This window comes from Populus trichocarpa, chromosome 1 (genome assembly GCF_000002775.5).
Source record: "Populus trichocarpa isolate Nisqually-1 chromosome 1, P.trichocarpa_v4.1, whole genome shotgun sequence".
In the NCBI taxonomy this organism is placed as follows: Eukaryota; Viridiplantae; Streptophyta; class Magnoliopsida; order Malpighiales; family Salicaceae; genus Populus; species Populus trichocarpa.
In genome coordinates, this window is record NC_037285.2 from 42,683,626 (window position 1) to 42,755,060 (window position 71,435).

A 71,435-nucleotide genomic window follows, 5' to 3' on the forward strand; every position below is an offset into this window, starting at 1 on the left:
GAAAAACTTTGAAAAATTCTTTCGTAGTTTTCCCATTATTGATTATTGATTATTTTTAAATTTTTATTACTTAATATTTAGTAAATAACTGTAGTTGAAAATTCTTGAGAAATTCTAAAACTTGATAAAGCATTAGACCTTACATTATAATATTTATATTTCGATATTATAAAACTAAAATTTCATCTTTTACCAAGATCACTATTATATTAAAATATTTTTGAATTATTTCCTAAGGAGTTTTGTTTTAGAAATATATTAAAATATTTTTGAATTATATTTAAGGAGTCTTTTTAGAAAACAATTTATAGTAATTTTGGTAAAATATGAATTTTTATTTATTTATGGCTCTATTAACTTTTCACTTGAAAATATTAGAATTGTAATTTTTATGAATCATTTTATTTTATAAAAGTTCATTTTTATCATATTTGAGAAAAATATTATAGCACGAATAAAATTTTATACTACCTTTTAAGAAGTCTTTTTTTAATATTTAGTAGAGTTTATCAAAAGCTATAATTTTTTTTCATCTATATAAGTCAAAAATAATATAAGACATCAATAAAGCCCCTTACAAAATAATAACCGTGTTCAAATATTATTATTTTTCTAAACTTTAATATAATTTTATTATGTTTTGATTTTAATTATATATGAGTGAATAAAAATTAGAAAGTTGAATTTACATATTGACTTTAATATCATATATAGAAAAATAAATCATTAATTCCTTATATGGAGTGGAAGTATTTTTAATTTTTGCATATAGCAACTTTATTTAAGATAAGAACACTAATTATTATTTTTTTTAAAAAATCATGTGATGTTTTTTACAATTTAAGAACATTTTTATCAAACTAAATGTCATCCCTACCTAATTTTTTATATACTAGATACTTGACTCGCGTTTTGCCACGAGTTAGATGTTTTGCTTCTAAACAAAACATTTTCTATACAAGCTTTTTTAACATATTTTTGTAATTTAAAAAATTCTAAGTGAAAATTAAAAAGTTTATGCATATATTTAATCAAAAAAATCAAGAACTATATATGTTAATAAAAAAAACTTGTATCGTGTCATCCTCTCTAGTTTTTTTTTTTAAATAAATTAGATGACGCACCTGTGGGCCATAAATTTTTTTCTCTTACAAAAAATTTGTACATGTAGGCTTTTTTGATGCATTTTTGTACTTACAAAAATCTAAAATGTAAATTGAAAAGCTTATGCATATATGTAATCAAATAAATTAAGAACCATGTATGATAATAAATGGAAAAAAAAGTTATTAACAATAACTAAAAATCAAATAGAAAAATCAAATGTGTTAATAAACAGAACATTTATCCGGTTGTGTTTACTGATTTTATTTATTAAAATTAATTTTTTATTCAATCAAATGATATTAAAAATAGACACACAGATTAAAAAAATATTGATGAATCAGAATAATTTTTTTAAAAATTAAATACGCTAACCACCATAAAAAAACAATCTCTATCTAAAAAAGGTTAAATAAGAAAACAAATTCACCGATGAGAGATATTAATCGAAACATAAATTTTTCAATTATTTTAATAAAAGATATAAAAAAAACACTACTAAAAAAAGCAATATTAGAAAAAAAATAATAGCCCAGTTCTTGTGGCTTAACTCGTTAGATCCGTGATCTAAATCACGAACTTATTCAGGTTTAATATTTTTTTCTTTACGGGCCTAAGCTAATTTTTATTTTAATTTTTTTAATGGGTCCACCTCTATTTTTTTGAAAAAAATTAGCAGGCAACATGTTGGCTGCAATCCCAGATTCCTGCGCCACACAATGGTGGCTGGAAAATCAGGCGAACTTGTCTTTTGTCCAAAAAACTCAATTTCTAAGCTATTTCAACTGAAAAACACCTCACCAATACCCAAAAATCATTTCGTCAACTCCAAATACCCAAAAAACAATCCAAAAATCTGAAGTCAAACTAATTTAGTTTTGGCTGTCTCGGCTCAAATCTGGTTTTTCATGTAACATCGAGGCTATAAACAACCATTATGAAGTCTCTCTCATTTCATGAAACCTGTGGACACCAAGAAAACTCGTTTTGGTGGCCGAAATTTTTCTCTTTTCGTCGAATTCCAGCAACCCTCTTTCTTTTCCCTCTTTAACCAAGAACTGACAAATAACACAAAAAAAATTGTGTATGAAAATTGATTTTTAAAAAAATTAAAAGGATCTAAATGGTATATATTACGTTATTTTTAAAGATCGAGTATCTAAGTGGATTTTTCATTCAATCTTTGGCACGCCACTTATGTTTGGTGCCTGTTTCAATTCGTAATTTTGTAAGTTTTTTATTTTTTTATTTTAAATTAATTTTTTATATTTTTAAATCATTTTAACGTGATGAAATCAAGTATAAATTTTAAAAAATATATTTTAAAAATCAACGTTACTATGGTAAGAAACACCCGGATGTACCATGGTCTTCATCAGGAATAATCGAATTAATTTGAAGACACAGAAGTCGTCATTTCTATTCCTGTGGAATCGAACCTCCTAGCGTATTGGTTGGTCCCATAAGTAGAATTGAATTAAAGTCGTCGTATGGGACAATGTACCAAATTTATTTCTTCTGATTTTGTATTCTTCACAGACACAATCAATGCCGTTGGTTTGCTATAAAAGGCTCTCAACTCCAACTTCTGAGTTAACAACAAAAAATTATCGACAGGAGCATCATTATGGCTTCACCATCGTATGGGCCTTTGTCATTCGTGTGCTTTTTGACACTATTGTTTCTTTTAATAAACACTGTGCAACCACTCTGTCATGGCGTTGAGAGATCTGCCTTGTTGCATTTCATGCAAAGCTTTTCCATCAGCAACAACGCTTCCATTAGTTCTTACGCTTATCCAAAGACTGCATCATGGAAGATCAGAGGAGAAAGCAGTGATTGTTGCTTATGGGATGGCGTCGAGTGTGATGAGGACACTGGCTATGTTATTGGCCTTGACCTCGGAGGTAGTTCTCTCCATGGTTCTATCAACTCCACAAGCAGCCTTTTTCAACTTGTTCACCTTCGAAGGCTTAACCTGGGGGGTAATGACTTCAATTATTCTCAAGTTCCATCTCGAATTGCCCTTCTCTCAAGTCTAACATACCTCAACCTTTCCAATTCTATGTTCTACGGCGAAATTCCCTTAGAAATCACAGAATTGTCTCACTTGACTTCTCTTGATCTTGGTCGAAATGTTGACTCATCTGCAAGAAACTTGTTAGAACTCGGAAGCTTCGACTTGAGAAGGCTAGCTCAAAACTTCACCGGGCTTGAGCAACTTGATCTCAGCTCGGTTAACATTTCTTCTACCGTGCCTGATGCCCTCGCAAATTTGTCTTCATTGACATTTCTCAATCTCGAGGACTGCAATTTACAGGGTCTAATTCCATCCTCCTTCGGTGATCTCACCAAACTAGGCTATCTAAATCTTGGACACAACAATTTTTCAGGTCAGGTTCCTCTTTCGTTGGCAAACCTAACCCAACTTGAAGTGTTATCTTTGTCTCAAAACAGTTTCATCTCCCCAGGTTTGTCTTGGCTAGGAAACCTAAACAAAATTAGAGCTTTACATCTTTCAGACATCAATTTAGTTGGTGAAATCCCTTTATCTCTTAGGAACATGACCCGAATTAGTCAATTACATCTCTCCAATAATCGATTAACAGGGAAAATTCCATTATGGATCTCGAACCTTACCCAGCTCACTCTCGTGCATCTTAGACACAATGAGTTGCAAGGTCCAATTCCAGAGTCTATGTCCAAACTTGTGAATCTAGAAGAGCTCAAATTGGAGTACAACCACTTGAGTGGCACTATAGAATTCAGCATGTTTGCTAGTCTCAAACACCTAACAATGCTCCAAATACGCCGTAACAATTTGACTGTGCTCACTAATATCAGTGATAACACTACACTTCCAAAGTTTAAGTATTTGGCATTAGGTGACTGCAACTTAAGTGAGTTTCCAGATTTCCTCAGGAGCCAAGATGAGTTGATCTACTTGCATCTAGGTCGCAACAGGATTCAAGGCCAAATACCGAAATGGCTAGGGGACATAGGTCACAAAACTCTCTCGATTTTGATTCTCCGAAACAATCTTTTCAGTGGCTTTGAGCAATCATGGGAGCTTTCTCTTTTGACGAAGCTACAGTGGCTAGAACTCGATTCTAACAAGCTTGAAGGTCAACTCCCGATTCCACCACCTTCCCTCATCGGTTATAGTATTTCAAATAACTCTCTGACAGGAGAAATTTTACCATCTCTGTGTAATTTGCGATCTCTTGGTTTCCTTGATTTGTCTTACAACAAATTGAGTGGCATGTTTCCAAACTGCTTAGGCGACTTCAGTGATTCGCTGCTTGTATTGAATCTATCAAACAATTTCTTCCATGGAAGAATTCCTCAAGCGTTCAGAGATGAAAGCAACTTGAGAATGATTGATCTAAGTCACAATCAACTGGAGGGTCAGCTGCCAAGATCATTAACAAATTGCAGGATGATGGAGATTTTGGATTTGAGTTACAATAGAATTAGCGACAAATTCCCATTTTGGTTGGCAAACCTTCCTGAGCTGCAGGTACTCATTTTGCGATCTAACCAATTCTTTGGATCAATAAAAAGCCCTGGTGCCATGTTAGAGTTTCGCAAGTTGCAAATCATTGACCTCTCCTACAACAATTTTACGGGTATCTTGCCATCAGAGTTCTTTCAGACCCTGAGAAGTATGAGATTCTCTGATCTTAAGGAGTTCACGTATATGCAGACAATCCATACTTTCCAGTTGCCCGTTTATTCCAGGGATTTTACTTACAGATACGAAATTAACTTGGCAAACAAAGGTGTGTATATGAAATATTGGCAGATCCCAAATGTGATTGCAGCCATTGACCTCTCAAGCAATGCATTCCAAGGGGATATTCCACAATCCATTGGGACACTTGAGAAGGTTAATGCGCTTAACCTTTCAAATAACCATCTCTCAGGTGACATCCCGTCAGTGTTGGGGAACCTCGCAAATCTTGAATCATTAGACCTTTCACAAAACATGCTCTCTGGAGAGATCCCTCAGTATTTGACGCAGCTCACATTCCTTGCATACTTCAATGTCTCTCATAATCAATTGGAGGGTCCTATACCACAAGGAAAACAATTTAATACTTTCGATAACAGTTCATACGAAGGTAACTCAGGACTGTACATGAAACATTTGCCAAAGAAATCCGAATGTTCTGAACCTCCACAGCATCCAAACTTGCCAAAACATCAAGGCTTCAATAATATTCTTCCAAAAGATATTGAATGGATAGCAGTTGTGATCGGATATGGAAGTGGACTTGTGGTAGGAGTGGTTGTTGGATTGAGAGTTTCCGCAAGAATACCTGAATGGTTTGTGAAGACGTTTGGAAGGACGCAAGGCAACCGAAGGAGAAGAGAGGTTAGGGGCGTGCGCCGTTGATTGGTTTTTCTTGTTTCTTTTTCCCTCTCCCTTTCCTTTCAGTTGGTGAAGGAATATATTTATGTACTTGTTCATTAAGAATTTAGCTTTGTTTTTCCTTTTTTGAAACTCCATTTAAAAGGGGAGCTGTCTGGAACTTCAGTTTTTATATCATTCCTCTTTGTATACACTCATTGTTAGAGTATTGACACTTTTCCTACGTACTCGATAAGGAAGGTCTGGTGTATGCCTATAGAGATATGCTTGTAATCTCAGTTGTGAAATCAAGAAAAAAAACATCAGTTTACAGAAACAAAAATGTACAATTTCCATCAAGGGGTCTTCAGACGAGCCCTTCCTTAATACAAAATAATAATAATAATACTGAAATAGAATTTCTTATGATTGAGAAAATGCATTATGTTTTCGACGTATCTTTCTTTTCTTCCCCTCTCCTCGATAGGATGATGATTCAGTGTTTACCTCGATATAAGCCAGAGTCTGTCAAGAGAGCCGAGACTAGTTCTGAAAGAATGAAATATGTTAACTGCCATGCTGAGGAAGGTGGTGGTGCGTACTAGTTGCATGGTGACATGCGCATCATCTAGTAAAGAAAGCCACTGTCGATGCCACAAAATATCCATGGGGTCCATTGACCTCGCTAGATTAGGAAGAAATTCTTACCTTTGCCATATATATATTTTGTGGATATATGGATGACTACTACGTTGTGGGCGAATTTATTTATTTTTTTAATTATAGAAAAGATATCAAGATAATACAAATATTTTTTTTAAAAAAAATTAAAATTTAATTCATTGATTTGAATGAATTTAATACTAAGTTAATTTAATAATAATATTAAAAAAATGTCAACAAAAAATAAAACAAAAAAAATGATTCAATGCAAAAATAGAATGATTGCCAATATTATGGAAATATATCTTTATAATATTCTTAAAATATCTCAATGATTTTATTTGTTAACAAAGTAAAAATAAAATAAGAATAGGATAATTGCATAGAAAGAAAAATGAAAAACAAAATGAATCTCAATTCTCAGCAAATAAAATGTCGAATTATAAATTAAAAAAAAAGAAAAAAGAAATTAACTCAATTCTATTTGAGTCATCACAAAGGTGAATTTTTAAAAATACTTTCTTCGAAAGAACCGGACATGATAATTTTTTTATCATCTGGCTTGAGAAAATATCAAATCAAATCTATAACCTAGTCGTGAGACCGAGATAACTCCGTGGAAAGTAGACTAAATAAAATCATGAAGTTTTATTCTTAAACCAACCTAATATTGAAGGGAAAAAATAAAAAAATAAAAAGAAAAGAAAAAAAGATCGGAGTCAAACCTGGTGAACTTACTGAATCCACGATTCAAGACATGATATCGAGATAACTCTACAGAAAGAAAATGTAAAAAAAAACAAAGAATACCAATTTTCAATAACAAATTCAATGATAATGGATGAAATTAAAAAAAATATGACTGAAGCCAACCTGGTCTAACCATCAGAGCTTATAACACAAATCACAGCATAAAAGGCAAAACAAAAAAAAATAACAACATAAAATTCCCAACCAACTAAAATAATTAGGAATAAGCTTAAAAAAAGATTTAAAAAAGGGATAAAAAAAGAAAAAGATATATAAATTTTTAAAAAAAAAGAGAACCAAATTAGATAAAAAAAAATCAAATCAAATCATAAATGATGAAATTGAAAAACAATTTCATTTAAGAAAAGGGTAAGAAAAACTAAAAAATAACAATAAAAAAATAAGGACCATATTTAATATAAAAATTAAATATCAATGGATAAAATTGCAAAAAAATAACTCGATAAATGAATCAAAACCAAATATATTGTAATCAAAAGAATGATAATCTAATTTGACTCAATAAACAAATAACTAGACTTCTTTGTTTTTTTGCAATGACTACCATATTTTTCTAGGAGGAGAGAGATAAAAGAGAGAGAAAAGAAAGAATGTTTGGTCAGAGCTCCATCGTCGGTCCTATGACAGCACGCACCTCACTACTGTGATGGGAGCGATGAGGTGCATTGAATGTCGTCCTAGATGGTGGCGTTCAGAGCTATTTTGACACTACACACACCACTCAAATAACATAGGTCGCCAACCACTAAAATATATATAATATTTTATATATATTAAAAGATCATATTACTGTTGTATAAAAATAACAAAAAATTCATAATAAAATAACTAAAATATATTTCTATCTAATGCTAAAAAAGCTATTTTTGTTAGGGTTGTTTTAATTTTGTTTTTATGTCACAAAAAGATTTGAAAACCCTGAAAAGCCAGGACAAACATAAGAAGATTCTGTTTATTATACATGAAAATTTCATTTGGTAAGAAAAATAAGAATACGATGCCATAGCCTTCAATCAAGTATAGCTCCTTTTGAACAAAAGAAAACAATTCATTAAAATTCTGGCATTAATTTCCAAATTCGCATGTTTGATCATGAACTTTGTAATTAAGATGTTAGTCCGTGGATTAATTAATATTTGAGGTTGTTCGTGTTTTCTTCTACCATCATTAATTATTGATAGAGACATAATTATTATTTAAAATTTTCCTTTTAGGACTTTCTGTTTGTATATTATTGTTTTAAAAAATAAATAAAAATTAACCAATAATGAGTTTTGAAAACTATATACCTCAACTCCCAAGAACCCCACTACCAGGCCCAACTATGTGTTACTCGATTGTATCTAGAGGTCTGAAATATGTAGGCTCGATGTTTGATGGTCAATGACTCAATTGCTTAGGGCAACAAAGAGTAGAGCTAGTTCCGTGTCATGGAAATTCTAGATTGAGCCTAGTTTAGTTTGCATGTAAAAGGTTATTTGGTATTAAAATGGATTAAAATAATATTTTTTATTATTTAAAATTTATTTTTAATATTAATATATTAAAATGATTTAAAAATATCAAAAATAATTATTTAAAGAAAATAAAAAAAGTTAATTTTTTTCAAAAAACAACTTCACCGCAAAAACAAAGTGCACATTACATATGATGGATTACAATAATTTATAATCTGCTATAGCTTCTTCTTTTTTTTTTAATTCTCCCCAAACATTTTTTTTCCTAACTAGTTTGATTCTCTATGCACTACAATGTGGGATGGAGCAGATTGTTTTCAACACTAAACAGGCGCAAGTGTTATTATAAATTTTTTTACCATTAAGAAAAAATTTAATTATAAACTAAAAAGTTTGTACGTGTATTTAAAAAAATAAATTTAAAAATATATATGCTAAAAAATATATCAAATATGTTGATTCCAATCATTATTTCTTAAAAAAAAAGGTTGAATATTTGTTTCGACTTGAAATTAGATCTCTAAAATTTTAATTAGTTTGAATTAATAAAATTCAATTTTATTTTTTCAAATTAAGCATTAATTCAATATCAAAACTTATTTTTAATATCACAAGAACCTCGTATAAAGCCAACCAAATAATAAATGAAACTCAATCACAAGTCAACTTAAGATAAAATGGTTAAATTAAAAATAAAAAAAAAGTCAAATGACAAAGAAAAAAAAAAAAAAAAAAAGAAAACACAATTCATAATTAGATTGTATATTTATTCTATGTTGCATTTACATTGTTTTTTTAATGTTTTTTTTTTTATCTTGTATTACCTTGCATGTTCATAATTCCAAATATTACTTCATTGTTTACCGAGTGTCAATTTTACTATAATTGTTAAATGAGAAACAAAAAGACTCAATTAAAAAAAGGGTGTGAATGAAAAAAAAAGACTCAATTATAAAAATATGAATAAAAAAAAGTTTAAAATGGTTCAATATTCATAATTCAAATATTATTTCATGATTTATAAAGCATTATTTTTTGCAGAATTGAATTACAATTGTTAAATAAAAAATAAAATTACTTAATAAAAAAAAGATGTAAATAAAATAAATAGACCTAGTAAAAGAAAAGGAGGAGGAGGGTGTGAATGGAAAAAAAAATTACGATTATTTACTATGAAAAATGTTTTCATCTCAAATCTCAAATCTTTTAATGTTTTTGTTAATTTCATTGTACATTAATTGAATGTTATATACTGTCCAAATACTAGCCAAAAACCCCTTAATTGATCCAAAAAAAAATTCATAAACGTGCCCTAAAATTCCCAACAGTTCCCAAATTCAAATTCGTCTTCTTATAGGCAATAATTAATCAATTATTGAAAGCTTTTGAAGTTGATTTGACTGATTATTATGGTAATCTAGATGAGTTAAAGAGAGCTGTTAACTATCATTAACATTAGCTGATTATTTATTGAATCAAATTTGTTCACAAGGACAAGATTGAAAGGAGAATTGGAAAATATATAAAAAATAGATGATGGGTTTAAAGTTATCATAAAAAATTATTTTAGTTTTTAAACTTTATAAATTACACCTATTTGGTTTTTTAATATTTTTTTCAATTTAATTTTAGTATAAGAGTTTATGTTTTAAATTTTTGGTCTCTGGTTTGAAATAGAAGAGGGAGCTTACTAGATTGCAACGGTAAAGAAAGAAAATCAATATTAACACAAATTTCAACTACCAAAATGGTCGATTTTGATGTCAATAGATTTCATTTCATGAGGGGAGTTCCACTTAAATGTTTTTTTACCTTCAAATTGCCTAAAAAATCAGATTTAAGCTCAGGAAGATTTTTTTATTTTGGGTTAATTTCAGGTTATTGTGTGATTTTTTTGGTTTTTTAAGATCATTTATGGGTTTGTCAAGATGTTTAGGTTTTTTTTTTCTTGGTGTGTAGATAAAAAAACACAAACTCTATTTTTTTTGTCACCACAGTAGCTGGGATTTATCGAAACCAGACAATGCATCATCTTGAATTTTTCTTTTTCAAAAAATATTAAGGTAGGCGACATGTAGTCTATCCTAATTGAGTTTTTTTTTTAAAAAGGGGCTCATGCGCTGACACTTTCTCTCTTATTCTTTACTTTTAGCTTTTTTTAAATAGTTTTTTTTATATTAGTTTGAATATGTTTATTTTTTGAAGAGATTATTCTAATTCATGTATAATTTTTTTTTATGTTTTATAATATAATTGAACTTTATTTTTAAAAATAAAAAATATTTATTTTTCTATAGTATTTCTGATAAGCGCAATATTGTGAGATATTTTTTTCTATTTAATTTTATTAATTCAAATGTGTGTGTATCTTTTTTATTATCATTTAATTAAAAAATAATAATTTTAATAAATAAAATTATTAAACACAAGAGTAAATAATATATTATAAAATCAAATATTTTTATTTATATCCGTTTCTCAACCCGAACAAGTGAATAGTGGTTTCTGCTGTAATTTAAGAAGAAGAGGAGAGAATTTGTTTACGAGGAGACATAGATGTATGATTCAGGATTGATTGTTAGTGTCATTGACAACATATTTATAAAGTTTTTTATGCTCAAAGGAACAATTAAACTAAAGAATTTAAAGGGCCAATCTCGCTTCATGTTAATTTTAACAATTAACTTTCATCTAGAAATTGCATTCATAAGAAGAAAGAATACATTAATTAATCCATCAAGAAACAAGGAAAATTCTTCTGCTGACAATTGAGAGTTAACAAAGAAGCATGTCGTTGCTTTTTCTTTCTGTTTGCTCTACTTCTTGCTCGCCATCTTCGTGATGGTGTTTCTCTAATCTTCTAGCTTAGACTGAGATCGATTTTCATCAAGAAAACAAGGAATCATGTCATCATACAGGATCTCGACAGAGAGGGCAGCTCTGATTCTTATCCAGCCATTGCATAAAACATCCTGAATGGAAAACATGTTTGCACGAGGAAAGAACGCAGCAGTTCTCCCCTTTCTGAAAATCATCCAAGCATATCACACATCCACTGCTAAAATTGACTGAGCTTTCATCGATTTGAACATAATATAATTTCAACATGGAAAGAGGAGCAGGTTCGAGTCTTCCAGTTACCTGCCCACTTTCAACATCATGAGGATGATGACGAGGATCTTGGTTACGGAGAGCATGGCGCCGATATTCTAAATGCCTCAAACAAAATTCTAACAGTAAATAAAATATCACGATCAATATCGCTGCAACAAGAACCATAATTATAAATAGTAGAGTAGGGAAGTGTTCATTGTTGCCAGAAGCAGAAGTAAAAGGAGCTTCTGTCATGGATATGAAACTGGTTAGTTTGTATATGATTCAGCATAAAATATTGTTAACTGTTTTGTACTGCTATATAAATATTGGTTATTTCAATAGCTGTAAGCCTTTTCCTCTCGGAAAACCACTCTCCTTGTCCTCCTCGGTTTACGACCTAGTTTGGGATTGCAGCTAGTGACAATGGCAACTTGACGAGAGAATTTTTGGCACACTTTTATACTGTTAAAAGGGAGATTAAAAGAATATGCCCCATGAATATATATATATATATATATATATATATATATATATATATATATAGAAGTTGTCTGTGACTCTGTGTATTGTTTTGTGTTGATTATGAGAGAAAGCGAGGTTGTGATGACCCAGAATCAAGCCCGTGATCCGTATGTAAATCAAGGCAAATCTAAGTTCATCTTGCGCAAGCTAAGCCTTGATTAGACCTGTAGAAATTCTAACAAAATCCAAAATATAAAACAAAACAATAATTATTTAAAAATCAATATAAAAATATTTGTGTATCTCATCCCATCGGTAAATAAAAATGCATTCGAATTTATATTCAAAATTGAAAAAGATAGAAAATTGTTTGGGGACCATTACCGAAACTTATTTTACATTCAATAAAAAATATTTTTTTTATATCATTTCACAGTAAATAAAAAAACTCGTTTTCGGTAGACTCTACCAAGTTAATTAATACAGTTAGAGAATATAAAGAAAAAAAATGCAAGTTTGAAAAAAAAAGTCAAGTTTTAATTGAAATTTACCTATCACTTGTTAGACAGACATGATGTAAAATCATCTCTGATGTATTTCACACTTTGTGGATCCATATAAAACATATAAGAATCAATGTCATATTTTGTTATTTTCACACTCGACAATAACAATAGTATAAGCAATAAAAAAACAGTATATTATTTCCACCCAAACCAATTATTAATAACAATACATTTTTATATAGACTCTTGAGATGGTATATATCAATTCTAATGAAAGGCCTACATAAAAAAAATAAAGGCTTCCTTTATCGTTTTCAAATAAACATACACATGTTTAAATTTTTATGGTGAATGCATATTTATTTTGTTTTATATGTTAAACCTTAAAAATATATTAAAACCCGGATTATATTGCTTTAGTAGTTAAATGTACCTAAAGAATCTTTTAGAAAGACTCCTTTTAACTTCCATCCACAAACTTTTTAGCCTTTTGTCATGGCTCTCAATCATTGTATTTTTTGTAGTTTAATCCTAAATTTATCATCTAAAATTGTTTCAAGTGATTGGAGATGTTTGGGTCAATACTAATTATTGGTAGCAATTGACTTTGTTATCAATGTTGAATTTACAATTTTTATACTTGTAGGTCAAATTCACTTATGCTTGTCCCTTAAAGACTTAATCATGAATGTTTTACTACCAAGAACGAGACAACCTTATATCCATCAATTAAAACCATAAGCCATACGAATGGTTTCAACCTTCTTTTTATGATTAATATGTCTTTTAACATGACATTCATGCTTCACCTCGTACTCTCACAAAATATCTTTAAAGTGTGTTTATATTACTAAAAATTTGATATTCTTCAAAATTTATTGAACCATCAACTGCAACTTTAAATCTCTTACATTTGAAATCAGTAATTGGATCCATTAATAATCTTTTTCCCCTCTTCTTGCCACTTTCCTCCTCATCAATACTATCAGATTGTTCACTGACTTATACGTCAATATCATCTTCATCACTACTTATCCTTCTTTCGTTATCAGAATCAGAGGCACCATACAAGATTTGACCAATAGAAAAATCAACTTGTAAGCTATCAATCCATTCATCCGTAGCTACATTATAAAATTCAAATCCTTTATCATTGGAATGAATATAATAATTGTCTACTTCATTATCATCATTAGAATCCATGTAAACTCTAACATTAACATAACATCAGTATCAATGCTCATTTTAAAATTCATTCCTTCTTTCATCCCAACACTCATTTAAGTGCTCATTTTAGCACTCATTTTATTCTTCATTTCAGCACCAACTTTAGCACCACACCTATTTCAACACTCATATTAGATCAATACCAGAACATCAAACATCACTACCACTAACATCATCACCTATTTCAATACCCATTTTAGCACCCATATTAAGATTTTTCTCTCCATCACCACCAACATCTAAATTAGAACTTTCTTCCCCCAATAAGCATACCACTTTATCAACATCATCATCATGTGCATCAAAATATTTGGTTCTGGGTGGCCTGTTATTTTCAGGATTGTCTAAATAGCACCTCGACATTTTCATTATTAGAGATTAGCTGTTAGATCAACATCATCATATAAATGCACCTTATCTTTACCTTTATGCATATAAAATACCTGTAAGGTCGAAGCATCATCTAATATTTTGTTGCCTTTGCCATTCCTTGTGCAAATCTATGCACTATATCAAATATTTTCTTACATGTGAATAATATGTCTATGCAAGAAATGTAGTTAGAGTTGTAATTTTTTTTTTGACATATGATGAATTCTTATCATACACAAATATATTAGGCATTTTGTATCTTGCATGATTTATAGAAGTTATAGAAAAGTAACACATAAATAATAGTAAAAAATATAAAACAATGACTAATAAGAGAAGATTATAGCCACTAGATTTTACTAATTAATGCATATTGGTTTATGAATGCATTTTTTATTACTTTATAATTAGGCATTTCACTGTGAAGTAGGAAGTTTAACAATAATATTAAAAAAGATTCAGAAGACTGTTGTAAATATAAATAAAGAGGTTAGAGAAATATGTTATTTTCTTATCCACTATATAATTCTCTAAACTATGTAGTTAGTGTTTATTTTTGTAGTGTACCATATCCTTTAAAGAATTATTATTATTATTATTATTTATTTTTTTATATCATTTTAGCATAGTAATATTAAAAATAATTTTTATTAAAATTTTTATTTTAATATATTTAAAAAAAAAAAACAATATTACAGTCTAAAACACTGGATCAGTGCCTACGAACAAAAATTGCTCATTAACTAGAAAAAGGAAAGAAGTAAAATTCAGATGACTACTACTACTTCATGCACGGTAAAACCCTAGTTAGTTCCAGAACAAGAACAGCACCCATGTTGGTGTCCATCTCTACTTTCTACCTTCCCCATATATAACCCTACAAAACTATTCAAAACCCCAGCAAACAAAAACCCTATCATTGTTTTCCCTTTCACTGCCACAACAAAACCCAACTCCAAAACTCTTCTCCCCTGTTTTTATTTTTCAATAAAGTTATTCCCACCTATGGAATCCCCAGTTCAAGCCCAAGCAATTCCTCTTTACGAAACCCTAACCCTAACCCCACTTTCTCCTTCACCCACTGCCACTCCAATTCGATCGCCGCTGTCCGATCCTCTCCAACCCTACTCTGTATTCCGCAATGAGATTTCTCTCTCCGCCTTCAATTCTGCTGCTGCTGCGGAATCTGCTGCACCTGATTTCTTCTCTCTTGATGTTGGAAGCGGTGATGAGGAGGAGTTGGAGCTGAAGACGCCTGTTAATGGAGAGGCTAAGGGGAAGAGGAAAGCGGAGGTGGAGACGGAGAACTTGCCGGAACCAATGACGGAGAGCGTGTGGTTTAGAGGGGATAGTAAATTTAGGAGTCCGATGTTACAGTTACATAAAGGTATACCTTGATGATATTGGACAAAGGAGTGCTTTTTAGTTTTTTCTTTCTTTTTGTTGATTTAATTTGTGGGTTCGTCCTACTAATTCTTGTTATTGTGTGTGAAAAGTTGATTTCTTGCACATTAATTCTTTAGATATATTGTGGTTATGGAGGAAATATGAGTACTTTTCATATTCATTGATTTAATTTGACTCTAGTAGTATCTTAAAATCTGGATGGTACCACAATATTGGTTAATTTCGATTCCCTCTTGAGCAAAAAATAAAATAAAATAAAACAGAGCGAAAACTATAATCTCTTCAAGAATTTGTTGGCCTTAATTATGGAAGTCCAGTGTGGGTGACAATGTGGGTATGCTAAATTTTTATGTGTAGCTTACTTGGAATGTTTAAATTTGTGAACTTTTCATGTGATGTTTGGAATATGTTTTAGCTTCTTTTTAGTTTTTTGAGAAATTCTGGTCAACGAGCATTTATAGTGAGCTCATATCTGATGGTGGGTGATGCAGAGATAGTGGATTTCTGTGATTTTCTGTCACCAACTCAGGAGGAACAAGCTTCACGTGCTGAAGCTGTACGATGTGTTTTTGATGTTATTAAATATATATGGCCCAATTGTAAGGTAATTCTTAGTTCCCCTCTCTCTTTCTCACTCACCCACACAATTTCTTTGTAGAAGCATAAAAGCTAGTAAAATTGCGTTGCTGTGTTTGCTTTGTAGGTGGAAGTTTTTGGTTCGTTTAGGACAGGACTTTATCTTCCAACCAGTGACATTGATGTACGTATAATGTGACATTTGTTAAGAATTTACTGTGGAATACTGCTGACTAATCAACTGAAACAAAAGCTTTTGTTAAATGCTATTGATTGTAGGTTGTGATTCTGGGTTCAGGACTAAAAAGCCCACAGATTGGTTTAAACGCTCTTTCCAGGGCCTTGTCTCAGAAGGGCGTTGCAAAGAAGATACAGGTATGCCTCCATCAACAGTTGGAGTACTATTGCTGCCAAAAAAACAAAGGTCTATTGTGCTCTCTTTTATTGTCTTAGGTGATAGCGAGGGCTCGTGTGCCCATTGTTAAATTCGTTGAAAAGAGAAGTGGTGTTTCCTTTGATATAAGGTCTGTCTATTTATCATTTGTATTTCCATTTCCTAGTTTGATTTTCTCCTTGCAATGTTTTGAGATTAATTTTTTTTCTCAAGGTTTGTAGTCCATTTCAATCCTTATTGAATTGATTCCTCTGAATAATTGTCCAAATGCATTTCAAAGAAAAAAAGGAGATGAGATGTAAAGGGGGGATTGCTTATACTGTGTTCTAGTAGTTACAATGTAGTTATTTTTTTAGTGTGGGTTTGGTAAATTAGCTTTCTTATTGGTTCAATTATTGGGTGATTTTATAAATAAATAAATAAAGGAAATCCAATACTGAACTATGATTGAGGGACTTGGTCTAGATAGAATTTTAGTCAGTAGCTTTGGGTTTAAACTTGCATGACACATGGGGGGAAGCCAAATGAGAAACTGAAATTATGAGATGCTCTATGAAGGCTGATCATTATAAGATGCTTAATTTGTAGCCCGGGTAAGTGCATATAGAGATTGTCATAAAGAAATTCTACATACTTTAGCTAATAAATGTTTTAAGGAATATTTTATACTACACTTAATTAAGCAAAGATGCCCTTCTTTTTTTCTCCGAACTTTTTATTTGACATATCAATTTTGTAAAATCTTTGTATTTTGTGTTTCATTTATATTATGGTTCGGGAGCTGTATATACAATCTGTAGGTTTTATCTCTTTGTCAGCTAAATTTCTGACTACATTCTGCATTGCTTGTTTTGGAAACTGATCAATGTTTTTTGTGGATCTCAGTTTTGATGTGAACGGTGGACCCATAGCTGCTGAGTTTATCAAGGTTTGTTGTCTGTGTTCTTCCTTTCTGATATTTCGTTCTTTATGATGTGAGTAACAAGTATAACAATCATCTCACTTTCTCTAAACATGTACACACGCACCCTTTTTTTAATTGCTGGTGTGTATAAAAGTAGTTTGAAGTCAAAGCTAAATGTTGTTTCTTTCAGAATGCAATATCCAAGTGGCCTGAACTACGACCATTATGTTTGATTTTGAAAGTATTCCTACAACAAAGAGAACTCAACGAGGTATATATCTGTATACCAGCCATCTAATAGCATTCTCATAGATGTCAACACTTTATTCTCAATCATTGTATTTTTTTGTTTGCCTGATTCAAGTTTTCTTTAAAACATGCAGGTATACTCTGGCGGCATAAGTTCTTATGCTCTGCTTGCCATGCTTATGGCAATGTTGCAGGTAATGAATTAAACCTTTGAATGAATTCTTCATCTGCATTCTAGCTTGCATGCATGCGCACATTGTTGCCAGTTAATCCGTTAATTCCCTACTATTCATATGCTGTAAGATGCCAAAACAATGGTGAGTTTATCAAAGCTATTGAAATGATGGCGATCAGGAAGATCTTGTATTTGGTCAAGCTGTGAATGTAAAATGAAGAGATTACATATTGTATTTCTAATAAGACAGAAAATATACCTCAAATGCTACCATGTTTCATCTCAGCTGAGGTTTGGATGCTTGACAGACCACTTTCTGGAGTTTATTTCAGATAAGATAGGACATTTCTTCCTTCTTGTTAGAGCTTTCTTGCATTTGACCTCTAGAGAGCTTTCTACTTGTATGAGGGCAAATGAGTTTTTCTATGGTTTATTGATATGATAGAATCATGCTTCTTACAAACAATTTAAAGTATCTCGATGTTTCCCTTGGCATGTTACCATTTCCTTTTCTCATCAAACAATATTGCCACTGCCTCATGACATTTTTGATGCTACAGAATCATAGGGAGTGCCAGGCTTCTCTAGAACGTAATTTGGGGCTTCTCTTGGTACGTTTTTTCAAGCCCTTGTTCAGCACAATGTAACTTCAAGATAGCATGGTGTTCATGATGCAGTTGATATGTTCTTTGTTTTATTTTTATTCTTGTAAACTTAATTGGAGAATATATGAACCCTTTAATTTTGGGGGGTAACAGTTTGTAGACTTCTATATTCTTACTAGTCTGTTTTTGGAAAGCAGATACACTTTTTTGATTTTTATGGACGCAAATTGAACACCACAAATGTTGGTGTATCTTGCAAGGGGACTGGGACATTCTTTTCAAAGCGTACCAAAGGGTAAAGGAAAAGCAAGGCTTTTAGGATTGAAAATTTTTATTTTTTCTTTTAGCTTGCAGTTATTAAAAATATTACGTTTGATCTTACCTCATTTTCTGTTTTAGGTTTATGAACAATGGACGGCCATTTCTCATTGCAATTGAAGACCCACAGGTTGACTTTCTTTACTAAGATGTGACATTTCCATATATTAATTGACTATTAAGCAAATCAAAGAGTGGGATTGATTTGTTGCCTCAAAAAATTATTGATATGATTTTTTAATTACATCTTTTACTGCTTTCTGTGGGTGTTGGATGCATCTCTAGAGCTAAATATAGGATTCCCAAGCATTCCCCAGGAAAGACCGGGTCCTGTCTTAGCTATTACAAGTTCACACTTGGTTTTGCCTTTGTATTCTGGTTTATGGGCATGCATTTCTGAACCCTTTTCCAGAATATTGAGATTGGGATCAGACTGTACAATTAAAAAAAATAAAAATTGGAGACCTTTTCCCAAAAAGCGGTCATTATTTTGTTTCTGTTTGATGAACTAAAACTGTTTATTTATGATGAATAGGCACCAGAGAATGACATTGGCAAGAATTCATTCAATTATTTCCAGGTTTGTTCACTGTTATAATATTATTTTTGCTTGCTTTTCATCACTTTCACTGCACTAGGAATAAAGGTTTTTGACGGAAAGGTTCATTTTAGTTTAAATGTGGGGGCAGCATTCCAAAATCTTGTTTGTATTTAATATATTTCATAACATTTTGAGTTCTAACTTACCTATTTTTTATATCCTCAGTTTGATTTACCAAGTACCCTAGATGAATTGCTTTAGCTTTGAGTTATGCTGGGTGGGTCGTAGCACTTCACCTCTCTTAACAAGTTTCAACTAATCGGGTTGTTGCATTAGATGGGATGAGAAACTTGTGTGACTCATACCATCCTTTTGCTTCCATCAAATGAATCAAATTGATAATATAAAAAGCTTTGAATTTCTTTTGCTATTCTAAATTTTACTGAAAGTCCTTTTACCATCCATATTGCAGATTAGATCTGCTTTTGCAATGGCTTTTACAACCTTGACAAATCCGAAGACCATCCTAAGCTTAGGACCCAACAGGAGCATTCTTGGTACCATAATTAGACCTGACCCAGTTTTGCTGGAACGCAAAGGAGGGAAAAATGGAGAGGTAACTTTTAGCAGCTTGCTGCCTGGAGCTGGGGAGCCCTTGCAGTCAAATTATGGACAACAGGAAATTTTGTGCAATTGGCAGTTGGATGATGAAGAAGAAGCATTACCACGAGGAGGCGGGGATGCTGGAGATGGTAGTGCACATTCCTCTGGAAAGAAGAGGAAAGCTTCTTCTAAAGAGAAGTCTCGGAAGAAAAAGTCGAAAGAAAATGGTGACATTGGGAAGGTGAGACATGATGAAAGTGGCTCAAAGAAAGAGAAGTCAACAAAGAAGAAACAGCGATGGAGAAAAAATGATAGCTCCAAGGGTTTTGCCAGTCACGCTGCTGGGTCTTCATAGATTTGTTAAAAACATAAACATATCTTTGGCAGGCTGGATGAACGAGTCAGGCATGGCTGATGCAGTTCCTTCTCACCTATGAATGGTTTACTGCAACTACAACAATCATCTAACATTCTGCCTCAAGACTGCTAAAGACTGCTTGGGATGGCATGCTGTCTGATTGAAAGTAGCATCTGAAGCAAATTACTGGCTTTAAGGTGGTTGCGGCTCCTCCCATCTCTGAAACATTGTGTCTTGTGATTGGCCAGTATTTGACTTTTGTACTATACTAATACAGAAGTATAGAGCCAAGTTCAACGAACAGGAATAGTGGATGTGTAATTGAATCCAATTTCCTGAGTCGTACAACATCAAAGTCTCAGAACTTGAAAACAGGCCAGATGGATCTAATAATTTTGACACCGTTTGGAGCCTCCATGTTTGCTATGAAGGGAGGAGCTGCTTGTGGCGTTTAAGTTTGAATGCCGAGCACCCATGCCGTCTGATAAATGACAATAGGGCTGCTTGTATTTTTTTATTTTTGTTTTTATTTAACAGAGTAGTGGTTAATTGTATCCCTATTAATTGATTGATTTATGAGCTCCAGCCTTGTTTTCTGCTACATTCCCGCATAGTGACCCATGATTCGCTGGTTCAAATCCAAACTCTGCAGCAGCGATACCAGGTTGGCTGTTCACTATCGGCTATGAAATGCGAAGGTATCTCTTTGCCTATAAAACCTTTTCTTACACTACTATTTCCACATCAATAATAGAAGAGAAGATTGAGAGGCTGTCATTGTTTGCGTTTAATATTATGTTACTGAGCATTTTAAAAGTGTTTGATATATATAAAAAATTAAATTAGTGTTTTTTCAGTGTTTTTTTGATAATTTTGATGTGTCAATATCAAAAATAAAAAAAATTATTTTGATATATTTTTAAATAAAAAATAATTTTATTTATACCATGAATTAGATGTAATAACTTACAATATCATCCTTTTAGCCATTATAGTTGTAGAAAACACTAAAGGGCGTCGACATATCACTATGCTCCACGCCACACCATTGTTCGCCAATATATAATTCATCATGAATTGCTATAGTGAATTTTTTTTTTCATTTTAGTTATTAATAGTTTTTCTCTCCTTGATTAAGTCCTTTTTATGGTTATGGTCAACTGACTCTCAATTGATGTCAATTTAGCCCACTATTCATGGATTTTTTTCGATAAAAGGAGTTTTTTTTAGATGTTATTTTGGTTTTTTCATCAATTGAGATAATAAATCTCAGCTCAAGAAAGTTTTGGTTTTAGATTGATTTTGAATTTTTGTATTGATTTTTTCAATGGTAGATAAAGATGTTTTGGGTAAAAAAAATGAAAAAATTCACTGCATATTGAAAGGAGCAAGTGATGTGTCATTTATTTTTTTATTATCATATTATCTCTTAACTAAAAAAAAATTAAGTTTAAGCCTATATGTTTTTGGCCATCCAGGCTAGGCCAGAGTGTCCGGGTTGGTGGTTTTTTTGTCCTTTGATTTTTTTTATTGGTTTATTTTTTTTTTACTAATTTTATCCTTTAATGTTTGTTTTTTATTGAATTTTTGTATTGGCTTTTTTCTTTTCAATTTTAACTCTAACACATTTTTTTTTTAATGTAATTCAATTTAATTTAATACCATTTAGTTTTTACTTAATTTACAAATAAAATTTCAATGTTTTTTTTATGTTTTTTATGATATTATGAGGCATTGTTATTTATGTATAGCTCTATTTAATTTTTTTTCTTTAATTTTTATTCAATCTCTTTCTTAAGTGTGTTTTTTATTATCATTTTATTAAATAAATATTAATTTCAAGAAATAAAATTATTAAACACAATCGAGGACCTATCTATATTGTGAGATTAAATTTCTTGATTTATAACAATCTCTTGATTTTTTCAGTTTGGGTTTTAGTTATTGTTGATTTTTGTATGTTTATAGGCACAAATGATTTCTTATTTATTTAATTAAATGCATGCATCAACTTTTTAATTTACGGTTATGATTTTTTATGTCAAAAATATACTTCTAAAAAAAACAGGGTCTTTAATGGTCATTGCTCATATGAAAGTGAAACAATTTTTTTTTTGGTTTTAATTGTACCTTTCAATTGCCTAATTAGATGGAATTAGTGTTGCAATTATTGTAGAAGTACTAAATAAAAAAAAAGGGACTAAACTTTAAAACATGGAGAACAATAAGTCTAATTTGAAATCTATGCCAATGTTTATTTCGATCCATAAGTTTTTTTTTTGTCCCTAGTAATAGAGAGACTCGATGAAAATGATAATAAAAAGAGAAAGTGGTTGGTTGTCGTGACTCAAGCCATAAAAGTGATCAAGTTTGGTGCTTAAATGTTTCATTCGACGAAGGAGTGGGGAATTAAATGGTGGTGGTTATTGGCTGTCACATTGCTCAAAAAAATAGATCGGAGCTTGGAAAGATTTGGGATCTTAGGTTGATTTTTCATTTTTTGATGAATTTTTGGCAACTTTAGGAGCATAAGTTTGTTGAGTTGTGTATTGTAACATCCTCGTTAGCAAAATCATTATATCATCATTTTCTTTCACATTTAAACATGCATAATTTAATAAGTGAAGGGAGCATGCAAACGTCAGGAATTCAAACACAAAATAGTACAATCTTGTATTACGACATCTAATATAAATAGAATATTATTACAATTTAAGTTACATAATTACCCAAAAAAAAACCAAAATACATAGATGTTTTCTTAAATTCATGATTCATACAAAAGGGAACGACCTAAATACTACTCCTGATGTGGGTGGGAAGGACATACAATTTCATAGTTTTTAAAATAATATAGTAAGGATAAATATAGCTGAGAAGGAAAAATTATACAATACTAGCACATATAATTAAATAAATATATTCAACAGTATCCCATCATACTTCTTTGAAAATTATCATTTAACTTTACATCAATACATTCCTATTCATCATTCTCGAAACCGTTCAACATTTTCATTTTATAAACATTCATAAATGTATCTCCCCTTCTCTTTTTCATAAAAGATACCAACAATACTGCTTCTTTCCAAACCTGAAAAGGTCATTGCTAACACTAATAACTCTTATCATAACCTAATTTTTAAATAAATAATAAAAATTGAATATAGTTGACAATGAGATTATTAAATTTAAGAGTTAATTGATCGATAATTGAAGAATTAAAAGTTGAAAAATTAATTAAGGATCAAATTGAACAATCCGGGAATTAAGGACTGTTTTGTAAATAGTGCTATAATTTAGGGATTTAGGTGAAATTAATCCAGTGGCAAAATTAAAAGAATTTTTTTATTATTATTATTTGGGATCCAATTGTTAGATTTCCAGAAGCAGGGGTCAAATTGAAAATTTCCATTTCTGCCGAAACGGCACCGTTGCTGGGGAACAGTCGTGCGTCTTCTTCATCCCGATTCAACAGGGAAGCTGGAAAATCAGCAGCAAAGCCGACCCAATCGTGACCACGTTCTCTGCCCACAATCCCGTTCGTGGAGGGATAACAGTCCTGCAAAGGCAGGACTGGTTTAGGGGCAAGCTCTCTGGGCCTTATAAAAGGCAGAGCAGAGCAGAGGCTAGGGAGACAGAAAAAAAACAGAGGAAAAACCCAGAGAAGAAAAGGGAGCAGAAGGAGACAGACAGGGGAGACGGAAAATCAGAGCAAAAACAGAGGAAGATCCAGAGCTAAAAAAAAACAGAGCATAAACCCAGAAAAAAAAATACACAGAGAGAAGGAGAGAATAAGAGAGTAGCACAGAGAGGAGAATTATCCCTGCAATTGTCTTAGTCCCTGCAGAAAAAGAGCAACCCGGAATCAGTAAAAAATTCAGAGAAAACAGACATACCCATTACCTTCTCATCTTCTTCATCTCAAGAACTGAGAAATCAAAAGAAGGGAAGACAGTGGGCACAACGAGGAGAGAGAGGAAAGCAGTCGAACGAAAGTAGCCACTAGTGTTGCAGCCTTCTTCGCCATCTCCAGAAACAGGTGCGCCCATTCCATTTCATTTGCTGTGATTCAATAACATTTGAGCAGTGCGAAGGTAATTTAAATACCTTCGCACTGTTGATGCACGCGTGAAATTGCTTCACGCGTGCATCTGCCATCTGCCCAGCCGATCACTGGCTTGCGCCAGTGACCGGGCTGGCTGGCCCAGCCCAGCCTAAAAAAATAATAATAATAAAAAATAATAAAAATTGTGTATGTATAAATAAAAAATATAAATATAAATTTATTATTTTTTATTCATTGATGCCAGAGTCAGAATAAAAATACTGATTCAAATTTATTTCATTGTATTTTATTTAGTTACATAAAAATAAAAGTGTGCATGCAAAAAAAAAAGATAAAATAAAATAAAATAAATTTATTGGTTTATTCACTGACGCCAGAGTCAGAAATAAAAATACTAATGCAAATTTATTTTATTTTATTGTATTTTACTTTTTAGCTACATAAATATTTTTTGTATGTGTAAAAATAAATTTATTTTGTTTATTCACTGACGCCAGAGTCAGGAATAAAAAATATTGATTTAAATTTATTTTTATTTTATAGCTACGTAATATTTATCAACGCCAGAGTTGGAAGTATCCGTAGTTGAATATTCACTAGCGCCAGAGTCAGGAATATTAGACGCAAACCATCGTAGTATAAACCAACAAAATGTTAATAATCTATGACAAAAAAAAAATCAGCAATGCAGCCTGCCTCAAGCAGGATGTTTAAGGGGTGATAATATCTTTCCTTTTACATAACCAATCTCGTACCATAGAATCTATGTTGACCAGTTAGGATTCTTAGTGACCATAATACTAGGTGGTGACTCCTTAAACAAGACCATTCTCATCAAAGAATAGGATGCCAGAAATCCATTCTTTTCCAAAAACATAATTTTAAGGCCGCCGCGATGTCGGGTGCGACAACTCTCATCAGTTCCTTTAGTCGCCCATTCCAGGATCGATTAATCAAATCCTTGGGAATGTCAACATCAACGTAACTTGTTGATGTCATTGACTATTTCTAAACTGAAATAATCAATCAATGTTCCATACCACCTTGGAGTATCCTCGAAAATACTGATGTTAAGGATCCTTGATATCATTAGCTTTCACCTCAGGAAAGCTAATCAAGTTTCATGAATTTGCCGATATCAATGTCACCCGTCGATATCATTAATTATTCTCAACCCGAATAGTTAATCAAGCTCAGCATTCCTCATCCTCTGTAATGGTCATGCCGATGTTAGCAAATCTTACTAACATCATTAGCCTTTTATATTCAGGACCGACTAATCAAATCCAATGAGCGGTTATTCATGAAATTCATTAACACCATTCATCATCCCCGATCAGATCCATAACTCAAATCTAATTTTTCATTTCCCATTCATTCCATTTTATCTTTTCTCTCGTTGGTCTCTTTTACAGGCACAAGATTCACAATTTAAAACAAACTACTAAAATTACCATTATTTAGGGATGGTATACCTGCCACGGAAGCTCAGTTTGCACTCGCTTGTTGTTGTTGTACTCCTCTTGCAATTCCTCCTGAATCCACAAGTACAACCCATTTTCCTATATTCAAATCACATTTTGAAAAATAACAATAACAATAACAATAACGACAACGTTTACTCTTCTTTTATAATTGTTTCTCTTACATTTACGTTCCCGATACACCTCTTAAGATTATGGTTCATTATCAAATCCTAACGAACAATCACAAAATTCCATTCCGAGTATGGTTTATTTCTTTACGAATATCAAGGCAAGACGCTATAAATTTATGAAAGGAAGGAAACCGGTTTCTACTCTTGACGTGGGTAAATTTCCCCATTTTTGCTGAATCTGCCAGCAGAGATGGCAACTTGACCTCCCCTCAGATTTTTACTTATATCCGGGGCTCTAGAGCTCTAAATTAAATAAGGTCAAACCCGTTGGAAAGCTAACATCTCAGACTACAACTTCTATGAAGAAGCTTTTCCAGAATTCTATTGTCTCCAGGCTCGAATCCTTTTGGGAATCAAGATAATGAATCTATCTAGTTTTCATCAATGAGTGAAATGTATCTCCATTTATCTCCAATACCCCTTTCCTCCTCCGATAGAGCCCTACCCACACTATACATGGTAAACTTTTGTTATGTTTTTGGTCTCTCCTTCTCTCAATTTTGATAGAAAATCTAGAATTCTCCCTCCTTTTTTTAGTGTTGCCAGGTTCTAAAGGAGGAAGAAATGGGGTATTTATAATCCCCATTTCTTTTTAATTATACTTTGGCCCCAATTCTATCATTTTTCATAATTTGGACCACCCTTTTATGGCTTTCAAAATTAATAAATTTTTTTGTAATTATATTATTTATATATTCTATCAATTTTTTTTTGTATGATTTGTTCTCAGGGTTTCACATGTATGTTGTTTTTCATGGGTTTTCAGGTCAAAAACTGGTTGAAAATGGGTTATTTGGTCCAAATAACAAAAACCAGGTTTCTAGGTAGTTGGGCTACTGGAAACTAGGTAAGTGAATGATACGTCGTCTATCTCAACATTACATTAATAAAATGACGTGTTGTTTGTTATACTTTATTTTAAAAAATAAAAGACAGATGACATGTCGTCTGTCACTTTAATAAAAAAAACAAAACAAAGACCAGATGCATGGACCTGGCCTCCAAGCACGTGGGCTTAGACTCTAGGCTTGCATGCACATGCTACTAGAGGGCCAGACACTAGAACTGTTTCTTTTATGTCCTTTTTTTTCCCTATCACGCAAAAAACTAAAATTACTAACTGAGTTTTTTGCAGTTTTCTCTTTACACACAAAAAAAAAATATTGCTTTCTAACTCAAATTTTATATGTAAATCCTTAAAATAAACATTATGATAAATTATTTATTTCTTAGTGAATTTACTTTTTCTATTTTGATTGAATTTCATATTTATTATTTTTTATGTTAATTTGAATTCAATCTGCTTTGAGAATTAAACTACATATAAATCTTTTAGATGTTTTACATAAAACATTTTCTGAAGAGTTAATTAATAAACTTTTTAAGGAAAAATTGAAATTTATAAAATATAACGATTTTTTCATTTAATTTTCTTAAAACAAAAAAAAAAACCTTATTGATGAACGTATTAAATATTAAAGAATGTAATTGATAAAGAACAAGTATTTGAGAAGAAATTGATAGAAATTATACTTCTAGTAGGTAAAATGAAATTAATTCTAAGAAAATAATTAATTATCTAATTTATTTTTTTATAAAAAAATAAAATTAGTATTTTACTAGTAAACCCTTTTCACACTTTGTAACTTCATTTTAGCAACTAAACTAAATATATCTGGAGGTTTTACTCTAAACTCACTCGCATTGTGGATTGTAATATTTCATTGTAAATTTTTTTTTTCATTTCTATTTTTTAATCATTTGACTTTTTTGTTTTTAATTTGATCCTTTTATGTTAGGATGTTTTAGGGTTAGCCTTAGTGATTTGTTTTGGTTTGCTTGATATTGAGTCCTCACGGTGTTAGGAAACAAATCCAATGCTTGGTTGATACTCGATTTGATAAATTCAAATTCAAATTAAATTTTTGTTAATTCAAAATAATCTAAACTTTAGGGACAAAATTAAACCTTACACAAATTTCCAGCCCCCCGTTTAGACTAATTAGGGACTAAAAGGAAAACTTAGTTGGTGCATGAAACACATAAGCCAATGTGTGAGGGAAGGCCACCACGTTATGGTGGCGTGTGTGCCGTCCTCCAAACTCTAAAGGGATTCCCATCAGAATCGTCTCGATAATGCATGCCTTATAAGGTGGCACATGTTAGCGGAAGAGCTTCGGTGTGGTTTTGACGACTCATAATTTTTTTCTTCTTTCTCTCCCTCTCTCTTCTCTATTCTCTCATTGATTTTGTGTCTGACTCTCTCCAAAATATAAAAAAGGGGTTGTTGATTGTTTTTTTTTGCCAAATTTAATCATCATTATTTTAATTGCTAATTGTTTTGTTTTGAATTCTTTTTTTGAAACGATTTTTTTTAAATTTTATTCTTCAATATCGGATTGGTTGAGAATTGGACTTTGTATATTTTTTTAATCCATCTTATACGGGGTAATCTTGGTTTCATGACCCGGGTTCTAGGTTAAAAAGGTTAATCCATGTTGAGTGGAGTCTTTTTTTTTGTCCTTTTTTTCATTGAGTTTTTTTTCTTTAACATTTGATTAATTGAGATTTGAGTTTCGTAATTGTTTTTTTGATTTTTTTTCTATAAGTTTATCCCAGTTTCATGACCCGGTCGTGGGTTTGGTGGGTTAACCTGAGTTGACTTGAATCTTTTTTTATCGTTTCTTTTAAACTAGATTTTTTTTTATTTTTGTCCTTTAATAATTGATTGGTTAGAAAATGAATTTCAAAATTTTTTCAGTTTGATTTTTACTAGGTTATCCGGTTCTTATGATCTGAGTCACGAGTTTGACAGGTTTATCAATGTTGACTTGAATCGGTATTTTTATACTTTTTAAAAATTGAATGTTTTTTTTTTATAATTTTTTTTTTATCTTGGGTTGATTGAGAATTGAATTTCATAATTTGTTTTGATGTGCTTATTATAAAATTATTAAAATCTAATGTCTGAATTATAAATTTTATAGATTAAATTATATTGATTAAAATCAATTTAATATATTATTATCTTATAAGTTTTTTTAAAATAATATTATTTTCTCAATCTTTAAAAAAAATGTCGCTCGTTTTTTATTAGATTTTGAATTTATAATTATTATTTTTTATATAAAAAGCACGTTAGCAACGTTTTTATGTATTTATTTATTTTAGAAAGAAAAATTGATCCGACCTGGCCAAGGATATAGTGATTTGATATGAGATCTACAAGTGCCAGAGAAGAGCAGTCAGGACAACCATAGACAAAAATGTCGATGTGTTCTTCTGAGTCTTCATCGAGCAAATTTTGGATCGTGCACAGCATTGTAGCCGGGGCTGCAATTGCTGCTGCCATTGGCGCTGGTGCATATCTGGGTCGATACAGAAAGTTCAGGAGCCGAGTTGTTGGTATCATACCCGCCCGTTATGCTTCTTCTCGGTTTGAAGGCAAACCACTTGTTAATATCCTTGGTAAACCCATGATCCAGGTACCCTTTTGCCTCCCTTTCTTTTATTTCATTCATTACTTCTTTTAAAGTTTTTTCATTTCTTGATTTTTAGTTTTGCATGTGATTTTTTTGAGGTGTTAATTCAGTGATTTGATATGAGATCTGATATGGGTTTTGTATATTTGGATTCCTTCAGTGATTGGTAATTTGTTTTATAGCAAAAGCTTACTAAAGTGCCCATCTAACCCTTTTTTTTGGTCAACTTTCTTGTACCTTTTCTTAAGATCTTTTTACAACCAAAAACTTTTTCAAGGGCTGTTTTGTGCGGAATCGAGCTTGTGTGAAATTATTTTAAATTAGTGTTATCCCTTTTTACAACATAGTTGTTGGGGCACTATATGTTAAGTGATCCAGTACTGAAACAAGGAGTAAAGATTAGCAAACAAAGGTGTTTTCATTGATTGATCTTCTGTACTCAATTTCTCATCTTTAGAATTAACGTGTTTATCTTGTGCTAAATCTTTTGAAGTGAGATTATTTACTTTATCTTGTACTAAGTTTTTTGAATTATAGTGTACTGTTTGATATGGGGAAAGAAATGGTTCTTTTAATTTATAATTAATTAAAAATTATAAAGTACCTCGAAAGAGAGTTCCTTTATACTCACACTTTTAGTTGATCATCTACAGAGAACTTGGGAAAGGGCCAAACTAGCAAGTACACTGGATCATATAGGTAAGTAACTAGCCCGAGCTCCACCTTAATTTGATGGGGAGCTGTTCTGCTTCGTGTAATATTGTCATTGAGAATATCTCTATAGAGGTGTTCCTGGATTAATTTATGGATCAAAACTAAAATGCATTGAGAATCTCTATGTTCGTTTGATCTGGTTAGACTTTTAATGCATTTAGATGCCTAAAGTCTGGCTTTGATGTTGTGGTCGCCATCAAAAGTGATCTATTATGTGCTAGACTTGTTCGATAACTGCTCGGTGTTAGTAGTCTTTCATTTATTTTTCAATTGTGACCCATAGAAGGGGAAAAAACTGCTTGCTACAATAATTGTATTGGTGTAGATTCTTTTCTGTGACTTGAATGGTGTAATGTGTTTGTTGATGATCTTAACAATCTCTTTCATAAACTTTGCCAATGCAGTTGTGGCTACGGATGATGAAAAAATTGCAGAATGTTGTCGAGGATTTGGTGCTGATGTGATAATGACTTCAGAGTCCTGTCGAAATGGTAGGTATCTCAGTTATTGTTCAATGTAAATCGTAATTTCTTTTTTTTTTTCCAAAGGCCGGGTAATGATCTTTCGTTGTTGTGCAGGTACTGAACGATGCAACGAAGCACTTCAAAAGCTAGATAAGAAATATGATGTTGTTGTCAATATTCAGGGTGACGAGCCTCTCATTGAACCTGAGATAATAGATAGAATTGTTAAAGCACTGCAGGTGAATTTATTTATCTTTGTAATGAACATCTCTTGAATCATGACCATGAGAACTGATGAACAAAAGGTTCATTTTTTATCTTTATAAATTTTTATATTTTCACAAGGTTTGTTTTAAGCAACTTGAAAAATCCTGTGAAGTGAAGAAAATGAATGACCTGTGCAGCTTTAAAATCGTTTCAGAAGTTATACTGCATTGGTTTGATCGTATTGCAGTACTTGTCATTATTTAATACCTTTAGTTGAAGTTTATCATTATTCATATGGATGCAGGCAGCCCCAGATGCAGTGTTTAGCACTGCTGTAACTGCTTTGAAGCCTGAAGATGCATTCGATCCCAATCGAGTGAAATGTGTGGTGGATAATCATGGCTATGCTATCTATTTTTCAAGGGGATTAATTCCTTACAACAAGTGAGTTTATCAAGTATTAGTTGGCTGTCTTAATTTTCCGCACAACTCTTCATGTCAGACTGTTAATGAATATATTTACCCACTTGATACAGAACGGGAAAGGTCAATACACAATTTCCTTATATGCTTCATCTAGGAATTCAGGTATGAAGATGGCATCTTTTTTGGAAGTTCTCTCCATGTTTGAGTGATTGCTGGGTTGTCTGCACGGGTTCTGTTTTTCAGCCACGTTGTTTGCCATCCTGCACTTTAATAACACTGCATATCATCTGATGTTTGATCAGAGTTATGATACAAAGTTTCTGAAGATATATCCTGAGCTTCGATCTACTCCACTGCAACTAGAAGAGGATTTGGAACAGCTTAAGGTCCTTGAAAATGGTTACAAAATGAAGGTATTATAAAGAACTTCTACTGTTACTCTACCCCCTTGACTGGCTTGTTTTATTTGAAACTTCTTGCATAATAGTTTTAACATTGCAAGGCTTTCTCAAAGCTGTTATTTGTTTCTCTTACAATATGGTCTAGGCCCTAGACTAGGCTGTTTCGGTAATGAAAGCAAAATATTTCTTTTGGGTGTTACCCTTTGAAATGGAAGAATCTTTCCCATTTTTTGTATTCTTCTCCTGTAAAAACTTTGTTTGGATAGAAAATTGAAGCCAATTTGATTTTTAAATCGTATTGAGCGTTATTTTCAAAGGAAAATAGGAAGAGAAATTTGAAATAAAACGGTCGATTAATTTTCTCTAATCTTTTTGCTATTCTACTTATCCATTATCTCATGTTAGATGCCTTCTTCTCTTCTCTTTATTTTTTCAGGACCACTGTATATTGTTCACTTCCTAAGAAAACTGCATGTATTTTCAAATGTTATTATCTAAAAATTAGGTTTTTGTTTTCCTTTTCCATATGAATGAATTAGATTGTGCTTGCTAAAATATCAAAATTTAGAACTGTACACAAATTTTGCAGGTGATAAAAGTTGACCACGAGGCACATGGTGTCGACATTCCAGAAGATGTTGAAAAGTTAGAAACTTTGATGCGTGAGCAAAGCTTTTCTTAGTTCAATACTAACTATGCCAAAGGTTAGTTTTTAAGATGGATAGGGTTGTATGCGTGTTTAATAAACAGGTCCAATATACAGTTCAATACTAACTATGCCAAAGGTTAGTTTAGAAGATGGATTGGGTTGTATGCGTGTTTAATATACAGGTCCAATGGATAGGGATGTCAAGTAGGATGCTGATTATTGGTTGCACAAGCCAGTTTTTAATATTATAGTTATATAGTGCAATGCTATTCTTTATAGGTTCATTTACTTTTTGATTAATTTTTTGTGTTACCAAGTTCAGTGAACTATTATGCGGCAACGAGTGCCTGTAGCTATAACAGAAGAAGTGGGGATAGCTGAAGTCTTTGTTTTTGTTAACTGTAGCTCGTTCTTTTTTTCTAAATATAAACCCTCTCAATTTATTCACATTGTTTATCTGAGCCTTATAAATAAAAAGAATTAATGGCTCAATGATCCTTCTCAACATCATGTGTTGTAGTAAAGTACACACTGGGTTGAGATTACTAGGTTGCATTAGAGATGAATGGTGGGTTTTCAACTCATCCTCTGTGTGATTTAAACCATTCTCTCTAAAAGTTACTGGTTTTGGACCAAAACGTTGTCTTCAGTAGAAATAGGGCTCGGGTTGCCTTCTTTAACACTGCTTTTCTACAGTGGAATCTCTGATGTTCATGTTCATTAAACAAAATAAAAAAAAGAACCCCAAATAAACTGTATCGAAGTTGTTAGTGTCCCATAATCAAGATTTAGTAGGTTAGATGGGCACCGAGCTGGCTAGATCTTAATGCCATACGGTCCAGACCTGTTACTTTGTGGACATCGTTTGTCATCTCAATGTTTTCCAAATAGAAAGTTTGACCAGGTAAGAGCACTAGCTAAGGCAAAGTAGAGATGAAGGGCACAGAAAATCAATCTACACTAGTGTCAATATCAATTCATGCTTTCAGCAACAGAATATTTGAGATGAACTTCGTACATTATTTTCTTTTCCTCAACCCTGACATGGGTAATCTACATAATTTCACAAGATCAACTTGCTCGAAGGAAAAAGAAATAAATAAAATCATCAGGCCAGTTTCTGGGCTGACTGCTACTGAGAAGTGGAGTAGCTTTAACGTTAACATCTGGGAAGATCAGCTGGTGGAGGAAGCAGTTTCTGATTGGGAAGCTTTCCATCCAAGACAATACAAGCCATCTTCAATCACTTGATTGTCCTGCATAATGAGCTCCAAGCTTGGTGTTAAAGGAAGCACAACCAGCCTGGTTCCATTGCTCACCATAGTGTTGTTTGGTGGGTTTCCAGTTTAATTAAAGGGAGTTAGCGAACTGATTGGAAAACTAGGATTGTAAACACACTTTAATTGACCAAAATGGTGGGTTGGAGCAGAGCTGTAGTTGGCATTGCAAATGAAACATTGTTCACTAAACCTTCAAACATTGTTCCATTTGGTCCCTGACAGGTTTGAGTTTGAGGACATGGGTTTGTACCAAGACGCACTGTGAAGAAAAACTGCCCGTGGGCCTTTTGTGGCACGTTGGCAGGGAATTCCGCACCAGCTAAGCTACGAAGTTTGCTTGTAAAATTTGTCGCAAATGAAGTGTCATTTAGAGGTGGTAGATCTGCTTTATAGAGAGTGATTTTATTTTTTATTTTTTTAACTGAGTAGCTTGTTTGAAGGGTTTTGGATGACACTTCATGTTCTAAAAAGCCAGCAACAGTTGAATTGTCAAAAATACCTTGTCCTGTCGCATAAGGTCTAGCAGTCATAACAGGAGCATCAAATGGTTTGACATAAACAGCATCATCTGCAACCACTGTGAGTGTATGGCTTGCTATGCTCATCATCGAGTGCAGCGCTGATCAGGCGAAGAAGGCAAGTCTTCCCAGGCTTTACCTTAAGCTTGAAAGCATCTGTCAAGTGCCATTTGTATAACGTAGATGAGAGAAACATCCGCACGTAAACGCTTAATTTTTTTATAGCCATAATTTAGATACTTGCACGACAAACATTTGGCAGAGCAGTTATATAATGGCTCTGGAAATCCGTTGATAGTATAAGCATCAGACAGATTTGGCCCCCCACCTGTTTGCATTGCCTGGTTTAACGATTGCCTCTGGATCTGCTTTGAACCACTCTCTTGCAATTTGTATTGCATTATTGTTTGTGTTAGCTGAAATAGGACTACCTCCACGGGAAAAAAAAAGAGTAAATTTCAATTACCAAAGATGATTGGAACATTCATGTAAGGTTTAGCAAATGGACTAGTGCCGTGGGACGCGCATCAAAAGTCTAAGTCCAAACGAGTCAAATGAGGTTTAGCTTATTTTTGGATTATTAAGATATTATTTAGAACTTTTCAATTCCGAGTCTCTATAGTATATGAGTGCAATTAAGATATTATTGGTAAGAGCCTGGAACCAAGAGGTTTGTTCTTTCTGTGGTCTCAGGTTCGAGCCCTGTGGTTGCTCAGATGATGGCCACTGAAGGCTTACAGGGTCGTTAACTTTAGGGCCCGTGGGATTAGTCGAGGTGCGCGCAAACTGGTCCGGACACCCACGTTAAACTAAAAAAAAAAAATGAGTGCAATTATAGTGCTTGAGAAACCCTAACTTTCAATCTTCCATTATAAGTTGCATTAATTGGAATTAGAGCGGGTTGACTTGTTTGATGGATAAAGGTGTTGGTAACATATTTCCACCTGAAGTGGAGGCCTTCTAGGATGTTACGAGGGCTCGAGAGGCAACATGGAAAGTCCTGACACATAAATTTGATTGGTTGGACAGGGGGAGGCCCAACAAGGGAATGTGTTGAGGAGAGGGACGTGCCTAGATAATTACCTCAAGAAAGACCAAAGCCCGTATTTATTCCTACAAACTCATATAGGCATCATGTCAATAAGAAAGTGGTATTTTATGATAGATGATACATTGAAGACTTAACTTGCAGCTAACCTTTTCATAGATGTATTTCTACTTTTTGATGGGGAGATTTTGAAGAGAAGATATATTAGATGTTTGTAAGAGTTCAAAGCATATTTTCAATTGAAGAAAATTCCTAGTTATCAGAAAGGTAGGATTTGATCCCTTAATTTTTATAAATTTTCAGTTTGTTCCCTTAATGTTTAGAAATTTTTAGTTTTCAAATTGATTTTTATGATTAATTGAGGTTTATTGACTTGTTTTGTTTTGAATTAAAATTTTAGAAACCGTTTGATTTTTGGTTTTTTTTTGAAAAAAAAATAGTTTGGTTCCTAAATATATAGAGTTATGAGTTAGACCCTAGGATGAACGTATTAAATTGACTTTATGTTCCTTTCAAGTTTGTTTTGAGCATGTCTTCTTTTGTATTCAAATATTCCTGACATTCCACATAAGTATATTAATAGAATTTCTTTCAGCATCTGCTTATGTGTTTGTTTTGCTTTTGTGTTAAGCGAGTAGATAATATTTTACATGTATGAGAAATAATATAAACTAGCTATGTGACCCGCGCTTCGCCGCGGGTCAAATATTTTTATTTTTCATAAAAAAAGATATATGCAGGTTGTTTTCAACGTATTTTTGTGGTCAAAAAATGTAACAAATCAAAAAGTTTATGCACACATGTAATCAAATAAACTAACAATTATGTAAGCTAATAGATAAATAAAAAATCATTAATGACACCTAAAAACAAAACCTGAAAAACTGAGAGACAGATGTAGATCAATATATTTAATCTTGAAAAATATGACATGAAATTGATTGAATAATAAAAAAAAGAATAACATGTAAGGTTACACATATTAAAAATATTATCTGAAAATAAATATTTTGTATTTTCAAAAACATAGTTTATCTATATAAAAGATAAAAACAAAACCTTAGATGAACAAGAAAACCTTTATGAAAATTAAACGCATAAGAAAAAAATCAATATTATTTAAAAGAGGCCCTCTAAACTTTCAGTTTGTTTGTAAGAGTTGAAAGCATATTTTCAATTGAAGAAGATTCCTAGTTATCAGAAAGGTAGGATTTGATCCCTTAATTTTTATAAATTTTCAGTTTGTTCCCTCAATGTTTAGAAATTTTTAGTTTTCAAATTGATTTTTATGAATAATTGAGGTTTATTGACTTGTTTTGTTTTGAATTAAAATTTTAGAAACCGTTTGATTTTTGGTTTTTTTTTGGAAAAAAATTGTTTGGTTCCTAAATATATATAGAGTTATGAGTTAGACCCTAGGATGAACGTATTAAATTGACTTTATGTTCCTTTCAAGTTTGTTTTGACCATGTCTTTTTTTGTATTCAGATATTCCTGACATTCCACCTAAGTATATTAATAGAATTTCTTTCGGTGTCTGCTTATGTGTTTATTTTGCTTTTGAGTTAGGTGAGTAGATAATATTTCACATGTATGAGAAATAATATAAACTAGCTATGTGACCCGCGCTTCGCCGCGGGTCAAATATTTTTATTTTTCATAAAAAAAGATATATGCAGGTTGTTTTCAACGTATTTTTGTGGTCAAAAAATGTAACAAATCAAAAAGTTTATGCACACATGTAATCAAATAAACTAACAATTATGTAAGCTAATAGATAAATAAAAAATCATTAATGACACCTAAAAACAAAACCTGAAAAACTGAGAGACAGATGTAGATCAATATATTTAATCTTGAAAAATATGACATGAAATTGATTGAATAATAAAAAAAAGAATAACATGTAAGGTTACACATATTAAAAATATTATCTGAAAATAAATATTTTGTATTTTCAAAAACATAGTTTATCTATATAAAAGATAAAAACAAAACCTTAGATGAACAAGAAAACCTTTATGAAAATTAAACGCATAAGAAAAAAATCAATATTATTTAAAAGAGGCCCTCTAAACAAAATAAAAGAGAGGAGGTTTTTTCTATTTTTTTAGTTTTTAGTTTTTTAATCGGTCATGCCATTTTATTTCTTTTCAATTGCATTCTTTAAAGTTATATTTTTATGGCAACCATGTCAGATCCAAGGTGCTTGGCGCTTGGGTCTGGCAACCATGCCAGCAACAGCGATGCGTTGCCTGTTTTGCCTAAATTCCGGTCAGTGTGGTGACTGAAAAAGCAGGGCCTATGCTCTTATGACCCAAAAACCTGTTTTGCAATATGTTTTTGACCCAAAACACCTATAAAACACTATAGAAATCATGATAAACCCATTCATGACCTTTAAAAAAAAAAAATCCAAATATCCGCCCTAAAACCAAATTTAACCCAAAATAAAAAATTAACCCGAGTTCAAATCTATTTTTCACAAACTTTTAAAGTATAAAACACCTAATATGACTCCCCTCATCAAATGGAACAATTTGACACAAAAATCCCTTATTTTAGTGGTCTAAATCGATGCCAACGACAAGTTTCACTCTCTACCGCTATAATTCGACGACTCCCCTCTCCATTCTCTCTCAACTAGAGACAAAAAATTAACAAAAATAAACTTCTGCATCAAAATAGAATTCGAACAATTTTGAGGGACCGAAATTGTATAATCTGTTTAACTCTTTACCGCTAGAATCCGACGACTCTCCTCTCGCTCCTCTCTCAACCAGGGATAAAAAATTAACAAAAATAAACCTCTGCATCAAAATAGAATTTGAACAATTTTGAGGGACTGAAATTGTATAATCTATGCAATTGTTTAAGTTGGAGGACCAAAGTGAATGTTTCTGAAATTTATGGTACGTCACCCATGTTTGCCCCGTGTTTCATTTCGGTCCCTCCTCTTCGAATCCTATCATTTTATAAGAATTTGAAATCAATTGCTCCTTAAATAGGACTTGATCGCCCAAAAACAAAGTTTGATGACCAAACTGAAAAAAAAAACAAAATTTTGCATAGTGACAAATGTACAGTGAAAATACACCGCGTTTTGCTTTATTGCCCGTGTTACGTAACATGCATGATGAATTATTTTTAGCAAATATATAAACCATTCAAACATAATAAATTTCTAAATATTTTTGTCATATAAAGCTCCAAGTGCATGTAAACAAAGCAAGCAATAGCAATATTATAAAACATTTTTTAATCCGAGAATTAATTGAGACACAACGTTGCATGAAGGCCAATCAAACAAAAGACATAATATTTAACAAAATGACCATAGTGCAACAAAAAGGTTGCATGGAGTTTGTTTCAACAATTATAGTCCTAGAGTAGGCAAAAAGTTATAGCAACCAACATGACATTTAGCAAAATGATCATTGTGCAGGATGTTGTCTTCTTGATCTCTCGCTGTTCCTGCAATAAAATGGAGGGTAGAAGAAGTGGGTAAGTATCATATGATTGAATATATACATGTAGGGTCAAAGCAACAAAATGGATGAGATAATTAGTTAACAAAATAAGAACGTGGATAGAAAATTAAGAGCATCACCTTAGCAGGTATAGAAGAAATGGGTCGTTGTTTCTTAAAAACCGGTTCCGCTGGATTGTTATCTCTTATGAAATAATTATTTTCTGAAATGTATACACAAAAGCTACTCATCTTTTTTTTTTTTTTTCGTTCAAACCATTCTTTAACCCTGACACATGATCCTTTTGTCAAATGATAGCAGTTCTTTTCACTATACCATAGCAAAGTGAAAGATAACAAATCAAATAACAACCATAACAACTAGGAAAACCAACAAGCAATGACCAAAAGAATAGAAGGTTGGGAAAATACATCAACCAATTTTAAAAAACACACGACAAACTAAATTAACAAAAACCAAATCCAGCAAAACTCAGAGAGAAACAAACATGGAAAATCAACGAAGACGAAATGCAATGTAACTATGAAAGCATGAAAACTGTGGCCAACACAAAGTAAAGGATGCAAAAACATGGCAACCCTCGAAACAACAATACGAAAATAGAAAAAGAAAGTCAATCAAATAGTACATAAAGTGACAACACAACAAACACACATCAACAAAAAAGAGCAAATCAAGCAAGTTAACAAAACCAAACAGTAAGGAAAGGACAAACCTTTTATAACTCACCAAGAGAGGATATAAAGGATCCAATACCCCTATACAGAGGATCCAAAACCCCCAGATTAAATGTCAACACCTCAAGAAATCATCTAATCAGATTCAGTCTGCTCCTCTAAAGACCAACTACCCAGCCTAGAATCCACTGCATTAAATGTAAAATCCTCATCACAAGCCACATTTCTCTAAGCCTAGACTCACAACCAATTGAACGCCATCCTGGAAATCAAACCCCACAACTAGAGCTCTTACAAACCGACAGAGCTGACAACGTGTCACGGATGGAAACAGAGAAGATAGGAACTAACAAGGGAAAAGAGGGATGTAATTCAAATCAAGCATAACGATTATGTTTTACGAAAGCAGGATTTAATTCAAACATAGTTAAACGATTGTGTTTCACACAACCCGGTTAAAGTCACAAATAACAAGATAGCCACGTGTTGAGGTCAGGCATCTTGTAGAAGAGAATAGATGTTTTTGGGTTCTTTAAATACCCTAAGAATTATAACAGATGGTTATGACATTTTATATAATAGAAATCCAATATTCTCTCATTCCTTTCTCTGATGTGTTCCTTGGAAATCCATGTAGAGTGCATGAACACGACCTTCTTCTCTTCTTCCCAACTCTTTCCTTCTTCACCATTATACTCAGCATACGCTAGTTAATCTTACACGCAGCACAACACCCAGCCAACCTGAGCCAACACACACAAACTAACCAAAATCAAACCTTGCCACAACCAAATCAAAAGCACACAGATAAGAAAAAAAAAACAAAATGAAGGGCAAAGAAAGCTCACCTGACCAACCCCCAAACAAAAAGCAAGAGAAATAGCTGCCAACACCCTTCTATTCTAGCTGGACCAAGCTAGATCTAGCCACCATGAGGCCTGGGAGAACGAAACAAAACCATGAGAATGTAGCCAAGACCAAACCACCCCCAAGCCTTACACATCAATAGCCGCGAAGCCAAACCAACCATGCCCACAACGGAGAGGGTCTAGGTCAATAGTACAAAAAAGTTCTTTCCCCACACAGTATACTCTTGCCACACATATCATAATTGAAAAATTGGAAAACACTGTGGACCTGAACAGTTTTTTCCCTCACCACATCATGTCTTTCCTCGAGAAAGAGGAAAAATATTGTGGACATGCACAATGTTTTTCCCCACCATACATAAGGAGAGAATGGGAAAAACATTGTGGACTAGTGCAATGTTTTTCCCATGCCATTTAGATTATAAGGTAATATTTGAAGAGTTAACATGAACTGGATCATGCTTCTTGATAATATATATTGATTATTAGCCTTTGTTATAATAAAACATGATCATTTGTTGAATCTGAATTTTGGATATGAGATATATATGTGTACGTTTGATTTAATAGCTCCTTATTTGATTGATGTTATGAGTTGAGCTTGGGATATCATTCTATTTGTTTGATTGTGATATGAACCCTTGGTATACCAGTCATAATACCAATATTTATAGGGTAGTGTTAGTCTTTGTGCACATCGTATCTAAACCCTAGTTGGCCAGGGGAGTCACCAACCTATGATGACTAATTATCCCACAATCTGAAGCATCATACTCATTGTATTTTGACGAGTCTTACGTTATGACATTTTTTGTTATGACGTGTATGCGAAACTCTTTTGTCAAAGCATAAGCCAAACTTGTATATATATTCCCCATTAATGTATTACCTTGTATGTGTATATTGAACATTATCTACTCACTAAGTTATTGAACTCATTCTCTCGTCATTTATCATTTTCAGGCATATAGCTTGGTGGCAGGTCACTTTTTTTGAACTTCAGAACCTGAATTTTGTTGTTGTTGTTGTTGTTGTTGTAATTAACATTATCCAGTTATATCTAGTTAGTGCTCCACAATTATAGAATTTGTATTAACTTTTGTATTATGACGATCAATTTATATTATTAAGATAGTTTTATTATTAATGTTGCAAAGAAATTTGTTTTGTTTATATAGGTGAAAAAGTTTGTATGTTTGTCTAGGTTCGTATTGGTAAAGAAATTTTGAGGGAGTCCTTATTTATGTGCCGGTCATGAATCCGGGAATCGAGTCGCGACAAGTTGAGCCATTAATAAAATAGTTTTATAACTTATTTTTAGATTATTAAGAGATTATCCAGCTTGATTATTTAAAAGTTTTTTTTTTTTGGTAATTTTTAAGGTTTGAAAAACCCCATCTTTTTATCTTTTACTATACTTTGCGTCAATAAAGAAAGCCGAGTTTGGGAAGAATAATCAAGCGACCATAGACCGTTGATCTTAGGCATGTTATATGGCCATGCCACCAAAAAGTGCCTGTTTGTCCTGCAATGGTGCAGTTATATACATAGTTCTGTCCACAATCCACCGGCTTCGAAGCTGCCGAATTCCATGTATCAGTGAAAACATACATAGAAATTTAGAATTTGCCTTCTCAAAAACAGGTTGACTATTTGGTGAAATTGTAAAAAAAGTCCGTATATTTGTACCAGTGGATAAAGATATTGTTTTGGACAAGGTTAGCCACTTTAATAAGAAGACGATCACAAACCCTCCCCCCTCCCCAGCTACAATGCCAGGCCCTGGGAGATTGACTGCTACTATGCTCAGGTGGGACAAAGGCATGTCACATTTTAAACATAACCTGCAAAATTTTATTTTCTTTAGACTGTTAAAAATAACCTGCATCTTGATAGCTGATATACTAAATTGTCAATAGCGTCAGAAACAAATATAGAAAACATTTTTTTTTTTTCCTTTGAAGTTCAAATTTGATGTGTGTGACAATATTAGCTTGATAATTTTAGGTGCCAAAGCTGAAGGACATAACGTATCATCAAGCTTGTAGTGCCTGATAATGGCAAGTGTAGGCTTAGGATGGAGGCACAAACTACAAATGATTAAAAAAAAACCCTGCCAAAATGCTGGTGATGATGGAAGAAGAGAGACCCACAATTTTTTTTTTCTGTTTTTTCTTTCTGGCCAGGTGCACCAATTTGTGAATTTTGAATTGTTGTTTTTATACTCAAAGGTACTGTTATGAGCAGTATATATAGAGTGTTGAAAGAAAAATATTGGTTGATTAGGCGATAGACATTGTATATTTTAAAATGACAAAACTAAAACAGGCTTCAAGAATCATGTGTCCTTGTACATATTTTCAGTTTATTAACATCCTCAATTCTAAATCCTTCCATGCATTTCTTGTCTTTGGCTAAACAGACTTCCATTTACAGCAAGAGAAATGGAGCGTTGAATTTAGCAAACCGTATCGGCATGGATGCCTGGTAGGTCAGACTTCCCTTAATGCTTGGCGATAAAGCTAACAAGTAACCAAAGGCTGCTATCAAACAAGTCATTTCAGTGTTAGATGTGCTATGGTTTTTCTGTTGTTTTTGTTCTTTTTCTGTGTCAAAGAAGTCATTGTTGATTCGCGGGGGATCAAATATTTTGTTTCTCATTAAATCTCACAAATCCATAGCCATGGCCACTTCTGTTGGGGTTCTTATTAATGAAGGCATCAGCCAGACCGCTGTACGAAGAAAAATCATACCATAAGTCAAGAGGCTGGACATCCTATGGGAAGTTATCAACAAAGAAGGATAGGATTTGAGAGGGAGACATGGGAGCAAAGAGGCAGAGATGGATTGACCAGAGGAATAGGTTAAGGTTGGCTAAAAAGAGTAGGGAGTGGTGGAGGATTGTAAATGATGGGGGAGCATAAGACTAGAGAAAGAAAGCTGTCATTGAGGCACTAAAGGGTAAACACTTTAATAGGGATTTGGATTGGAGAAACAAAAGGGATCTGATGCATGTAGGCTTGTAGCTTTGGAGTGGTGGCCTCGGAAGAAAGGCAAACGATCCCAGATATAAAAATTGTGATATCTGGAGTTCTTGTAGTGTTAGCTCAATCCTTTGTTTTAAAAAAAACGAAAAGAATAGCGAAATGTTTACTTGCATTAAAAAGAAACAGATACGTTCGTTTCCTTTCCTCAACTCAAACAGGGTAATCAGAATAATTTCAGAGCTTTAATGCTCAGAAATGGGCAAGGAAATAAACTGGCTGGTTACCAAAAAAAAAAGTCATCAAGGATTTTCTGGTCTCAATGTAGTTAAGAAGTAGCCAAAAGCCTTGAATTTCAACACTTAGGAAGATCAACTGGTGGAGGAAGCAGCCTGTGATTCGGAAGCTTTCCATCCAAGACAACCCAAGCCATCATCAAACCCCAGCTCATGTGCAATTCTACATGACAATGCAGGAACCATACACCTGATGACAGCCATCATCCACATCGAACAAGTCAGGAAACCATGGTATTACTACATGAATTTAATTATCTAAGCTAGGATATTACTTAGCATTATATACTTTTAATTAATTACCAACCTGGATTGTCTGCTAAAAACCGTATAGCAACCCAGCCTCCAGAGGGCACTCCCACAGTATTCCTTTCAACGGGGTCGACAAGATTGAAATTTGCAGGATCCTTTTTTGGATCAAAGTTCCCAAAACCTTGACCAACAACAAAGAAATTGAAACCATGCAAATGAAGAGGGTGGCTCTCAGCACCAAGGATGCTGGTGTCCTGCATAATGAGCTCCACGCTGGTGTTAAAAGGAAGCATAACTAGCTTTGTTCCATGGCTCACCATAGTATTGTTTTGTGGGGTGCCGGTATAATCAAAAGGGATTAGTGGACTGATTGGAAAGTTAGGACTGTAAACGCCCTTTGATTGACCAAAATGATGGGCTTCGAGTAAAGCTTTGGTCGGCATTACAAATGATACATTATTAACTGAAGCTGCAAACCTTGTTCCATTTGGTCCCTGGCAGGTTTGGTTTTTAGAGCACGGATTTGTTCCGAGGCCTACGGTGAAGAAAAAATGTCTGTCGACCTTTTGCGGCACATTGGCTGGGAATTCTGCGCTTGCTAGGCTGCGGAGTTTGCTAGTGAAATTTGTAGCGAATGAAGTGTCATTTAGAGGTGGTAGATTTGGTTTATAGAGCGGCAGTCTCTTAGAGGTGTGGCTTGATTGAATTGTTTTGCGTGCAACTTCATATTCTAAGATTCCAGCAACAGTTGAATTATCAAAAGTTCCTTGACCAGTCACGTAAGGTCTAGCAGACATGAAAAATTTGGCGTCTGGGTGGTGGGGCTTGGTCTTTAGAAGAACATCTGTGGTTTGTCCTGAGGCAATCAGAAGTGTCTCGGTATCAAATGGTTTCACATAAATAGCATCAACACCAACAACTGTGAGTGTATGGTTTGCTATGCTGAAGAAGAGCTCCTCATTGAGTGCGGCATTGATCAAGCGAAGAAGGTAAGTCTTTCCTGGCTTTACCTTCAGCTTGAAAGTATCTGTCAAGCACCATGCACACAAGGTCAATGAGAGAAAAAAAAAAATGCTCTGTATTGTTGTAGAAGGCCTGCTGCGCTAACATATTATACTTTTGGCAGAGCAGTTATACAATGGCCCTGGGAGTCCATTGATAGTGTAGGCATCAGAGACATTTGGGCCTCCACCCGTTTGCATTGCCTGGTTAATGATTGCCTCTGGATCTGCATTGAACCACTCTCCTGCAATTTATTTTGCATTATCGTTTGTGTTAGCAGACATAGGACTTCATCAACAGGGAAAACAAATGATCGGAACTTCCTTACTGTAGATTACCAAAGATGATCGGAACTTCCTTGTCAGGTTTAGCAAATGGATAAGGAGTGCCGAGTTTGGGAAGAATGATAAGTGGACCGTAGAGAGTTGATCTTAACCATGATATATGGGCATGCCACCAAAGAGTGCCTCTTTGTCCTACGATGGTGTAGTTGTACACATAGCTCTGTCCAGTTTGTATAGGGCACTGAGTTACGTATGCCGGTCCATCAGCCCACCCACTTTGAAGCTGCCGAATTCCATGCCTGTATCAATGAAATCGTCGACAGAGATTTAGACCCAGCTTTTCGATACAAGGCTCACTAAATTTAGAGAAAATTGAAGGAGGTCAGTCAATATATATGTACCAGTGAATAGAGATATTGTTTTGGACATGGTTAACCACTTTAATAAGAAGACGATCACCCTCCCTAGCAACAATACAAGGCCCAGGGAACTTGCCATTGACTGTTACCATGCTCTTGGTGTGGCAAAGGCGTGTCACATTTTGTAACATAACCTGCAAAATTTCATTTTCTATAGACCGTTAAAAACGAGGTTAAAAAAGAAGAAGAAGAAGAAGAAGAAGAGAGAAAATTTGAACAATTTTATGTACTTTCGACAAAGTCATGTATGTAACACATACATCAAATTTGTAGTGCCTGGTAATGGCAATTGCAGGCCGAGGATGGACAAACAAAGTGACAAAAGAGGAGAGAAAAACCGCCAGAGATGCTGGTGATGGAAGAAGATAGACACCCATTTTTCTTGTCTGTTTTTACTTTCCAACAAGGCTAGATGATGCACCAATTTGTAATCCATGAAATGCTGTTTTTAGCTATATGTTCATCGAATCTTAGAGAGTAGCATATATCATTAAGGAATCAGATTGTGATGTTTAATGGCAAATCCACACTTGCCGTTAGCTATTAAATTCATACTTAATGACATTTATTTCTAGAATCTCCAATCTTGCTGCGAAGATGGCAACCTAGCTACTCCTTGAATTAAATTTACCAATAATACTTCTTATACTCCTGTACAATGAATGTCTAAGTATTATTTTGATTGAGAAAATTTTAATTTTTGCAATAATGTTTTATTATCTAGTTTTTATGTGAAAGTCTTATTAATTAAAATCCTTGATCTCATTTGGTTAAACATGCTTTGCTACAATCTAACAAGTAATGTCACAATCAGAGATCAAAGGATAAACAAGATTTATTATAAGTTAAATCATTCAAAGACTAAAAATACTGTAATTATAGAGAGACATAAAAGATATTTAATTTTTATTTATTAAAGTCTTCTTTACCTTTGTATAATTATGAAAAATCTCTGCTTGCAAGTGAAAGGCAAGTTATTGCTTGGAAGTTTATGAAAATATAAATGTCAGGATTGAGTGTTGTGTTAGAAAATAATATAAATCATAACTTGGAATCTTATTTAACAGCTTATGCTTTTGGGTTGAATTAATTCTTTGATATGGTATCAAAGCCTTGATGATCAAGCGGTCACGAGTTTGAATCTCACCATCCCTATATATTTGATAAAAAAATAAGCATAAGGTGGTGTAAGTTTATGCAAGTTTTAAGCCCAAAGAGCTTTCATTTGAGAGAGTGTGTTAAAAAATAATATAAATTATATCTTGAAACCTCATCTAATAGCTTAAGTTTTCGAGTTGAATTGGTTCTTTGACATGTTGAATATGATTTTATTGATTTTGAATTTTATTTACAAATTTTCCTTTCAAGGAAACTGGCTCTTATTTGTTTATAAAGTATAGTTGTTTCAAGGAAATGTTTGATTGTTTCTAGTAAATAGTTTTGATGCATGAGATTATAAGATTCTTATATATTAGCTGGTTGTGTTTTTCTCACGAGGAATGAGTTGATGCATGCCTCTTGAATTCATTTATTTGTAAAATTTGGAAGATAACATCATTTTGTTGCTAGGAGGAGGAGAGGATTGTTGAATGAGTCTAGGGTACTTGCTTAAGGAACATGCATCACCAATCTTAACAAACCAAGATCATGATTTATGGTCTAGGAGATAAATGAACAACCTAAAATAATCTTTATAGTTGCTTAAAACTTGTTTAAAATAACTTTTACATATGATTGGATTATAAAATTGTAAAATTGCACACTCTTAAAAGTACCCTTTATAAATATAATACAAAAAATTGTATTATTTTATATCACTATTTAGAAAAATATTAATATTAATACTAGATTTATAAGAATAAGAATTTGTTTTTCAAAAAAAAAGAAGATCCTAATACATTACCTTTATGAATGATATAATTGATCATAAACTACACTAAGAAAGGGTTTGATTTTTTCAAACTATGATGCTATATATATATATATATATATATATATATATATATTGTTTAGGGTTTGTATGAAGATTAGATATTTTTTTTGGTTTTCAATAATTGCTTCAAAGTTGAGTTATCGTAAACCACAAGTTATCCAAGTGTTCAGTCTCTAACGGTAATCTACACGAACCATCAGTGAGAAATCTCCTAAATTCTTTTAGAATAGAGGAATTTCTATACCTTTGAGTGTTAACTCTTTTCTTTTATGTTTAGATATTTTTGTATTGTACTGTCTTATATAGAAAATAAGTGGCATAACATTCTATTTATAGGGAAACCTAAAAACCCTATAAATAAAAAAAATATCAATTCACACTTTAAATAATATCACATATATTATTTTAGAATAATTTTAGATATTTATTCAATCAAGTCCCTATTTGATTTTTTTTTCTAAGTCTAGAATTGTAATCTCTTGTATTCATTACATTATAGTACTTAATTTCTAAAACATAATTACAATCAAGTCACACTTGATTAATCATTCCATTTTAATTTCTGACTAATAATTCTTTTATGTGTGAGCCATTACGTTCCCTAATAAGATAACCCAAGTATAAATTATAATCCTAAATAAATAGGATTAAATAAATTAAACAATTTAATTTATTATCAGTTCAACAATTGATTGATTTATATTTGAAGATCAAATAAATATAATGTCTAGCAACCTCTCATGATCCCCTAAGTATTTAGAAAGTCATAGGTAATTCGACTTAACCTTTTCCCTGATCTTGACATCCCGTTACGCTACGCGCCCACATGCGACTCACTCATTCCACTAGTTTACCAAGTTTTATTGCTAAAAAGGATATAGGATACACTCATGGAGATCAGTTATTTCTTTAGAGATATATGCTCCAACAAGTTGCAGATATAACACATGGAGATGCTTGAAATGAATATAGTCTAGACAATTTACAAACTTGAAATGATATTCCTTGCATCTTTCTTTGACTCAATAGAGCATCTACTTATACATCTACCGTTTAAGGCAAAAGTTAAAGACCCAGTCCATATAGATGGATGTATCCATTCGAGAAGTTAATGATTACACATGCATCATAATTAAAATTCTATTGTTTTTTTATTAATTCAAAATATTCATTTAATTTCATGCATGTACTTGTTCAGCCTTAAGAGAAAAGTAAAAAAATAAGGCGTATGTTGAGGCTTCGATATATGAAGCTTATATTGTTAAAGAGATCTCAACATTTATCTTGTACTATTTCGAGCCGTACTTGAGAACAAGAATCAATTGTGTTTCAATACATGACGACGATGGGGAAGTGACTTCAAATGGAAACTTGTCTATACTTTTCTATCTTGGACGACCCGTACCAAAACATGTTGTGAGGAGAACATATTTAACAGAAATAGAATTCAAACAAGCACATAATTATGTGCTATTTAACTCCAAAAAAATTTCACATGGTTTAGAACATTTGTAAAAACTGTTTAATTATTCTTATATCTCGAGATATTTAATTTCATTACACATTTCTCATTAACTATGATGGAGATGTAATTTATGTACCAGGTTTATCAATTGAGAGGGAATGCTAATGTTACTTTGAATTTACTAAGTCTGGATCCTGAAAGAAAGGTGAAGTGCTATAACAGGTATTTCGTCAATAGACATGTCTTTCATACTGAAGAGTATAGTCAGGGTAGAAAGACATGTAACAGTGGGATCTGTGTTAAAGGATCAACTTTTAAGAGTTTGAAGTTGACTATTATGGAAAGTTAGAAGAGGTCATTGAATTGCAATATAATAGCGAGCAAAATACAGTCTTTTTATTCAACTATTATTGGTATGATACCACTAACAAAAAAATCAAATTAAATCTCCATCATGGTTTGGTCGAAATTAATACAAAGGCTAGACTCCGCACCGTCAAGGATATTTTTGTTTTTGCCAAGCAATGCCAGCAAATTTATTACACATTCACTCCTTCATTTAAAAATGATTGTTCAAGAGTTGATTGGTTATCTGCAGTGAAAATCAAACCCAAAAATCATGTCCAGGTTGTTCAGAATGACAACTATGAATTAACTGTGGGAGATGATGTTTTTCAACTTGATAAGTTAGTTGATCCATATCGAGTTGCTCCATCTAATGACTTAGAAGAAAAATCAAATTTTCGCATCGCCACGAGAATACTTTGGTTAATGTTGACATTGGAGATTTAAATGGTGTTTTGAGAACCAACGGACATATAGAAGTTGATGGAGATGATGATAGCGATGAAATCAACGTAGAAGATTGCAATGGAGATGACTTAGTCCGTTGTTATATTCCAGAGAGTTGGAAAAAAATTATTGCAAATGCTATTGATTTTCTGTTTTTGTTTAGTAGATTTTTTTAAAAAATCTAAATTATTCCTGATGGGGTTACCTAAAATCTAAGTTCATCGGTATATTCCAAAGAGTTTGAAAAGAGTTATTACAAATGTCATTGCCACTGTTTACTCACCAACGGAATAACAAACAGTTTGTTTGACAATTATATGTCAAATTCAACGAGTGAAATACTGACGAATCAAAACAGAACCACTGATGAAATGACATACGGTTTTTCTGTCGGTGATATATTATATTCAACAATGGAAATACTGATGGAATGAAGTGGGTAAAAAAAATATTAGCATTGTTTTTCCATCAGTAAATCCATCGGTAAAATTATTACTGACAGACCTCAAATCACTTATGAGAGTTTTTTCAACAAATTATTTCTATCCGTGAGCCTGTTTTCTAAGTAGAAGTATGGACAAAAAAATCTGTCAATAAATCTAAAAATTTTAGTTGTGTTTGGATGTCTTATTCTTATAATAATTCTACAATTTTTTTTATTGCTTTCGTTTATTGTCTAATTATTAGTTCTGAATATTTCACTTTACACTAAACAATTGCAATTTTTACGAACAATTCCAACCTCCTCTAGCAGCGTACTCAAGGAGGACAATAGCTGCATAGCATGGCTTGACAAGCAAACTCGTAAATCAGTTATCTATGTAAGCGTGGGAAGCGTACTTTTCATGCAGGAGAAAGAACTAGTAGAAATGGTTTGGGGCCTAGCCAGCAGCAAGCAGCCTTTCTTGTGGGTGCTTAGGACTGACTTTCCTGATGGTATAAGGAGAAAAAAAAAAAACACTGTATGGGATAGAGATTGCAATGTGAAACGAACAGCACAAATGGAAGTGTTAGCACACGCTGCAGTTGGAGGGTTTTGGAATCATGGTGGCTGGAATCCCACAATGAAAAGTTAATCCGAAGGAGTTCCAGCGATATGCAAAACTAACATACTTTGGGGATCAAAGGGTGGATGCAAGATATGTGAGTCATGTATGGAAAGTAGGCTTTTGAGTTTGAGCCTGAAATGGAGAGGGGGAAGATTGAAGAAAGAACTGTAAGAAAACTAATCGTGGACAGAAAGGGGGAGATGAGGCAGATAGCAATGGACTTGAAGCAGAAGTTTGAAATGAGCATAAGCGATGCGATGGTGGTTTTTCTTCTAATTCCTTGAATGGATTAGTAGAGTTCATAATGTCTTGTTGTTGATTGCCTACATTGATTAGTTTATGTTAGTTTCCTCACAAGCTTTTTCAATAAGTAGCTAAGTTTGTTCGAAAGTGCATTTTGGTGATAATGCTAGTGTGGATTTTAGAGATGAGGGATTTGAATCACTGGCCAAATTGTACATTTTCAAAGTTAAAAGTTGTGGTTTGAGTCTTCTGCGCTGGTTTTGGACAGGCTCAATCATCATTTTGTCTTACGCTTTGTTAGTTTTGATCAGTTCACTAGCTCACTTTTATTGTTTTATTCATTGTTCTTCGTTCACTGGCTCACTTTTATTGTTTTGTTCTTTGTTCTTAACCCTTAGCAAAATCTTCCTTACACATTAAATAATTAATAGGTTGAAAAAAACATAGTACATTCGTTTCCTTCCTCAACTCCGACATGGGTAATAAAGATAATCTCGGAAGACTAATGCTCATAAAAAAATTGCTCAAAGGAAATAAATTGACTAGTTGCAAAGAAAATCCGAAGAAAAAAAATCATCAGGGCAGTTTCTGGTCTCAGTGTAGTGAAGAAGCAGCTCGAAGCCTTGAATGTCAACACTTGGGAAGATCGGCTGGTGGAGGAAGCAGCTTCTGATTGGGAAGCTTTCCATCCAGGACAACCCAAGCCATCTTCAAGCCCCAGCTTGTGTGCACTTCTAGATGGCAATGCATGAACCATACACCTGATGATGCCATCATCCACAAATGATACAACTCAGCAAAACATGGTACTACGTACATACATAAATCTAATTATCTAAGCCAGGATATTACTCAGCACATTATATACTTATAATTAATTACCAACCTGGGTTGTCGGCTAGAAAACGTATAGCAACCCAGCCTCCAGAGGGCACTCCCACGGTATTCCTTTCAACGGGGTCAACAAGATTGAAATTTGCCGGATCCTTTTTTGGATCAAAGTTCCCAAATCCTTCACCAACAACAAAGAAATTGAAACCATGCAAATGAAGAGGGTGGCTCTCAGCACCAAGTATGCTGGTGTCCTGCATAATGAGCTCCACGCTGGTGTTAAAAGGAAGCACAACTAGCTTTGTTCCATTGCTCACCATAGTATTGTTTGGTGGGGTGCCGGTATAATTAAAAGGGATTAGTGGATTGATTGGAAAGTTAGGGCTGTAAACGCCCTTTGATTGACCAAAATGATGGGCTTGGAGTAGAGCTTTGGTTGGCATCACAAATGATACATTATTAACTGAAGCTGCAAACATTGTTCCATTTGGTCCCTGGCAGGTTTTGTTTTTGGAGCATGGGTTTGTTCCAAGGCTTACACTGAAGAAAAATTGCCTGTCTACCTTTTGCGGCACATTGGCAGGGAATTCTGCACTTGCTAGGCTGCGGAGTTTGCTTGTGAAATTTGTAGCAAATGAAGTGTCATTTAGAGGTGGTAGATTTGGTTTATAGAACGGCAGTTTCTTAGGGGAGTGGCTTGATTTAATGGTTTTGTTTGATTCTTCATATTCTAAGATTCCAGCAACAGTTGAATTATCAAAAGTTCCTTGACCAGTCACGTAAGGTCTAGCAGACATGAAAAAACTGGCGTTTGGGTGGTGGGGCTTGGTCTTTAGAAGAACATTTGTGGTTTGTCCAGGAGCAATCAGAAGTGTCTCGGTATCAAATGGTTTCACATAAATAGCATCAACATCAACAACTGTGAGTGTATGGTTTGCTATGCTGAAGAAGAGCTCGTCATTGAGTGCGGCGTTGATCATGCGAAGAAGGTAAGTCTTTCCTGGCTTTACCTTCAGCTTGAAAGTATCTGCCAAGCACCATGCACATAAGGTGAATCAGAGGGAAAAAAAAATGCTCTGCATGGTTGTAGAAGGCCTACTGCGCTAACATATTATACCTTTGGCAGAGCAGTTATACAACGGCCCTGGAAATCCATTGATAGTGTAGGCATCAGAGACATTTGGGCCTCCACCCGTTTGCATTGCCTGGTTAATGATTGCCTCTGGATCTGCATTGAACCACTCTCCTGCAATTTATTTTGCATTATCGTTTGTGTTAGCAGACATAGGACTCCATCAACAGGGGAAAAAAATTGATGCAAGTTTTAACGAGCTCTTATTCAAAGTAGCTTAATTAATTCCTTATAGTAGATTACCGAAGATGATTGGAACTTCCTTGTGAGGTTTAGCAAATGGATAAGTAGTGCCGAGTTTGGGAAGAATGATAAGTGGACCGTAGAGAGTTGATCTTAGCCATGATATATGAGCATGCCACCAAAGAGTGCCTCTTTGTCCTACGATGGTGTAGTTGTACACATAGCTCTGTCCAGTTTGTATAGGGCACTGAGTTATGTATGCCGGTCCATCAGCCCACCCACTTCGAAGCTGCCGAATTCCATGCCTGTATCAATGAAATCGTCGACAGAGATTTAGACTCAGCTTTTTCTATATAATGTTCACTATATTTGGAGAAAATTGAAGGAGGCCAGTCCATATATATGTACCAGTGAATAGAGATATTGTTTTGGACATGGTTAACCACTTTAATAAGAAGACGATCACCCTCCCTAGCAACAATGCGAGGCCCCGGGAACTTCCCGTTGACTGTTACAATGCTCTTGGTGTGGCAAAGGCGGGTCACATTTTGTAACATAACCTGCAAAATTTCATTTTATTTAGACTGTTAGGAATCAAGTTAAAAACAGAGGATAAAAAATTTGAACAATTTTAGGTACTTAGACAATGACATGCGTGTAACACACACATACATCAAATTTGTAGTGCCTGGTAATGGCAAGTGCAGGCTCTGGATGGATAGACAAGGTGACAAATGAGATGAGAAAAACTGCAAGAAATGCTGGTGATGGAAGAAATGAAGCACCCATTTTTATCTGTTTCTTCTTTTCGAGAGAAGCTGCTCTTTTGGGACTGTATGTACATCAAAGCTTAGAAACCAGTATATATAGAGAGTTGGAAGGCAGGGTGTTTCGTTGATTAGGTGACAGAAATTGTATAGTTTAAAATTGAAAAGAAAACTAGAACAAGCTACATGAAACTATGCATAATTTTCAGTTTATTACCAACTTTAGAGTGCAGTCAAAGCCAATTGCCTTTGTGTCCTTCCTTTTGAAGTAAAAAACCTGTCTTCCCTACTTAAATAATATTATCCCAATTTTACTGGCATGTCATTTTCCAGATTTCTTACATGCATTTTCTGTCTTGGGTAAAAAAGACTTCCATTTTCAGCAACAAGTAGGGTTTCCATTTAAACCGCTTCCACCCATCCATGGTCATACTGGTGTAACAGTGATAGGTTTCCATTTTCTGTTGCGTATCAATGCTGCTACGTACCATAACAGCAATGCATTGGTTAGCTAGCTCCCCGCCATCATCAAAACTTAAGATGGTATTTTCAGTTGGTCGAAATACTAATTGCAAGCAGTTTTTGAAAGAGCAATCTTAGCCAACATCAAGAAAGTTTAACTATAATCATATGGGGTGGAGCTTAACTGGTTAGATTCTGAATTTGCTGTTGCTAAGAGATCATCATTTCGAGTATTACAAATCTCAGGGTTATTGAAGACTTACATAGTTATTAACTTTAGAGCCTCGAAGGATTAATCGATGTATGTGTAAACCGAGATGGTTATAAAAACAAAAAAAAAAAACAAAGTTTAACCACGTATGTAAGATAACAGCGCAGTGCTTGCTGACAAAGCTAACCAAGATTGGTGTTTCTATCAAAGAAAGTCTATTTCAGTGTTAGATGTGTGTAATGAAGTACAGGCTACAGATGAATAGGAGGGAGACCGCACCTGAAGCAATTTTATCTCAAGCAAACATAGCAACATACTAACTACCGTGGGAATATATAAATATAATTCCCAGAGAATTTCTACATTTTGAGGTGCAAAATGCTGTTTGATTTTGATGGGCACAAATCGAGCCTATAGCTGAGAATTTCATCTTCACAATTATGTCAAACTACCCTTCATTTCGATGGGTCGTGATTTTTAAAAAATTCGTTGGCCTACACAGCCATGGGACTTATATTCAGAGCGGCGCAAGAAAAAAAAATTAAAAGGATCAAATTAAAAATTTATTTTTTAAAAATAAAAATTTCAGTTATTTTATACAAAGAATAGACTGAAAAAAACATTTCGTTGCAAGGGCCGGATCCCTGCCAGCCCCCGCCTCCGCCACTGTGTATATTGCAGCTATTTGGACTGGAAAAATAAATAAATTGATATTTATGTTAATTTTGATACAAGAATGTCAAAACCATCTTAAGACAAAACTAAAAAAAAATACAAAATCTTCAAATTTAAAATATATTTTTGTAAAAATATCGATATGAACCATAGAGTATCTTGAATGAGTTGTTTTTTGATGGATACATCCCAACATTCTCAAAAGCAATTATGAAATTAATATCCAATAAAAATCAACTCCTGTTGGAGCTGTGGTTGTTGAAAAGCGTCAATACCCTGACAAATGTTCTCTCTCTTTAAAGGGATGCGTTTTAATTCGAAAAAAAACAAAAAACAAAAAAAAATCCTCGCATTTCTGGTTTTCTACAAAAGTGTAAAAAAAACGACACTGTTCCGTGGTTGGTTCTATCTCCAACCTTCACCAACCCAAATAAAACACTAAGTTATTAACCATCTAGGTGATGGCCCAGTGGTAAGAGCTTGGAACCAAGAGGTTTGCTCCCTCTGTGGTCTCAGGTTCGAGCCCTGTGGTTGCTCATATGATGGCCACTGGAGGCTTACATGGTCGTTAACTTCAGGGCCCGTGGGATTAGTCGAGGTGCGCGCAAGCTGGCCCGGACACCCACGTTAAACTAAAAAAAAAAAAAAACACTAAGTTATTAATGGTGTGTTTTGGAGTACGGTCAAATCATGTTTTTTATAAATTTAAATATTTTTTATAAAATTAATTTTTTTAATTTTTAAGTTGTTTTGATTTGCTCATATTAAAAATAAAATTTTAAAATAATAATAAAAATATTATTTTAATATATTTCCGACTGAAAAACACATTTTAAAATAGATCTTAAATGTCTAATTAATTAGTCAATTCAGCTGTACTTAATATATTTTTGACAAAAAACACTTTAAAAAATAACATTTATTACACTTTCAAAAAGGTCCTAAATATCTAATCAATTAGTCAATTCAGCTCTACTGTAAATAATTTGTTCAATTGAGTCTCACATTTTAAAATTGCAGTCAATTGAGACAAATACTCAACTTAATCCGATTAGTCCGTTACCATGATTGTTTCCCGGAAAGTGGTTTCCGGGAAACTACTTTCCAAACGCCGGAAACTACTTTCCAAACTTTTCTGTATTTATTTGCCACTAGGAAAGTTGGTTAACAGAAAACACTTTCCAGTCAAAGGAAAATTTGGCTTGGTTTCCAGGAAAGTGTTTTCCTGGAAAATTTGAGCGGAAAACACTTTCCGGAAGTTGTGAAAAATTATTATTTGCTGATTATATCAAATTTGGTCCTCAAACTTTTGATTGCTATATATATTTTGTTTTGAATATTTATTTTTCAATTTCATCTCTTAAAATTTAATTTTTATATTAACTTTGGTCCTCATTTTTATAATTGTTATTTATTTTTCCCTTATCATTTTCTTATTGAAATTTTTTATCTATCAAATTTGGTCCTCATTCTTTTGATTGTTACTTATTTTATTTGAAATAATTTATGAAATGTTAATTATTATTATTTTAATTTCTTCATCTTTCATTTTTATTTTACTTTTTAGATTTGATTTCTATTATTTTGATTATTATTTATTTTATTTGAGATAATTTATGAAATTATATTTTTTTTCAATTTCATCCTCATTCAACTTTTTAATTTGTAAAATTTGTTCCTCATTATTTTAATAAACTTGAGAAAATAAAACATTGATAAGTTATTTTCCAACTCATTTTCCATGACATAACCAAACACTGGAAAATGTTTTCCAACTTATTTTTCATTACACTACCAAACATCGAAAAATAATTTACTTTTCTGGAATTCACTTTCTCGGAATTTACTTTCCAAAAAGAAACTACTTTCCAGCAAACAAACGGGGTGAAGTGGACTGTGGGGGCATATTTTTCTATTTGTATGGGACCTTGGTATGGAATTAAAATTTTCTTTTCTTTTTCAAATTTTATTTATTAACATGAAACTTTCTTCTTCAATTTTACTTTTTGTATTTCTATTTTTATGTTTGCTCTGTTTGAACAGAAAAATCCCAACTCCAGCTCATTTCACATAGTAATTCGAAGGAAATTATATATTGTACTCGATTGACTATAATTGGAAAACATGGGGCTCGATTGAGCAAATTATTTATATAAGGGATACATTGATAGAATGGGGACTAGTTATGTGCCCGCATCATACATGACAGGAAAATAAATAACTTTTTAAAGAAAATTAAAGATTAAGTGAGATAAAAATATATATGAAAACATCTAATCTAGGAGTTTTTAATTATTTTTTTAATTTTTTAATATTAAAAATATTTCTTGCTGTTATGTTTAAGAAAAAAAAATCAAATAAATTATGAAGCTAAATATCCAATCAACTCAAATGTCAAAGCACAAAAATGATAAAAAAAAATATTCAAAAGGACAAAAAAAAAGACTGAAGTCAACCTGAGTAAACTTGTCAACTCACAACTCAAGTTATGAGAATAAGATAGCCCTATAAAAAACAAATAAAAAAAATAAAAAGCCAAATTCACAACCAAGCCAAATTTTAAGGACAAAATAAAAAACATAGATTTAAAAAGAATGATAAAAAAAAAAAAAGACTTGAGCGAAACCCCGGTCAAACTTGTCAAACCATGATCTAGGTCATGAAATTGGGCTAATCCCATAAAAAGAAATTAGGAAACTTAATCCGCAACAAAACCAATGGTGAAGAATGAAGTTGAAAAGAAATAATTTTAAAAAATGACCCAAGTCAACCTGTAAACCCCGGGATAAATTGAAAATAATAATATAATAAAAATTAAGGTGTAATGCAATGAAATAAGAAAAGAAAAGGAAAATGGTGTTAAGGAGATAAAAGAGAAGAAGAAGAATAAGAGTTTATGGCTGAAAATGCCTATTTTTCCAGTAGCGAAAACGGTCTAGCCGTTGCTTATAAACCAGTCGGATCGTTTTTTAAAAATGATTAGACCATTTTGACTACTATCTCTGTTATAACTTGATGGTCTGCAGCAAGAGTGGAAAGGGCCATTCCATTTCTTCTTCTTTTATTTCACCTTGAATGACTAGAAAGTGATGGTTAGGAGTAAATAAAGAGTATTTTGATAGAAGAGAACACATCTACACTAGAAATTTATCAAAGAGAGAAAATATTGAAATAGAGAGAGAAAATGAAGAAAGAAAATGAAAAGACAGAAGCTTTGGGAAATTCGGATGAATCAACTTTCAAAATATGTTTGGAAATCGGGTAAGGTGTTTGAAACCCATTTATATCAATTTGAACAATAGTTTAGTGATTTGAGCAAAAAGAAAAAATGATCAAAATTGAGTTAGGGTAGTGAGATGAAATTTTAGGGAAAAGTAAAATTCTTAGAAATTAGGTTTTTAAGATCCATAAAGGTTGTTGTGGGAGTGTAATCATGTTGAATTAACAAAGAAATTTGAATGGGTAATGAAGCCTAAGGGCCGACCATTGAGAGATAAAAACAGAGGTTTGATGAATTTGTGTTACTCTTGTAAATTGTGTTGAAATTGTGGTAACTAAACACATGGGTAATAGTTTAGATGAGAAATTAACGAAATTAAAGTGAGTTTTAGTTGTATTAATTCTTGTAGTGTTATTGTGATGGGCTGCATGTTGAATTGATGAGGAATTGATGGTTAATTGGATGAATAAGAAATGGTTGAGGTTTCAATCCAAGAAAAATTATCCTTTATTTTTATAAGGTTTCAACCAAAACAATAAAATGAAGGGGGAGAATTGTTAACATGGGATTTTGTTTAGAATGTGTTAGGTTGATCATTTGATGAATGGGTGAAGGATTAATGAGAAAAAAAATAGAAAGAAAAAATATCTTCTTCTTTTGGTATTTTCAACTAAAAGATAAATGAATTGTATTAACTTGTTTACGTGAAATAAAGTTAATGCAAGGGTAAGAGACGTTTGACATTGAGCTGTTAAAATTGTAGGAGAGATTGTTTTGAGGTACTGAGACAGGATCCAACATAGAGCTCAAATGTCTGGTAGGTGCTCGGCACCTTATTAATTATATTCTATTTAGAAATGTTAAAACATCGTTCTTAGATTCTTGATTATTCAATGGTATTATTCTCTTATATGATATTGTTGCCCTGTTTTGGACAAGATAACTAGTTCTTGGTTTAAGAATTAGTATCATGTTTTGGATTGGATGACTAATTCTTGGTTTAAGAACTAGTGAATTGTTACAGGCTGGATGGCTAGTTCTTGATTTAAGGATTAGCGTCTTATTTTGTGCTATGAATCTAGATATCTTGAATAAGATTAATGCCTTGTTTCTAGGCAGTATGGAGGTTACCTTGAATGAGAGTCTACTACCTGGATCCGGGTTAAGGAATTGTTTTAATTAATATGAGGAAAAGATAAAGAGAACTTACTTAATTTCCAATGGTCTACTTTAAGTTATTCAATAAATTTATTATATGATGTTGAAAACTTTATGTCATATTAATTTATTAATGATATAAAATAAATTCAAGATCCTTGCAGCTTCATCGGGTCTAATTGATAATGTAACCCTTGCATTTTGTATTTATAAGAATATTAATAAAGTTGCATATTGTGTATAGTTATTTTTTTTTTTGTTATGATAACAATATTAATGATGTTGCATATTATGTATAGTTTTGGGGATGACAACATGAATGTTAATTAATTATTGTAATTACTATTATAGGATCTTATGATATGTTGGACTTAAATATTAATTAAATCCATGACTACTTATATAGATTTTATTTTGATAATGTTTGTATTAAATTCTTAATATAGTAGATAAATTATCTTTATTTTAAATTATATGTTATCATGTTCTAATTATTGTATGAATGATTCAATTAAACCATAATGAAATGAGATGAATGTGATGCGTTGATTTGTGATGTGATGAGTCCAAGATAATTGTATAATTTAACCATAATGATTGTATGAATGATTCAATTGAACCATAATAATTTAGTCATGTGTTTGAGAGTGTGGTAGAAGTTACTTTTAAAGGTATTTTTTATTTGGAAATGTGTCAAAATAATGTCTTTTTTATTTTTTAAAAAAATTATTTTTGATACCAGTATATTAAAACAATCCTAAAACACCAAAAATAATTAATTTAAAGCTAAAAAAATTCAAAAAATTTTAAAAACAAGATTTAACCTTAGTACTAAACAATACTTAAATGCGCTCAAATTTCACCACCAAATGGTTTCAAAAGGTTTTACATCCAAAAGAAAATATTTATTTCTTTTATAATGTGTTAGGCCCATCTAATAGGCCATCTGTTTCTGGGCCGACTTTTACAAGTTCTATACGCTAAGAGATTTTTCTTAGGCTCTCTGTTTGTGATTAGACCGGGCCTTTCATGGATTATTTAAGCTGGATTTGGGGGTTTTTTAAGTATTGCACTGGTGCAGCAAAAATCAATACCCTATAGGCCTCTTAGTCAACAAAGTAATTCATGTAGTGGGCCTAGTAGAGCTTATGTTCATAACCTACTTAGGATTTTGGGTTATTAGATTAACAAGGGTTACTTATCCCTTGTTTGTTTCCATGAAAAGTAGTTTCCTGAAAATCACTTTCGAGACTTTTCTATATTTGTTTATTATTAGAAAAGTTTGTCAATGAAAAACACTTTTTAGTTAAAGAAAAATTTAACTTGATTTTCAAGAAAGTGTTTTCCTTTTATCTTGGGCTGAAAATATTTTCCAGAAGTTGTGAAAAATTTAGAAATGTCATGTTATTTGTTGATTATATCAAATTTCATCTTCAAACTTTTGATTGCTATATATTTTGTTTTGAATCTTTTTTGTCTTCAATTTCATCCCTTAAAATTTGATTTAATTTGATTTTTATATCAACTTTAGTCCTTATTTTTATAATTATTATTTGCTTTTCTCTTATCATTTTTTAATTGAAATTTTTTATTTATTAGATTTGATCCTCATTCTTTTGAATATTAGTTATGTTATTTGAAAAAATTGATGAAATTGTAATTTATTATTTTTTAAAATTTCATTAATTTTGAACTTTTTTTATCTATTAGATTTGATCTTCATTATTTTTATTGTTTTATTTTATTTGAGATAATTTATGAAATTAGTTTTTTTTTTCAATTTCATTACCATTCAATAATTTGTAAGATTTGTTCCTCATTATTTTAATAAACTTTAAAAAAAACATTAATAAGTTATTTTTCAACTCATTTTCCATGACATAACCAAATACTAAAAAGTATTTTTCAATTTATTTTCTATGACACTACCAAACATAAAAAAATAATTCACTTTTCAGGAATTTATTTTTCAAGGAAACTACTTTCCAAAAAGAAATTACTTTCCAGCAAACAAACGGGGAGTCAACTAAAGTTTATTATTTTTGTTTAAAATAATATTGTTTTTTTTTTAATTATTGATTTTGTAGCCGAGTTGTATCATGTCAACCGAGTTATGACTCTTTCAAGTTTAGCCAGTTCAATATAAAAAATAGCTCAAAATAAAATCTTGTTTAATGCCTCGTTTGTTTCCATAGAAAGTGATTTTCTAAAAACCACTTTCCAGACTTTTCTATGTTTGTTTATCATTAGAAAAGCTAGTCAACAGAAAACATTTTCCAGTCAAAGAAAAATTTGACTTGGTTTCTGGAAAAGTATTTTCCTTTTATTTTGGGCGGAAAACATTTTCCAGAAGTTGTGACAAAATTAAAAATATCATGTTATTTGCTGATTATATCAAATTTGATATTCAAACTTTTGATTGTTATATATTTTATTTTGAATCTTTTTTTTCTTCAATTTCATCTCTTAGAATTTGATTTAATTTGATTTTTATATCAACTTTGATCTTTATTTTTATGATTTTTATTTGTTTTTCTCTTATCATTTTTTAATTAAATTTTTTATCTATCAGATTTGGTCCTCATTCTTTTTATTGTTATTTATTTTATTTGAAATAATTTATGAAATTGTAATTTTTTTTAATTTCATCATTTTTCAACTTTTTTATCTGTTAGATTTAATCTCCATTATTTTTATTGTTATTTATTTTATTTGAGATAATTTATGAAATTAGATTTTTTTTTTTCAATTTGATTCTCATTCAATTTTTTAATTTGTAAAATTTGTTCCTTTTTATTTTAATAAACTTAAAAAAAATAAAACATTAATAAGTTATTTTCCAGCTCATTTTTCATGACTTAGCAAAATACTAGAAAATATTTTTCAATTTATTTTTCATAACACTATCAAACCTTAAAAAATAATTTACTTTTTAGGAATTTATTTTGCAATAAAAATTATTTTTTAGAAAAAAACTACTTTATGATAAACAAACAGAGTTTAAGTTAAGAATGGAGCAACAAGGTCATTTTTTGGTCCAAACCGGTGTTTAAAAACCATTGAAAAAACAACATTTAACTAAATAAATACGAGATTTTTTAAGACAATTTCAAAAAACCTTGGCGCAAAAAATCGTCATTTTCATCCCTGAGACAGTATCAATTCAGCATATAAGTAGCTTGAAAAAAAATGACGAACACAGCGAAGTTAGGAGCTCAGTTCACCTGCAAAACTAGAGTGCTACTGGAATTGATCGTGATAGCCATTTAAATTTGTATCATTCATGGAGGGACAAGAGCTTCACTGCATATCCTCCATTGCCCACATAGTCACATTGCCAGCTTTGAAGAGAAATTAACAAAATGGAAAAAAGAAAAATAACAGTAGTAGAAGAATATGTATGGATGGTGGTGAATGAGACAAAAGATAAGAAGAAGAAGAAGAAGAAAGGCTAAAACCTGCTCAATGAAACTCACCTGCCCCACATTGAAGATATCAACAAATCAAGATCTGGAAGAACATATAGGACAGGTCTGAAATGCCACCCAACAGACAAAATCATCTGTGTTCATCAATGCCGTGATGTCCATATATGTTTACGTGTCTTCGTGGATGGAACAAATAAGTTGCTGCCAAGGAAAACTTGTTCGGTGAGGCTTTTCAATGGATTCCAATATAATTTTTTTTTATTAATATAAATATTCAAGTTAACTTGCGTGCACCTTACTTATTCCACGAGTTCTGAAGTTAATGACTATATAAATCTCTAGTAGCTCTAAAAGAACTCAAACTCGTAACTATTGAAAAACAAACCCAAAATCTTATCAATATTTCAACATAATCTTGTATCTATGCAAGGTGTTCACATTATTTTGATCTGTTTCTGGAAGACAAACTCATCAATGATTGGATCAGAATGTCGGTAAATCACAAGTTAATTGTGGTTATAGAGAGTGTTCTTGAAATTTTCTTTCTCTCTCTTTGTGTTCGTGTTTCCATTTCATAATTTAAGCAGAGTGTCCTTTCTTAGATCAGGATTCAAGGATCATGACAAGATCACTCGGAAGTAAAAAAAAAAAATTAATCACGAACATGATTTAAATATTACCTTTTATCAGCTTAATGCTAACATAACAAAATGCAAGAGAAAAAATAATTTTTTGTTTTTAATAATGAATATTCTTATATCAGTTTTTATATATTAAGGTCAAAAAAATTCTCTTTCCGTATCAAAATTATATATTTATAAGGATCTTTTTCGGCTCTTTAATTTTCTTAGATTCAAACTATTTTACCAGCTACTAAGTGGATCGGATAAAAAATATTTAACATGTTAAAAAATATTTAGATTGTAGAAATCTATTTAGCTTTGTTATTAAACTCGGTTTAGTGTCAACCTTAGAGTGTGTTTGTCTATACGGTAGCGATTGCGTTTTGAAGAAACCATAAAAAATTGTGTTTGGTTAAAGTGTTAACCAGCGTTTTTAAAACATGGGACCCATCAAAAAACAAGGTAGAAACATAGTTTTAGGAGAAGCATTTTGCACCAGCTTTACTGACACTGTTCATTTCACAAAAGTGAACAGTGTGCAGAGTGAATTAATTCACTCTGCACACAAAAGTGAACACGTGAACAATGCAAGTGAACTTTGCACTGTTCACGTGAATAGTTAAAAAATTCAATTTTTTTAAAATTGTGTTTTATTCGTAAAACTAGTGTTTAACATTATTTAATGACACTACATAAATGGCGTAGCATTTGCAGAATTTGATCGTAATCTCAATTTTGTTCCTGATGATATTTTACCTGATTTTGTTGTACGCTAAAAATTTTATTTTTAAAACCTCATGATTTAACTCCTTATCTAGCCCATGTTTAAAATTAAACTGTGTGTAAGTTGTTCTAACATAACTCAGACAACTTGGTCAGCTCAAAAAAAACCCTACTGACTTGGAAAAAATTCTAAGGATAAAATTGATAAAAAAAAAAAACCACTCAACCCAACTTCTTGTCTAGCTCGGGTTTAAAATCAAATTGTGTGAAAGTTTTCCGAACGTGATCTAGTTAACTTGATTGGTCCAAAGACAATTCACGTGACCGATTAAAAAAATATTGAGGACAAAATTGAGAAAAAAATAATAAAATTGACAGAAAAAACTTCTCGACTTAACTCATTGCCTAGTCTGGATTTAAAATTAATACATGTGAAAATTATCTCGATATGATCTAATCAACTTGACATTTCTAAAAAAATTGAATGACTATCAAAAATAGTTTGATTATGAAATTGAGAAGAAAATGATGTAATTGAAAAAATAATAGGGGATTGAAAATAAAAAGGAGGGGCTGAATTGAAAAAAAAATTATTAAATTTTCCATGTTTTTTTTAATTAGAGCAATTCCACTTACCATCACTCGTGGCTCTAAAAAATTGAAATGGATTTGTTGTTCATGTGCAAAAGCTGGACTCGAAGTTGAAATCTATTGTCGGCTACTATATCGAAATGGATAGCTATCTGGATGAAATTGACATCCAGAAGTTTGAAAAGATTATTTAAGACATGATATTGAAGTTATGTTTTCCACCGCTTATTTTTTTTATTAATAAACTATAAATTTGAAGTTTTTTTTTTTTTTATGTGGTATTTTGTTATAGAGATATTAACGGGCAAAAAATAACCACTTAATTAAAATTTGAGATTTTTAATTCTGAAGTTGATGAATACTGATCTAATTTGATTTGAATGAGTGAGTATTTTTTAGACTCGATAAATAATAAATAGAATATAAATATTGTCAAAACCTATTCAAAACTCACCCGAAATATATATTTATATCATATAAATATATTTGTGGAATATTTAGATTTTTTTTAATACAATATAGTATATACATATTTTAATATTGACATAAAACACACACATAAATAATATTTATCATTTTATTATTCAATATACATATACATATTTTAAATATATATATATATATATATATTAACTATTTTTTTATTGATTAATTAATAATAATAAATAGTGGATACCTATTATGAGATATATATATATATATCTAAAAATTTTATTTGTAAAATAATAGATAAAATATGAATATCAAGATATCCAAGAATAGTCATTATCATTCCTAATTAAAATATCTATTAATACCATTTTGTGTGTTTTCTTACATCTTCACTTTTAAGTGGGGGTCTACCTTAATCAAGAGGATTAATTGCATCGAATTGTTTAAAGAATCCATTTTTTCCATTGAAAAGAGGAGGGAAAACACACAAGAAAAGAAAATTGTGTTCTTGTTTCTTTCTTAATTAGGTGGAAAAAAGTAAAAACAAACAAAAATTCAAGACAGGTATCGTTTCTCAAGAGATGGCCTGTGCCCTGTGGCAGTCAAAGTCAGCAACTACACAGCATTTTCGAAACCTTCAAATCGAGTCAGCTGATCTGGGAAGAAGGTTCCAATTCCGTGACCATCTTCACCTCTGTTTTGAAGAGAACAATAAACAGCGAGTCGATAGAGAAGTACATGAACCCACCTGGTGAGTGAGTCACAAACGACCCAAAACTGTTCCCCGCCACACAGTGCCAGGCCACCCCATATACCGAGTCAAATTCCTGTCCAAATTAACCCTCTCAGTTCTTGAGACTCAAAACACATTGGCTAAAACCAGTTTGTAAATGCTATCAGTACTTATTAGCGATTAGCAATTGATAATCTAATTAATCACTAATTAATCTTCTGATGCTGTAAGAGTATCAAAGAGCTACTGAACCAAACATATATACGTGTTATTAGGAGATGGAGAAGATGAGATACACCTTTTTGAGGGCTCGAGCAAGGAGGGTAGGATTGGGGCGGTGTTTGGGAGCTGATGATATTGATGGGTCGTCGAGAAATGATCTTGCATAGCGAAGGGCACGTTCTTGCATGTCGACTGGCATGTCGGAAGATCTTAGCCTTACATTTAAGCTTAGTGCAATGGCAGCTAGCTTCATGACTTCCTCTGTCGGAGACCTATCTTGGGCCATTATTAATGTCGCTTCTTCTTGTCTGTTTTGAGCAGTGAAAAAATGTTGTTTCAAGCCAGCAGCTTGCTCCTCTTTCTGTCTTTGGGATTTAATGATATCCATGAATAATAAACAAAGAGAATAAATGTTAAGACAAAGAATGGAGCTCTGCGGAGAGAATAAGCTGTGCTAGCTTGCTTGCAGTGCTGGTTAAGGAGATTTATTGTGTTTTAAAGTTTTTTTTATTTAAAAATATATTAAAATAATACAAAAATACTAAAAATATTATAATTTAAAATAAGAAAATTAAAATTTAATAAAAACTCAGATCCAGACATATATTGATTTGTTGTGTATGTCATGAGCAGAGTTTAGTTAAGCATTGGCCAATAGTAGGTGTACAAGTGTTGAAGTTTAGGTAAGTTTGAGTTGTGTGATTGGACAGTTCTTTCATGTGAGTCACAGGGCGTGGGGTTAGTCAAGGTCACTGTACCAGTCTGGGTATGCATGCCGACACGGGGAAAGCATGGAAAGGGTACGGTGAAAGGTATGAAGTTCTTTGTTGACCACCGTTGAACAAAATCAATCAGATTAATCACGAATCTTTCTATGCTGATGTTTTTGCCTGTAGAAATCGTTGGGAAAGTTGCCTTAGAAATTCTGTAAAAATTAGGTTTGAAACAATTTTGAAGAAAGGATGAGAGTAATTTTCAATTGGCATCTGATTGTAAATTTATTTCAAGCTATTACATGTCTCTAATTTTAATTAAGAGTTTCATCAAATTGGACTTGTATCAAATTAATTTTGAAGAAAGGTGTGTTATAATGTAAGAAAATATTTTTAAGAGTTTCGGTGTTTGACTGTGTCATGGAAAATGAATTATATCATCTAATTTGTAATTTTATTGATTTTAGTTTTTATTTTTTTAATTACTATTTATTTTGCTTTTGATGCTTTTTGAAGTTTAATTTTTTTTTCAATTTCATCCGTAGGTATTTTATTCCATTTGATTTTTATATTCAATTTGCTCCTCCTTCTTTTGATTCTTTTTTTTTTTTTGTGTTTTATATAATTTTTGTAATTATTTTTTTTTCAATTTTATCCCTTATTATTTTATTGCATTTTTTTTTAATTCGATTTTGGCTCTCATTCTTTTTATTGCTATTTTCTTACTCTTTTTCCTGATTTATCTTTTTTTTATTTATTTTGTCCATTAATATTTTATTTTATTTTATTTTTTATATGATTCTTGTCCTCATTCTTTCAATTACATTTTTTTATCCTTTTGTTAATTTTTTTTTCAATTTAGCCCCTAATTATTTTCTTTCATTTTGTTTTTATACCATATTGTTTGAGTTTTAAATTGTTTTACGGTTGTAAATTTTACTTTGTTATTTTTTTATAATTTTTTTTCTACGGAGTAATCTCTATCTCATGACCCGGACTTGATTAAGTTTGGTCTTTTTTTGGGGTCGTTTATTATTATTTTTTTCAAATTCATTATTTGACATTTGGTTATTAGGCCCTTGACTTCATTGTTTGTTCCACTTTCGTTTGTTAAGTTATCTCGATCTCAATCTTTTATCTTTGTTTTGTCGCTTTAATATGACATTTCGTTATTTTCTCAATTGTTTTTTTTTCATCTCTTAAAGTTTTTATTTTTTAATTTCATCATTCTATATTATATTTTTCAACATTTTCATTTCAAAAATTTCTTTCATTCTGTATTTCCTAGTGTGTTTATAGTTTTGGACACCGTTTCATTATTTATCGGACATCAATTTTGCAAAATTAAAGTATAAATATTGTAAAAATAACAATTAAAAGAATGAGAACCAAAGTTTACATTTCAAAAAATGAAAAGTCTCCTTTGAAATTTTAATAGATCAAGAATGGAAACCAAGACAGAGAAAGAGAAGAAAGAGAGGGAAAGAAAAAAGAAAAAAAAATGATTGTTGAAGCTACTCCTTTCACCACACGCCGCTGTGAAGGAAAGACCTTGCCAAGACAATTCCTATAGCATTAAAGATGGCCCCCATTATTAGAGCTTAGAGTAAGATGCACGTGCCATCACAATGTGCGGCCTTCCTCACAAGCTGGAGGATGTGTTACACACGCTAAATAATTTTTCTCCTTTCATTCAACTAAGTCCCTAATTTTCTAATATCTCTTCAATCTAGACCTTGATTATTTAATATCTTTTTTTTTGTTTAATTTTGTCCATGATTCTTTAGTAACTCTTCAATCTAATCCCAAATTTTAGCTGAATAAAGGCCTGATTATGATATGAGAAAAGAAAGAAATAAAATGGCCTAACTGGCCTCAAGTGCAGCTCGACCAAACACAATAGGTTAGGGAAAAAAATACTCACACTTCGAAAAAACATTGCCATGCTCTTTTTTAACTATTCAATTTATACATCTCAAAATACTATAATCTATCATTAATTATAAAGAGAGAGAAAGGTATTCAAACACTTTAAAACCTAGGTTAGACAAGGAGTTTGTCGAAAAGTTTCAAGTTTAACCTACTTAGGTAATGTTTGACATTGTAGTAGTTATTGTTTTTCAAAGTACTTTTTATCTTGGAAGTGCATCAAAATAATATTTTTTTAAAATTTATTTTTGACATTAACGCATCAAAACGATCCAATAACAACAAAAAACTTAAATTATAAAAAATTGAAAAGCATGGTCACACCACAATAACAAACAAGCTCTTAATCGAGTTTATTAATAATATTAAGAGTTCCCTACAACTTTAACTTTGTTTTTTTTGTTTTTGCTAAAAAACAAATTTTATGTGATCCGCGATAAAGCACATGAAATAACCTCGTTAAGAAATACTCTAAAAGGTAGGGGGGAAATATTGTTCCTCATGGCACTGTTTACCAATGAACAAATCATTCTGGATTGCCACAATGATTTGTCTTTTTAGTCCTTCTTCTCTGTGTTTTTATTACATCCTTATAGGCCTAAATTAATGGTCATTTAAGGCACATTTATTAAGAAAAGCCAAGATTCAAAGATAGGAGACTAAAATGAAAAAAGCAAGAAAAAAAATATGGTTTTTCTAAACTTGAGGCTAAACGTACATTTTTGTCCTTCAACTTCTCAAATTATAAACTTTCAGTACCTAACAATTTATGAAAGTCAATTTTGGTGCCAAACTTTATTTTTCTTATTTTTTGTTTCTAGTTTGGGAGATGAGAGAGAAAGTGGCTTGATTTTAATCATAAAAAGAGAGAGTCTCGGTTGAAACCGTTTCTGGCCATGAAAACGGGTGGTTTGGTGTCAATGGGTTCCGTCTAATGAGAAATATTTACACAATGTGTTTTTTCCTTTAAACTTGTCTGAAATGGTAGATTTGAACTCAAAAAGTTTTTTTGTTTCGAGTTGATTGTGAGTTTTAGAGCTAATTTCTAGGTTGTTAAAGAATATGAATATGTTTTAGAAGGTGTTTAGGGTATTTATTTATTTTTTAGTTTTTTCAGGTTAAAACATGGTTGAAATTGGGCTTCTCTGGGTTTGAAATAGATCAGCCCTATTTATATGATCGGAGGTTATTGGAATTTGGGCAATGCAAGTTATGTGTTGCTTGATATTTTTTTTTTAAAAGCATTAAAGGACAAATGACCTATCATCCACCACTAAAAAAGATTGAAAAAAATAAGGGCCAAACCCTTGGATCTTTTTCTGAAGGCCTAGGAACTCTGGGCCTTTTTATACCAAGAGACTGAGTTTTTTTTTTTAGTTTTTTTTTTTTTATTTTTATCCATTACAATTGCATATTGTTTCTTGCTTTTTTTTTCTTCAATTTCATCACTAAATATTTGGTTGGTTATTAATTGAGCAATGCAATTTTTTTTAACTTTATTTTCTTTTCCAATCACTTTGATATTTTATTGGTTATTGATTTTATAGTAGTTTATTTTAGATAAAAAAAATTATTGAATCCTATTGAATATATAACCCAAGTTATAACTTTGACCGATTAAGTTTGGCTAGGTAGGGATCAGGCTTAATAATTTTTTTGTTTCATGAAATAATTCTCGAGTTAAATTTTTTGAATTTCATTTATAGTTTTATATATAAAAAAAAAAAAACATGAGTGTTGATGAAATGGCTAGTTAAAAAAAAAACAAAAACTAAAAGGGCTCAACCTTTTCCTATAGCATGTGAGGAGAATCATTGTGGATTCAAGTAGTGTAATGACTATTTTGCCTTCATTGCTAATAATTGCCTTGACATTAAGGGTAAAATCATCTTTTCAAAGGGATTTAAATGTCATTTGTGGATTGATCTGGGACAATTTTGTCATTCAACTTTGAAAATGCACAGTTAAAACAATTTTTTGCCTTTGAAATCTGAAAAAAATGGTCTTTCGTTAAGGGTTTGTTTTGTCCTTTTTTTTATTTGCATAGTAAAATAACACTTATATCCTTGGCTGCTCAGAAAAATGACCTTGCAGAAAGGGGATTATTTGTCTTTGCATCCTTCTTGTACAGTAAAATTACATAGTTAACTTTTGACTTTTCAAATTTAAAGAATGACTTCGGAGGACATTTTTATCTTTGAGCCATGGTTGTTTTGTAATAATGGTATGCCCTTCGGTCCTTTTTTGTAATTTATCTTATTAAAATATTAATAAATCAGTAAAATATGTTGACGCGTGCCATACATGCGTCAAAGTCCTCTGCGCTATTCCGGAGACGCGTGAGAACAATTACGGTGGTAAAAAAAACTCGATCGTCGTTTCATCTGATGCACAAGGATGTGGCACAACTGTTGGGGTGGCACGTTTGCCAAAGTGGGCAATGATGAGTTTTTTTCTCTTGCCCTTCATTTCTCTCTTTTGGGCCTTGGTATTCATGTTAGGCCTTTAAAAATTTAATTTACTTATTAAGCTATGAGCTTTGTGATTTGTTCAGTTTTTTTTTGAGTTATCCATGTTTTATATCTTGGA

The 71,435-nt window shown here is 32.2% G+C and overlaps 6 protein-coding genes and 1 pseudogene across 7 annotated transcripts; 3 read left to right on the forward strand and 4 right to left on the reverse strand.

The window, feature by feature from the left end:
- Positions 1-2,731: 2,731 nt before the first annotated feature.
- LOC18095587 (receptor-like protein 7) lies at positions 2,732-5,503 on the forward strand. The gene has a single exon (XM_006370202.2). The coding sequence runs from the start codon at positions 2,732-2,734 to the stop codon at positions 5,501-5,503; it is 2,772 nt and encodes a 923-aa protein (XP_006370264.2).
- Positions 5,504-14,766: 9,263 nt separating this feature from the next.
- Positions 14,767-20,743, forward strand: LOC18095590 (uncharacterized). 2 transcript variants are annotated; one of them, XM_024590543.2, is made up of 13 exons: positions 14,769-15,399; positions 15,911-16,023; positions 16,123-16,179; positions 16,275-16,370; positions 16,449-16,519; positions 17,275-17,317; positions 17,484-17,564; positions 17,677-17,736; positions 18,278-18,328; positions 18,520-18,617; positions 18,722-18,770; positions 19,176-19,220; positions 19,654-20,743. In XM_024590543.2, exons 1-13 carry the CDS (start codon positions 15,018-15,020, stop codon positions 20,137-20,139), a joined length of 1,632 nt encoding a protein of 543 aa, XP_024446311.2. In that variant the 5' UTR covers positions 14,769-15,017; the 3' UTR covers positions 20,140-20,743. The 2 variants fall into 2 exon arrangements, with proteins under 2 accessions (XP_024446318.2, XP_024446311.2); XM_024590550.2 differs by lacking the exon at positions 18,278-18,328 and having other exon boundaries at positions 14,767-15,399.
- An 8,306-nt stretch (positions 20,744-29,049) lies between these two features.
- On the forward strand, positions 29,050-32,495 carry LOC18095591 (3-deoxy-manno-octulosonate cytidylyltransferase, mitochondrial). Its single transcript, XM_006370206.3, has 8 exons — positions 29,050-29,353; positions 30,004-30,049; positions 30,469-30,555; positions 30,643-30,767; positions 31,040-31,179; positions 31,272-31,323; positions 31,464-31,574; positions 32,152-32,495. The coding sequence occupies exons 1-8, from the start codon at positions 29,135-29,137 to the stop codon at positions 32,242-32,244; spliced, it is 873 nt and encodes a 290-aa protein (XP_006370268.1). The 5' UTR covers positions 29,050-29,134; the 3' UTR covers positions 32,245-32,495.
- A 796-nt stretch (positions 32,496-33,291) lies between these two features.
- Positions 33,292-42,653, reverse strand: LOC18095592 (laccase-17-like; annotated as a pseudogene).
- Positions 42,654-43,422: 769 nt separating this feature from the next.
- LOC18095593 (laccase-17) lies at positions 43,423-45,708 on the reverse strand. The gene is made up of 6 exons (XM_006370208.3): positions 45,592-45,708; positions 45,314-45,465; positions 44,967-45,211; positions 44,744-44,872; positions 43,682-44,653; positions 43,423-43,564 (listed from the first exon to the last, which is right to left on the reverse strand). Exons 1-6 carry the CDS (start codon positions 45,706-45,708, stop codon positions 43,434-43,436), a joined length of 1,746 nt encoding a protein of 581 aa, XP_006370270.3. The 3' UTR covers positions 43,423-43,433.
- Positions 45,709-51,207: 5,499 nt separating this feature from the next.
- LOC18095594 (laccase-17) lies at positions 51,208-53,891 on the reverse strand. Its single transcript, XM_006370209.3, has 6 exons — positions 53,632-53,891; positions 53,368-53,519; positions 53,020-53,264; positions 52,762-52,890; positions 51,700-52,671; positions 51,208-51,574 (listed from the first exon to the last, which is right to left on the reverse strand). The coding sequence occupies exons 1-6, from the start codon at positions 53,746-53,748 to the stop codon at positions 51,444-51,446; spliced, it is 1,746 nt and encodes a 581-aa protein (XP_006370271.1). The 5' UTR covers positions 53,749-53,891; the 3' UTR covers positions 51,208-51,443.
- Positions 53,892-65,741: 11,850 nt separating this feature from the next.
- LOC18095595 (dynein light chain 1, cytoplasmic) lies at positions 65,742-66,657 on the reverse strand. The gene is made up of 2 exons (XM_006370210.3): positions 66,281-66,657; positions 65,742-66,076 (listed from the first exon to the last, which is right to left on the reverse strand). The coding sequence occupies exons 1-2, from the start codon at positions 66,590-66,592 to the stop codon at positions 65,897-65,899; spliced, it is 492 nt and encodes a 163-aa protein (XP_006370272.2). The 5' UTR covers positions 66,593-66,657; the 3' UTR covers positions 65,742-65,896.
- Positions 66,658-71,435: the final 4,778 nt, after the last annotated feature.

Coding starts and splice junctions, on each gene's coding strand:
- LOC18095587 (XM_006370202.2), top strand. CDS start 2,732: ATGGCTTCACCATCGTATGGGCCTTTGTCATTCGTGTGCTTTTTGACA.
- LOC18095590 (XM_024590543.2), top strand. CDS start 15,018: ATGGAATCCCCAGTTCAAGCCCAAGCAATTCCTCTTTACGAAACCCTA. Junction 15,400..15,910: donor GATGTTACAGTTACATAAAG/GTATACCTTGAT, acceptor TGGGTGATGCAG/AGATAGTGGATTTCTGTGAT. Junction 17,737..18,277: donor TGCTTATGGCAATGTTGCAG/GTAATGAATTAA, acceptor TTGATGCTACAG/AATCATAGGGAGTGCCAGGC.
- LOC18095591 (XM_006370206.3), top strand. CDS start 29,135: ATGTCGATGTGTTCTTCTGAGTCTTCATCGAGCAAATTTTGGATCGTG. Junction 30,556..30,642: donor TTCAGAGTCCTGTCGAAATG/GTAGGTATCTCA, acceptor GTTGTTGTGCAG/GTACTGAACGATGCAACGAA. Junction 31,324..31,463: donor TGCTTCATCTAGGAATTCAG/GTATGAAGATGG, acceptor ATGTTTGATCAG/AGTTATGATACAAAGTTTCT.
- LOC18095593 (XM_006370208.3), bottom strand. CDS start 45,708: ATGGGTGTCTATCTTCTTCCATCACCAGCATCTCTGGCGGTTTTTCTC. Junction 45,466..45,591: donor CCAGGCACTACAAATTTGAT/GTATGTGTTACA, acceptor GAAATTTTGCAG/GTTATGTTACAAAATGTGAC. Junction 45,212..45,313: donor AACAATATCTCTATTCACTG/GTACATATATAT, acceptor TCATTGATACAG/GCATGGAATTCGGCAGCTTC.
- LOC18095594 (XM_006370209.3), bottom strand. CDS start 53,748: ATGGGTGCTTCATTTCTTCCATCACCAGCATTTCTTGCAGTTTTTCTC. Junction 53,520..53,631: donor CCAGGCACTACAAATTTGAT/GTATGTGTGTGT, acceptor GAAATTTTGCAG/GTTATGTTACAAAATGTGAC. Junction 52,891..53,019: donor GGAAGTTCCAATCATCTTCG/GTAATCTACTAT, acceptor AATAAATTGCAG/GAGAGTGGTTCAATGCAGAT.
- LOC18095595 (XM_006370210.3), bottom strand. CDS start 66,592: ATGGATATCATTAAATCCCAAAGACAGAAAGAGGAGCAAGCTGCTGGC. Junction 66,077..66,280: donor TTGCTCGAGCCCTCAAAAAG/GTGTATCTCATC, acceptor TAATTTGGACAG/GAATTTGACTCGGTATATGG.